General features: G+C 46.5%; 1 protein-coding gene across 2 annotated transcripts; it reads right to left on the bottom strand.

Annotated features, from left to right (window-relative positions):
* Positions 1-26,323: 26,323 nt before the first annotated feature.
* On the bottom strand, positions 26,324-55,985 carry ARHGAP35 (Rho GTPase activating protein 35). Of its 2 annotated transcripts, XM_075186199.1 has the most exons (8): positions 55,742-55,985; positions 40,086-44,000; positions 32,084-32,122; positions 31,334-31,484; positions 30,422-30,499; positions 30,171-30,302; positions 29,645-29,750; positions 26,324-28,355 (listed from the first exon to the last, which is right to left on the bottom strand). In XM_075186199.1, the coding sequence occupies exons 2-8, from the start codon at positions 43,758-43,760 to the stop codon at positions 28,046-28,048; spliced, it is 4,491 nt and encodes a 1,496-aa protein (XP_075042300.1). In that variant the 5' UTR covers positions 43,761-44,000; positions 55,742-55,985; the 3' UTR covers positions 26,324-28,045. The 2 variants fall into 2 exon arrangements, with proteins under 2 accessions (XP_075042300.1, XP_075042301.1); XM_075186200.1 differs by lacking the exon at positions 32,084-32,122.
* Between the last annotated feature and the right edge of the window lie 3,690 nt (positions 55,986-59,675).

Below are 59,675 nucleotides of genomic sequence, written 5' to 3'. Positions count from 1 at the left end.
ATAGCAGCTCATGTACGGCACAGACTGTGTAAGTAAAAGGTTTTCATTTTCTGTAAATGTTCAGTAAAATAAAGAGGATAAGTTGTGGAATTTGTGGAAACGCCACATTTTAATGCTGCAAATTATGTTGGGGAACAAAGAAAAAGTGATACTTACTGCATGATATGGTAATATTATATATATAATAATTATATTCCTATACTATAAACTGATAGAGATCTATGTGGTAAATGTGCTGAGAGTTTTACTACAGTTACTTGTTGTTTTTCTGGAGTTATATAATCAGCTTTTCCGTGTGATGGTTTTTGTTTAGTATTATTTGTGTTTTATTTATTTGATGTTTAAAGGTTTTGGTTACTTATTGTGGAATGTATCTACGTTCTTGTCCAACTATAATATCTCCTATACGATATATATATAATCCTGTATTGCTATCTATATGGTCGTCTTTGTCTCACTATTCTACAATGCTGAGGAATATAGTGGTGCTTCCGAATTATAGGATAAAAATGATCACACATAGACACCCGCAGCGCCAACTACCCGCTCGGTAAACAGAGGTGCCCACGGTGTACGAGAAGGCAGCAGTATGAGAAGCGCTCTGTACCGAAATGTCACATCAAAGCCCAACCTACGAGGAGCCATAGTCCATGTATGACTTATTTACCTAGTAGAGTGAGTGGACATCAGGTCGTTATTACATGTGGATGCAACTTGGAGGCTCAAAACCGTCCTATAAAAAGTATACGATAACACCCAAAGACCGCCAACACCCCTCAGAATGACGGGATATGGAGACAACTCACAGGGTCAGAAAAATACCTAAATAAATAATATTCCTCTTGTACCAATCACATCTACCTACATTTTTAATACGAAACTTGAGAGTGTCTCAAACCTCTATCTGGCCAGTTCCACCCAAACAACGCCCAATTCCTGTAGGACCACCTAATGCCCCTACTAACTGACCAATAGCAGAACTGTCTCAAGAAAATCAAGACTCCTGCAGGTACATCCCACTCTCTTACCACACGATCGTGAGATCTCTCAGCAATCTCTAGAAAACAATCAGAGGGTCTAACTGTGGAGATATATGTACTTCACCGTTCTCTTCTATAGATGAGAAAAGAGAGATGTATTTCCCATTCCCAGCATTAGTAAGAGATGACCCAGCCCAAATGAGGATGAGACTAAGAACAAGGCAGATCAGAAGAGGGACCTACTTAGAAAATACAGTCAATTTTGACTTTTACCTCTGACTTGTCCGAAGCCACAAGTAATACTTGGGTGACTAATCAATGAGAATAAGAACCCAGTTATCCTTAAATTAAAGTAAATAATTTAATGTACATAGTACTGAAGAAGGTAAATTAAGTTACCCTATTTATACCACGGTCCCCAGTTGTGCAGGTTATTACAAATTAAATATCTCCAGACCTCAGTTTATCACCCCTCTGAGACAGATGGTCCAATGAAGCAATTTAATAAGAAAATGAAGTCTATGCTCCTCATGGTAATTGACAAAGAAAGGAAGAAAATTGGATTTTCACCTTATTTGATTTTATTTCCATTAAAAAAGTACCTCAGGCTTCCACTGGTTGTAAACCTTTGAATTACTGTAGGGGTGACAAACCTCAGTATTATTTGAGTTGGCTAAAATAAACTTGGGGGAAAGAAAGTGCTCCCCACCTAAGTGTAATCATACACGTAGCACAGATGTAGGAATGTATATAATACAATATTATTATTATTATTATCGTTTATTTGTTAGGCGCCACAAGATTTCCGCAGCATTGTACACAGAGTAAACAGTAGACTATACAGGGTGAGACAGTACAGAACAATAAACAAAAATACCAATACTTCAGAAACTCCAGGCAGGCTAATGCAGTAGAGGCGGAGCAAAAGAACAGGTATGGAGACAAGAGGGAAGAAGGCCCTGCTCATACAACCTTACATCCTAAGGGAGGGTAAACAAAACAGGCACAAGGGGGAGCCAGTTGAAGTATGGGGAGAAAAAAGGGTCCGGGAGGAGAGAGGGTAGAACGAGCAGAGAAGATGATGGGGTTAGGTGGATGGTTGGAAGGCTTTGATGAACAGGTGAGTTTTGAGTGCCCGTTTGAAGGAGCACAGATTAGGAGAGAGACGGATGGAGCGAGGGAGGCCTTTCCAATGAAGGGGGGCCGCCTGGGAGAAGTCTTGGATACAATACACTCAGAATACCAGAATCAGGATGTTTCTACCTGGATAAAGGCCACTTATGTTTGTTAATACCATAGAAAACAAATTTGTTGACGCATGGAATGGGCCCTATGAGGTTATTGAAAATCTTGGAGAAGATAATTATAAGACTGCCGTGTGGGAGAAATCTAGAACAGATATATCATGTCAATTTGCTGAAATAATTGAACCTATAGCAACCAATCATATTCTAGCTGTCATTTTGTAGAATGCACTAAATAAATGATAACTAGAATCTGATTGGTTACTATAGGCAACATCTCCACTTTTTCAAACCTGCAGTTTAGTAAATATACCCCATAATCTCCCCAGTTCCAGTAGGACAAGAATGCTTAAACATGACATTATCGCAGCACACAGACAAAACAGTTAATTTTAAGGCTTACGTAATCCAGAAGCCTGGGCACAAACTATTAGTTTAAAAGTCAACAAAATACATGACATGGACATGAGTGAGGGGTTTCATAGCAAGTGGAGTGGCCATATTATACCTGTGCCAAAACTGGATGGCACAATGCGATTTTGTAATGATTTCCAGAAATTAAATACCATTTATACATGTTACACCTTGGCCTTGGTGGTGGAGCTTCCAAACTTACCTAATTAGTTAGATATGCAAACAGCAACATCCAGTATAAATAGCTCCTTAGTCGTTTCTCCACATGCTCCTATTGCAGCTTCATTAGAGAATTACAACACCTGCCATATTGCTCTGCTTTTATTGATACCGTAGGTATAAAGGGGAGAGGGGAGTAGATAAGATGAAGGTGAAAAGTAGAATGGGGCAGTGGGTGATATTCAAAAGGTAGCAGCTTAGAAACCTCTGAATAAGATTATAGCAAACCTGGTATAGGGGCGTCATTGCATTGATACCAAGGTTCCCAAGTTTTGTGTTATGTCGTGATAGTATTGTTCTGCAAATTATACATATATTCAATATAAGAAACATATTGGATGGGGTTAAAGTGTTTCCTTCAGGGAGATTTGTTTTTTAAATTCTCACTATTAGGAACTTTGCTGCACTACATACATTGTCTTATAACTTAAACTCTCCAGTGTTGGTTTAAGGATTAGGGAAAGGTGCTGTGGACTTTCGTTGGATCCATAAACCATCTAGAATAAATCTGCATTTTCCTGAAAGGCAACATTTACAGATACCTTAGTGGTTCTTTGCCTTATAGCTGACCAATCGTCCGTACCCAAACCTCTCTCCTAAGTCTCTTTATGGGACTCATGGGTGAATGTGGCTAAAGTAGTGTGATGTACACTATAATCTGCTCTAGGTGCACAACATCTCACGTCGCATTAATGTGTGCCTCAGTCTGCAGGTTTCAGACCTTTCAACTTTACGAGTGGCCTGGAACAAGCCGAATATTTAAGCTGTTAAATTAGAGGGGTGGAACATTAGGAATCAGTCAGTCACTAAAGAAGCAGCAAATAAGTAGGAATCCGGTCCAGGATTTCCCTGAGCCCGACTTATCAGGGACTTTTTCGGGTTAATCTGACCTCTACAAATACAAAAGTAAAAAAACTCAGATTTAACCGTGAGAAGCGGATTCAGTGCCTAACACTACCTACGGGAGAAGTGAGTCCCTGATGAAAGTATTGGTGAAACCCTTGATGTATCTATGAGCAGACTAGTTGCCCGTTAGTTGCGTTTACAGCGTATTAGTTTGTGCTCCGAAGAAGTTGTGTTTTGTTGTTCTGTTATCCTGGATGCAATAAAGCGGACTCAATCATTGTACTTACAGCAGGCGCAGCTAATTCATCATTAACATTACAGAGCAGCTTCAATATGTAACAGGTAACTTTGTGTTCTTTCTTTCATTAATAAAATGTCTCCAATGACAATGCAGTGCGGCCTTCTCACCCCTTAACTCCTGCTGCAGAATATCCATCATGGTAAGGGATTTGTACAGTTCCCACTCAAACGTAAGTCCTGAAAAGCCTGCGGCACACAACATACACTGCTGTATGCCAGTAAGACCAGCTCATTGTACCGTATGAATGACATGGATAATATTCTGGAAAAGAATATACTCGCTGCATTATAAAAACAAGAGTATTATAGCCTCACAATGCCCCATATAGTGTCACATCTTGTGTTGAAACTCTGTGTAATTGTGTGACACAAACCCAAACTTAATGTCATGGGGTGACCATATGCCTTGGGATGTTTCCTTCTGTGTGAAATATAGCACTTATTAGTGCTGCTTTGTGTAGCCATCCCGGTCCTGTCTAACAATGGCCTATTGTAATAAATAAGCCTGACAGCTTCCTTTCTGAATCCACTAGGTTCAGGTTCCTGTTGCAGAAAGCGGCTATACTTAAACAGCATTCACAAGTGCTGCATCCCACACACAAGACTACAGAAAAATTATCAGTTATGTTCCAATCGGGCTATTAGTAACTAAAGGATAACAAATAAGGTGATCAGCTTATATTCTTACTATATAATAATGGAATCACTTACCGTTCACTGCCCCCCTATGCGGAGAGCCCATCCAGTGTATATACATACACAACAAGGAGTAGTCTCTGCTCCTCTCAGATAGAAGCAGATGATCAGGAAGTAAATACAGCTCAGGAGGTTATTGATCCAAAGCTAAAAACAGCAGAACACAAACACTGGGGGAGCAAGGTGCAGGAATTCAGGACTGTGCAAAGCGGATATCATGCTCTTAAAATAAACTAAGATACATCACGTAAAATGACAATGACATTTACCTGGCACAGCGGGTCGATATGAAGTCTCAGGTGCTAGATTTGGGAGAGGTATTTCTGTCAGGTTACTAACATAGGTCAGTCAGACTTCCAGTGTTTAATGACTGGGAGAGCTTGAACTACACCACCGGCCAGGGGGGGTTAGCCAGGGAATGGGGGGCGCACGATGATGGCGGTCTGTCCTCCAAAGTTCCCCGCTCGGCTTCTCTGCCTTATTCGGACTTCAGTGCACATGTTCTGTGCTGATAGAAGAGGACAGTGGGCGCTGTCAGTGACGGACCTACTGTCATTGTGGGGGGTTCGGAGGCTATAGGGTCCCCCTCACCTGTGGGCACACATCCAACACACCCCCTGCAATGGTTGTAATTCCTCCACTGAGAATGAAATATTCTAGAATTCAAGACTGGTTTCCCTGACTATGGCGCAGTGCCTTTCTTACTATTACATTTACATTCTACAGAAGCCGCAGCTGAGAACCCCTCGGTGATCTGGCCGCAACGTTCTCTTTGGACGAGCCGTGTTTGGGAAAAAATAACCCAGTTATTTTAGCTAAAAAGTTGCAGCAGTAAAAGTGCAGCCAATAAGAACGCACTAAGATATGCTCACATTTACTGACTCCTGGTGGGGCAGATCGGGGGTGAGGGAATATAAGTGTACGCACTGATGATGACTGCAAAAAAATAAATAAATAAATATACGCCAGGCTATAACACTTACACTGGTTACATTTAATTTTTTAACATTTTTGCATTTATTTTCTACACACAGTATAGATAGAGCTGTCATCATCAGAAAAAATATGCACAATGTTTCGGAGAGATTTATCTACCTCTCCGAGCGCTTAGACTCAGTTCTACCATATGACGGCAACTCCTGTGAGAGAAGGGGAGACCTGCAACTGTTTTATGGCTGTTGGTGTAAATATTAGGGTTAATTATTTTTACTCAATAGGCTCCCAGAGATAACAAAGAAAAGGACATTTGCCTACAGAAATATGGCTATAGTGTGTGTGTGTGTGTATATATATACATATATATATATATATGTACCCCCACCTTATATCTCAATATACTATATAGATCAATGGTTCCCAAACTTTCTCAGATCGAGGCACCCTTAGGGTCACAATAATTTTTCCAAGGCACCCCTAAGCAAAAATAATTACCGGGTAGTCCCGTTTTTTAAGTAGTTGGGTCAAAATGACGTAAGATGTATTTAGACCCCTTCACCATCACATTGTGCCCCTTTATAATATCACTCTGTATCCCCCTCTTCGCCATCTCACACCCTTTGTCCCTCTTCATCAGCTCACACTCTGACCCCCCTTCAGTGTCTCTCTATCCCCCCCTTTAGTGTCTCTCTCTGCCCTCCTCCTTCAGTGTCTCTCTATCCCCCCCTTTAGTGTCTCTCTCTGCCCTCCTCCTTCAGTGTCTCTCTACCCTACCCTTTAGTGTCTCTCTCTGCCCTCCTCCTTCAGCATCTCTCTGTCCCCCTCCTTCAGTGTCTCTCTGTCCCCCTCCTTCAGTGTCTCTTTCTTTCCTCCTCCTTCAGTGTCTCTCTCTGTCCCCCCCTTCAGCGCATCTCTGTGTCCCCCTTCTTCAGTGTCTCTGACCCCCCTTCAGCATGTCTCTCTGCCCCCCTCCTTCAGCGTGTCTCTCTGCCCCCCTCCTTCAGCGTGTCTCTCTGTCCCCCTCCTTCAGCGTGTCTCTCTGTCCCCCTCCTTCAGTGTCTCTCCCTGTCCCCCTCCTTCAGCGTGTCTCTCTGTCCCCCTCCTTCAGCGTGTCTCTCTGTCCCCCTCCTTCAGTGTCTCTCTCTGCCCCCCTCCTTCAGCCTGTCGCTCTCTGTCCCTTTCAGCCTCTCTGTGTCCCCCTTCAGCATCTCTCTGTCCCCTTCAGCCTCTCTGTGTCCCCCCTTCAGTGTCTCTCTGTCCCCTTCAGCCTCTCTGTGTCCCCCTTCAGTGTCTCTCTGTCCCCTTCAGCCTCTCTGTGTCCCCCTTCTTCAGTGTCTCTGCCCCCCCTTCAGCATGTCTCTCTGCCCCCCTCCTTCAGCGTGTCTCTCTGTCCCCCTCCTTCAGCGTGTCTCTCTGCCCCCCTCCTTTAGTGTCATTCTGTCCCCCTCCTTCAGTGTCTCTCTCTGTCCCCCTCCTTCAGTGTCTCTCTATCCCCCTCCTTCAGTGTCTCTCTGCCCTGCTTCTTCAGTGTCTCTCTCTGTCCCCCTCCTTCAGTGTCTCTCTCTTCCCTCCTTCAGTGTCTCTCTCTGTCCCCCCCTTCAGCGCTTCTCTGTCCTTACTTCAGCGTGTCTCTCTGTCCCCCTCCTTCAGCGTGTCTCTCTGTACCCCTCCTTCAGCGTGTCTCTCTGTACCCCTCCTTCAGCGTGTCTCTCTGTCCCCCTTCAGCCTCTCTGTGTCCCCCTTCAGTGTCTCTCTGTCCCCTTCAGCCTCTCTGTGTCCCCCTTCAGCGTCTCTCTCTGTCCCCCTTCAGCCTCTCTGTGTCCCCCATCAGTGTCTCTCTGTCCCCTTCAGCGTGTCTGTGTCCCCCTTCAGCATCTCTCTCTGTCCCCCTTCAGTGTCTCTCTGTCCCCTTCAACCTCTCTGTGTCCCCCTTCAGCGTCTCTCTCTGTCCCCCTTCAGCCTCTCTCTCCCCCTTCAGCCTCTCTCTGTCTCCCTTCAGCCTCTCTCTGTCCCCCTTCAGTGTCTCTGTCCCCTTCAGCCTCTCTGTGTCCCCCTTCAGTGTCTCTCTCTGTTCCCCTTCAGCCTCTCTCTCTGTTCCCCTTCAGCCTCTCTGTGTCCCCCTTCAGTGTCTCTCTGTCCCCCTTCAGCCTCTCTCTGTCCCCCTTCAGCCTCTCTCTGTTCCCCTTCAGTGTCTCTGTCCCCTTCAGCGTGTCTGTGTCCCCCTTCAGCCTCTCTATGTCCCCCTTCAGTGTCTCTCTGTCCCCCTTCAGCCTCTCTGTGTCCCCCTTCAGCGTCTCTCTCTGTCCTTCTTCAGCCTCTCTGTGTCCCCCATCAGTGTCTCTCTGTCCCCTTCAGCGTGTCTGTGTACCCCTTCAGCGTATCTCTCTGTCCACCTTCAGCGTGTCTGTGTCCCCTTCAGCGTGTCTGTGTCCCCCTTCAGCGTCTCTCTCTGTCCTCTTCAGTGTCTCTGTCCACTTCAGCCTCTCTGTGTCCCCTTCAACCTCTCTCTGTCCCCCTTCAGCCTCTCTGTGTCCCCCTTCAGCCTCTCTCTGTGTCTCTCTTCAGTGTCTCTCAGTGCCCCCCTTCACTCTCCTTTACTTACCTTCTTCTCTGACGTCCTCTCTGCTGCTGCTCCTCACTGAGGCTGCCGGACATGATGACGTCACGCCCGGCAGTCAGTGAGGAGGAGGATCCGGCGCTGGATGATGGGTAAGTTTTTTTTTTTCGTTTTTTTTCTAGGGCGATCGCGGCACCCCTGTGACAGCACCGCGGCACCCCAGGGAGCCGCGGCGCACAGTTTGGGAAACGCCGATATAGATCATATACTTCTACCACCTTATATCTCACTATACTATATAGAACTTATACCTCCCATCCTTATATCTCACTATATTATATAGAACATATACCCCCCACCTCATATCTCACTATACTATATAGAACTTATACCTCCCACCTCATATCTCACTATATTATATAGAACATATACCTCCCATCCTTTAACATACTATGTTTTCTGGGTTCTGCTGCCATCTACTGGTGTATTATTAGAAATGACACCTGGCTTTAGACTGATAGGAAATCAGAGTGTGACAGGAAATGATCGTTAATGCAGACGCCGCAGGTTACAGAACCTTTCATGTGCTATACTGAGTCCAGAGCACTGAGACACTGGCACATGTTACACTGGCACAGTCTTCTTTGGATTTTTTCACATTAGTATAATTATGGAATTGTGGGAACAGCACTTCCGAGAAACGCCTCGGGGAGTCCCCTGAAAAGAGAGGAAAGGTTCTCACCTGATCCCGAGGGTCGCTATGGGCGGGGCCCGTCAAATGGTGGAGACTTTCGTGATCGTCACGGTCCCCCCTGCAGGCGAGAGGAACAGAGGCACGAATACAATGGGGGAAGGAAGGGCCTGTCCGGAGGGCCGTCCAGGAACAGAGGGTTACGTTTGGCGATTCCCCGTTTTACTCTGGCCAAGCCACACGGGCTACAAGAGTTCGGGGTAGAGAACGTTCTCGCCCGAACTCCCTACTCACCACTGGGGAGGGCCACCCGAACGTAGGGACAAGACTTACTCTGTCGGCAGTGCGCCGCGGGGTATCACAGTCCCCACCCGGAACCGTTAGTATACTGCCGGCATCCAGGGGGACTCTGTCTTACCCCCCGAGACACCGTCTGCCCTGGGACCGCCAGGCAACCTTGCCGGAACCCAGACCAGACACCCTAATGGAACCGTGGACGACCGTGACAAACCCCGGCACTCACAGGGGCAGGGCTGCACTGCCCCAGTGAAACCGCGGAACGCCCTCACCGCTCCCGGAGCTCAGAAGGGCTGTGCTACACCACTCCCAAGGCACTGGGGGAAACCCTGGTCTCCCCCAGCCCGCGAAGAAATCGTGCCACACCGCCGCCCGAGGGCCTGTCCTACCTCGAGTCTACACGGAGGGGGAAGGGAAAGGGGGTAGACAGTACTTACCGGCTTGGGAGACCCTACGCAGTCCGTCTCCCTGGGGTGGTACGTGACTCACCCCAATTGCCCCTTCCAGGCCGTACGCACGGCCAGGGGACGAGTCAAGCGCCACCCAGCGATTTATCCCGACACACCGCCTTCAGACCCCTACGGATAGAACACAACACACTCCTACAACCCACGGGCCGGGACACGGATGAAGTGCACCCCCTGCTACACCGTGCAATCCCGAACACAACAGTATAATACCCCAGTACAATAATACAATACTCAATGCACAGTACAATCCCCCAATACAACAATACAATATCAATGCAGCCGTATAGGCGTCCCTGCCCTACTCTGCCCTCTACGGGAGGATGCTGAGAGAAGGGGGGGTGTAATTGAAGGCCAGCTTCTACCGGCTGAGGCCTAAAGCCTGGGGACCTAAGGGCCTGGTGCCCTATGGGGTTTACTCAGGGCCTGGTGCCCTAGGGGGTCTACTCAAGGCCTGGTGCCCTGCAGAAGCAGCTATGGGCCTAACACCTTAGGGAGGGCCGGTACCCACCTAGCCGGCCTACTTACGGCCTGGTGCCTGGATGGGGGTACTAGGCCGGGCTATAGTGACCTACGGAGAGCAACTTAACTGGAGGGCGGACCTAATGCCCAAAGGAAGAAGGCCTTGTGCCCGGGTGAATAGCGACCGATAGAATGCGGGCGTGGGCCCGGGTGAGGTGGTCCCCACTGGGGTCTTACCTGGTCTAGGTCCCCCGCTCGCGACGTCAGCGTAGCTCCTCTTCTGTCCTGCTGGTGCTGGCCGCCCGGACTCACTGTTGTTCCCTTGGTCCGCTGTGATCTGCTCTGCTCTGCTCTGCTCTGCCTTCACCAGACAGGTTAGCTCGTAGCCCTGACAAGGGCTCTCTGTCTGGACTTACCCTGCTGTCTTCAGTGCTCCAAGTCGCTGCTGGTCTTTCTCTCTCCAGCCCACCGAACACCTCGGCCTCGACGTGGACGCCGACTATATGTCCCGGCGGGTCGCTCCCCTATGACGTCACCTCGGCCAGGAGCCGTGATTGGCTCGCGGCCGGGAGCCGTGATTGGCTCGCGGCCGTGTTGTGGGGTCAGTGTGTCCACAGAATAATAATGGATTTATTACTACTGATCAATACAAAATGTAAAACAAAACTGTAAAGCTTTTTCTTAATTACAAACAAAAACAGACAATAATCAGTCACATAAGTACTCAGCTCTTATGTTAAAAAACACCAGAACTGACTGGAGTTTACCTGGGTACAATTAAAACTAAACACATCTGTCTGTAAGACGACCCATAGTGCATTTCCAAACAAGAGCTACATCATTATTATTATTTATTTATAAGGCGCCACAGATTCCGTAACGCTGGATACAGAAGCAAGTAACACATAGATGAGGTTATACAAGTAACACAGATGGGTGTGAGTAATGCTACGGGGACTCACACACTGCAGCAAAAGACGTGACAGGACATATGAGGGAGTCAGACAGTGGATAAACGTGGGACAGGACCCTGCCCCCAAGAGCTTACATTCTAGAGGGAGGGGTGGTGAGAGACAGTAGGACCAACTGGGAGAAGATGCAGATGGCAGGGGAGGAAGAGGAGGTGATGGATAAGATGGTCAGGAGGTGGTAGGATAGGCAAGCTTGAAAAGGTGAGTTTTGAGTGAGCGTTTGAAGGACTGAAGGTTGAGGGAGAGTGGAGTCAGACACGGTAGGGAGTTCTAAAGATTGGGGGCAGCACGGCAGAAGTCTTGGAGGCGAGCATGGGAGGAGGTAATAAGAGGTGAATTGGGGCGGAGATCAGAGACGGAGCGGAGTGGCCAGGTAGGTATGTACCTGGAGACAAGGTCAGAGATGTAAGGGGGAGAAGTGTTGGTAAGGGCTTTGTAAGTGAGTGTAAAGAGCTTGAACTGAATTCTGAAATAGAAGGGGAGCCAATGAATGGATTTAAGGTCAGAAGTGCGAGAGCGAGGAAGGCCAGTGAGATGGAGCAGCACAGTGGCCTAGTGGTTAGCACTTCTGCCTCACAGCACTGTGGTCATGAGTTCAATTCCCAACCATGGCCTTATCTGTGTGGAGTTTGTATGTTCTCCCCGTATTTGCATGGGTTTCCTCCAGGTGCTCCGGTTTCCTCCCACACTCCAAAAACATACTGGTAGGTTAATTGGCTGCTATCTAAAATTGACCCTAGTCTCTCTCTGTCTGTCTGTCTGTGTGTGTGTTGGGGAATTAAAACTGTAAGCTCCAATGAGGCAGGGACTTATGTGAATGAGTTCTCTGTACAGCGCTGCGGAATTAGTGGCGCTATATAAATAACTGATGATGATGATGGAGGTTGTAATAGTCGAGACGAGAACTGATGAGTGAATGGACCAGGATTTTGGTTGCTTCTTGAGAGAGGAAGGGACGGATTTTCGTGATGTTACAGAGGAGGAAGTGACAGGATTTGGTGAGAGACTGGATATGAGGGGTAAAGCTGAGGGCTGAATCAACAGGGAAGCGGGCTTGGGTGACAGGAGAAAGAGTGATGTTGTCAACCAAGAGGGAGATATTGGGAGAGACAGCAACATTGGCTGGAGGAAAGATGATGATGATCATGAAGATCATTTAACAATTAAGCTTATTGAAAAGCACTAATCAGGGGAATGATATAAGAAAATTTTAAAGACTTTTAACATCTCCTGTAGTGCTGTCAAACCCATCATAAATAAATGTAGAGAATATGGGACAATTGAAATTGTCTAGCTCATGCTGTCCTACAATCCTGGACATCTGTGGCTTGTGACTGACAGAGCTACAGTCATCCATAGCAGAGATAGGGCAACAAAAGCCATTCACAAACCACAAACTTATGGGGGACGTATAAAACCATTGTAGAATAAACTAGAGTAGAGATTGCCAGAAATCATGTGGGAGACCCACATGCCAGACAGAGAGATTCTATAACCTCATGAGTGAACCTAGAGGGTCAAAGTTAGGTGCTACATTTGACATAAGCCTACAACTGCACTGACCTGAGAACACAATCCTTGCTGTGCAGCCTGGTGGTGGGGGCGTAATGCTACGAGGGCTTCTCTGCTTGAGAGACTGGAAACCTTATCAAAGTACAGGAGAAGGTGGATGGAGAAGACAATTCCTAGTGGAGAAGCTACTGCAGTCTGCAAGAGACCTAGGACTTGGGAGAAGATCTACATTCAAGACAAGACAATGGTCCAAAACATCCAGCAAACACCACATTGGAGGGACTTAAATACAAAACAATATCAGTGTCCTGGAGTGGCCCAATCACAGCCCAGACCTCAATTTTACAGATAATCTGTGGAATAATTTATGTATTTCTGTTTCTCAAAAGGTCCCAGTTCCAACCTTATGGAAGTGTAGTAATAATGGCAGATTGGCAAGATGAAGTCTATCATTCATTGTTATGTGTCTCTTTATGAAGAGATACTAAGTTTATGATGTTTCTTCACATTATTTAATTGTCTTTTATAGAAAGTTTTCTAAGTAGATAACAAACGCTAGAGGGGAAAAGGGAATTTTGTGTAATATAATATTGCAACACAGCTGGAAAAAATGAAGTGTACTACTTTAAAGTGAAATAAGATATCATTGTTAGTTCTGTTTGCTCCCTATTGTCCACTAGTGAGCTCTACAGCCAGCCAGGAGCCGGACCCAGCAGGGGTCACCTGAGGGAAGACACCTGGGGAGGTAGAGGAGGGGGCTGGATAGTGTAAGAAGCCCACCAATCAAGACCTTTTGCAACTTCACTGGGCAGACAGATCCCAAAGGGGGATTAGGAGGTGATAAAAGAGGCTAACCGGGGAGCTGCACATGTGTGTGATTAACTTGTGGCCAAGAGGCGATGCTCTGCCAGAGAGTTGCTGTAGAACATATCTCACTGGATTTATCTGAACCGATTTCCTGACTTGTTGGACCTGCTACTGTTAAGGGGACTGTGCTGTACCTATCCCACTGGATTTATTTGAACTGATTTCCTCACTTGTTGGACCTGCTATTGTTACGGGTCCGTGCTGTATTTAATCCTGTTCTGCAGAATAAATCATCCTTCAATTTTTCCTCCAATACCGTGTCTGAGTGATTTGGGAACCACGTATCCTCACAGCAAGTTACCCCAGATGAGGAAGCACTGATGGTGCTGGGATGCTGGGAACACGACAGTACTATGTCAGGAAAATTCTGCAGTGTGTATGTACTCAATACCAGCAGCGCACAGATCTGACGGTAAATTGTGTAAAACGTGTATAGTGAGTACACAGGAATCGGCTGCTGATCGGGGATTTCAGTCATTGGTAAAATCGTTAACGATATGGCATCAGGAAAAAGTTTCTGTAGTGTGTACCCAGCATAAGACTAGGTACACACTGAAGAATTTTTCGACCGATGTGTTATCTCAAACGATTGTACCTGCGACTGAAGGTCCAATCAGTCTGACGATTCATCCATACACACTGACACGATTTACCTTCAGATCTGTGCTCTTCAGTGGTCCTTCATCTGGTCCTCTAGTCTTCAGAGAATGACAGCACAATATTCATTCCTTCATTATTGTCACATTGTCACACTGATTAAAGTCACCTTGTTATAACTATCCACATGTCCTAACCAATTTTGTTAGCTTCTGTTACTCTGAAACGAAACATTCTGTCTTAGAATGAACAAATGAATTATTCCTTCTACAGCACTCTCTACATTTATTCACCGGGACATTCATCGCTAGCATCGGCTGAAAAGAGCCCGACTCTGTAAACTCTATGGAGATCGTGAGCATGATGAGTGCATACACACTACATGATCGGTCGGTGATTGGTCGAAAAATATTAAACAGTACAACCAACCAAATGAGCCGATGATCAGCACTTTGGGACGACTTTAGATCATCGTGTCACTATACACACTCACACAATATCTGATCAAATGGTCGAATGTTGTCTGATTGGAGGTTTTTCGTGCAATCATCGGGTCAGTGTGTACCCAGCCTAACTCAGAAGTGATGCTGTCTCAATTAGTTAAATGTAAGTAAAGAGACGACCCTGAAACAACTAATATTTGTTTTACATAATGAGATGCCCATAAAAGTTCAGATAATGGCGCTCATTTCAAAGGACAGAAAGTGCAACAAGTACATGAACATGGAGGACCCTGGGTCTTACCAGCCACGAACTGACAGTTTGATTGCGTGAATGAATGTTTGTTAATCTTACACCAACACAAACTCAAGGGGTGGGATAAATGGTTACAACTGACCCTTTTCTCAGACGTACTCCAACAATTACACCAGAAGTGCATTATAACAGGTATAGGTGATATATACCTACTATAGAGATGCAGAATTATTTTGATTGGGAGTAACAGGTTGATAAAGATGATATAGTAAAATATTGTGTTTAATTAACCCCCATTGTGATGCCATCATTGTACAAGTATGGTTCAGTTCTCATAAAATTCATATTGTGTGGGAAATATTAATAGCACAGGCCGGCCAGAACATCTGAATAATGTCGATATTGTTTTACTTGTAGATCATGATGGTGACATCAGAGTTTCCTTTCTTACAGATTAATATTTCTGCCATGAGGTTTTTCCTGTGGACATTGGGGACGTCAGCGCTGGTGGTGACTCAGGTGTAAATCGCTTACAGATACAGCACTTCATTCTGTGCCGACCTGACATGTCTGTGGGATCTGCTTACACAACATGTTTCATTGCAATCCTTGTTTCTGCTAAACGTCTGAGTGAGGAAAACTGACTGTAGTAATCAACATCTTTACTGACTAAGGCTGGGTGCACACTGCAGTACATTTCTCCCGATGCTATATCGTTAATGATTTTACCAACTGAAAAAAAAAATCCAATCAGCATGACGATTCCTGTGTACACACTATACATGTTTTACATGATTTACCGTCAGATCTGTGCTCTTCATCTGTCATAACCAATGGCTGAAAAGATGGTGACTCTGCTCACTCCATAGAGATCTAATGACACTGCCGGTCCTGAGTGCAGACACTGCAGAGAGATCTATGGACACTGCCGGTCCTGAGTGCAGACACTGCAGAGAGATCTATGGACACTGCCGGTCCTGGGTGCAGACACTGCAGAGAGATCTATGGACACTGCCGGTCCTGGGTGCAGACACTGCAGAGAGATCTATGGACACTGCCGGTCCTGGGTGCAGACACTGCAGAGAGATCTATGGACACTGCCGGTCCTGAGTGCAGACACTGCAGAGAGATCTATGGAAACTGCCGGTCCGGAGTGCAGACACTGCAGAGAGATCTATGGACACTGCCGGTCCGGAGTGCAGACACTGCAGAGAGATCTATGGACACTGCCGGTCCTGGGTGCAGACACTGCAGAGAGATCTATGGACACTGCCGGTCCTGAGTGCAGACACTGCAGAGAGATCTATGGAAACTGCCGGTCCGGAGTGCAGACACTGCAGAGAGATCTATGGACACTGCCGGTCCGGAGTGCAGACACTGCAGAGAGATCTATGGACACTGCCGGTCCTGAGTGCAGACACTGCAGAGAGATCTATGGACACTGCCGGTCCTGAGTGCAGACACTGCAGAGAGATCTATGGACACTGCCGGTCCGGAGTGCAGACACTGCAGAGAGATCTATGGACACTGCCGGTCCGGAGTGCAGACACTGCAGAGAGATCTATGGACACTGCCGGTCCTGAGTGCAGACACTGCAGAGAGATCTATGGACACTGCCGGTCCTGAGTGCAGACACTGCAGAGAGATCTATGGACACTGCCGGTCCTGAGTGCAGACACTGCAGAGAGATCTATGGACACTGCCGGTCCTGAGTGCAGACACACTGCAGAGAGATCTATGGACACTGCCGGTCCTGGGTGTACACACTGCAGAATCAGAACGACATCGTTCCATCGCTGAACAACAGTTTTAGTCTGTTTATAAAATCAAACTAAACGATACGATGAGCTTTGGAACAATAGTCGTTCATCATTTGAGCGTACACACTAATGTGATATCAGTCGTTTATCCTGTGAGTGGTCTGGTAATCAGCTGTACCCAGCCTATCTATCATTATACAATCTGGGATAAACATTGAATTCTGAGGGACAATTACCAGGAGTCAACAGTAAATATCAAGTAACTAAATATACACAATTCAATTGCCAAATTAAATTAATTTGTTTACATAACTAATCAATGTAGATTCATTGTTTCTTCAAAAAATATGTTATGTGTGTGTGGAAATATAGCCTATTATTATTTTCATGTTAATTAAGCAAACTCATTGTTGGTCATGGTCTATCTGGTTGGGAATTTGGGGATAACAAACAGCTAATACTTAATGGTTTTAATACTTTAATAATTATATATGTATTTGTTTATGTTATTTTATGTACATGTTAATACTGTAATATTCCCTTTATTAAGAAACAAGATGGAGTCTATCATTGATTTTTTTTATGTGTCTCTTTATAAACAGATACTAAGTTTATAATGTTTCTTCACATTATTTATCTTTTATAGACATTTTCCTAAACCTAGTGCAGTGGAATGTCCTTGAAATTCAGCTCTTGAAGTATTTTAGAACTCAGACAGACAATGATTATTTACCAACTGAAGGTAATGTTGATTTTACAACAGAGATAGATATATGTATTTGTGTATACTGAAGTATACTTTGTAATGTTGTTTATAAGCAATATATGAATGTAATTGCTCATCTGTTTTACTCAGAATAATACTGGCATCAATTGCATCTATTGCATCAGTACTCACTTTATTTTAAGGGAAAGGATTATATAAGGATGGTATTGTTCAGACCTTCTTCCTTGATACATGATTCAACTTGATGGCTGTTTATTGAATGTGGGGTCTCCATGCAGTAAATCTGAGGAATTACATGATTGTCTAACAACTTATCGAAGCAAAATATTTTAATTGTTATATTATTACATACTTTCCTTATACATAGTGTGTGAGTGTATCACTCTTTGTGTTAGTATTTCATAGTATAGTAATCTTGATACCTGATACATTAAGCACAACGCAGAAAGGGCAAAAACAGAAGTGTCCAAATGTGTCGAGCTGGTAGAGACCCAAATAGTCTCCCCACTTCCTCTAAGCATATGTCGGCCTAGTGGATTAGTACCCTGGTATTATACTAACAGTCGTTGTGGAGCCTCGTCTTTAAATCTCCATGAGGTTCCTTGTAGAACTTCCCTGTTGTACCCGACTGATTTATGACAATGAGAGAATTGTCTTCTGCACCTTAAAGCATGAGGTGGCTCAGAAGTCTCTGTAGGCAGCGACTGCGGAAAGTGTGGTTCAAATTCCCCATCAGGCTCCTTGGGAGCAGCACCTCAGTTGTTGCTGATATTGAGGAAAGTCTCCTGTTTTGTTAGACGCGTGAGCTGGCTTATTGCACTAGGAGTCCTGGCTTAAATCCCTAGACTGACTTTATTTTAGTACCTATCATATATTAATTGATACGGACAGGCATAATAATAATTGCATTTAATATATTTCTTTATGGAGGAAGTCACCGACAGCAGGCATAGCTCATGGGTACACAAAGTGTTTCGTTCGATATACAGGTACTCCTCACTTAACGACCGAGTTCCGTTCCTACGACTAGGTCGTTAAGCGAATTGGTCGCTAAGTGAGTACAGTACTGTAATATGCACCTACATGTATTGTAATCATTTTTATTGATTCTGAATGAAGAAATAGACTAAAGAAAACTGTATTTTGTTAGTTTGCTTTACATTACATAACACTGCATAACAGAAAATAAACATGTGTAAAGTAAAGCTCTACAAACAGCAGCAATTATAACAATGAGGACCCGGGGAGAACCTGGTCGTAACTCCGAGTGGTCATTAAATGGGTAGGTTGTTAAGTGAGGAGTACCTGTAGTTTGATACACCAACACTAGTTTGTTACAGTCCTTGCAGTATTTCTGGCCTTTAAGATCAATTGGGACATATACTGTATGTAATCCTGATAATTAGGAGACAGAACTGTCAGTATATAAAATAAATATATCCAATGATATGGTATTATGTGACACAGTATATATATATATATATATATATATATATATATATATATATATATATATATATATTTATATATATATATATATATATATATATATATATATATATAGATATATAGATATATATATATATAGATATATATACGGTAATAAATGTATTTCTGTCATTTATAGAACCCTAATACATTCCTGAGGTCATTTTAATAATAAACACCAGATGGCAGTGTGGCAATTATTACGTCTTAGCACTTTATCACATTCAGCCTTCAATTCCTGCTCTTACAGGTTGTTCTCAGATTGGAAGTAGGCGGGGATAGAACAACCTGTAGCCAATCAGCTGACCTGCCAGTTCAGGACTGCGGTTTTCAATATTTTAGGCACACCCCCTATGGAAGGGAATCATTGATATAAGTGATTGGACAGGAATAATTGATAATAGAGGAGTCACACTATAAAGAAACTTCATTACAATTGAGACCTATACACCTATTCAGCGACACAGATTAGCAATTATCTGCTAATTTTAACCATTTTTCATTTTTGGGGGGATTATTGTTTTCACGTGGTTTTTAATATTTCGCTAATAATATTTATTTCTAATAAAGAATTAAGTATTCATAAAAAATATATACCAATGTTTTTACAATGTCAACAATAAAGTTTAATTTTATAAATTGGAGAAGTCCCATGAGCGCCCCATAGCACATACTCTTTTCCCATCATTCTGTCAATTACATTGTTTGTGTGGGTGCACCTTTCCTCGTGATATTAAAGATATTGTAAAATAATAAATGTACACTTACTGTACGTCTATTATTATAAGACACGCACTTAGGGGGGTTCCCGTTGCCCAGAACTCATCACGTGATCCACTGGTAAGGGCATTGTACATCACAGTGAAGACGAGAGAGCAATGACCTGGTTGAGCAATCACTTAATGTAGCTGCCAGAGTGATGAGAAGCGCGGGGGCAGGAAGAGAGGTGAAGTGCACGCCCATAGCGCTGAGCAGAGCGGACAGTGCGGGCTACAGCGTGGAGGGAATATATACCAGTCCAGCAGAGCTCAGGGTTCCAGCTCCGGTCCAGGCGTTCAGCGGCGCCCCCCCTTCTCCATACTACCGAGCATCTTGTCCGGGCAAGAAGAGCACCTCAGAGTCCTTCCTTGAGTGCTCACCGGGACTTCAGAACTAACATTTGTCAGAAAACTGAGTGAGTGACCCCACCAGCTTATATATAATGTCCCAGCCTGAGGCCGGAGTTTGTGTTATTATAACATTTAGAGACCACTCCTCCCATCATCCTTCTTATTAGAGTATCCTGGGACTGTATCCAGCAGTGTTGGTTTAAGGCATCCAGAATTATTACAGCGCTATGGAATCTGCTGGCGCTATATAAATAAATATTGATGATGATGATGATAGGTGAAGCGTTATACAAGGCTGGACAGAAATTGTTCAGTTTACTCTCAATTCTTATTTCCGCCTGTAGTGTCTGGGTCACCGTGGAACATGAACTCTATAATATTTATACGTGGTTATACTCTGTTTAGGGTGTGCGCCTCTAGGTATCCGGGTATATACTGCATGTTAGGTAGGACGTTCTATACTAATACGGCTGATTGTCAGCTAAGAGTTGAAGCTTTATCACCACCTCAATATTGTGCATCCGTGAATTCTCAGAGACCTTGTTTATTCATGCTACGCTGTAATTACTCTTATGTATCGTTACCATCCTCAATCTGTGCAAAATCAGCAGCCATATTAATCCTTATGTTACAAAGCTGGTGCTATATTCTATGGTCTGCTAATAAATGTCTCTCAGATCACGTGCATGCTGCATTTACTAACCAGAAATTATTGCCTTAAGTGGAAGATTCTTAGGTGCAGCCCTTATAGGAATCGTGAATATTGGAGGATGAAGAGTTAGATTTGGGTGGAGACGACGCGTCAGAGAAAACTTACCTACATCCCCACACCTGCAATCACCTTCATTCCCCCAGGACGTGCAGGCACCAGACTACTTCCATGCGTGTGGACAGTATGTGTCCTCTCCCACGTGACCTTCTGTGGCTGGATCACTTATAAATAACTTATTGTATAAATATATTTAAATTATTAGCGCAGTGCGCTAATTTATATCATAGCAAATGTACTGATTTTGATACTGTGTTATATATGTGTATTAGAAATGTGCTGATTTCTGATGCAGTAGCCACGATGGAGGAAGTGTGTTAAAGGGAAATCTTAAATTAAGTGATTAAAACTTTTAATCTCAGAAGTGACAAACACTTGCTTTGGCCTAAAGACCCAGCCAGAGGTCGTTACCTGTTGTCATGTCTTGTTAAAGAACCAGGACACCTCCTAGTAATGTAGACAGCAAATCTGAGGAAGTCACAGGTTGATGTGAAAGTTAAATTGTGTTAAATGGAAGATAGATGCACACAGAGAAAATACAACCAGCAATTCATTTAGGAAATTGATGTAAATTTTGTTAAAATTGCATTAACTCCTGGTCTAGAGAAATATCACATCCAGATGTTAAATTATCTGATGTGATATCAGACGTTTCTGTGCCTTGTCGGATCGGGGGGCCGGGCTACCCCCTGACAACATCTGTATAAAAGGAGCTCTGTTTGTCCATGTAATGTATCATTTTCCATCTAACTTCTGTATGATCACTAGTACCACAAACTAGCGTGTAAAAGTCCTTGTCAGGGCCCTTGAACAATAAACCATCACTGCTTGAAGATTCTGCCTGCGACTATTACCTGCTGTATCCTGACCACCAGATAAGAGCTTACACTCTAATACGTTCCCCGGCTGTCCTGTGTTGAACCCAGCGTCTCTGTGTCAACGCTCTGCCCGCTACCAGCAGTCCTGATCCATGGTAAGAGGTCAGGAGGTACCAGCCAGCCCACAGCAAAGAGGTGCTGCAGCAGCTATACCAGCTACCCCAGAAGTACGCGCTACTGATTGCTGCAAAGGAGCCTGGTGGTGGCAGCGAGATGCTCCTACAACTATTGCACAGTTGGCATTCACCAGGAGGAGTCATCAGTAACAGTCTGTTATTGAAAGTGAGAATTAAACCAAGATAAACTGTGCAGGAAGAACATCCGTCCGTTCCTCATTCCCTCCTACAGACCGGGTGGTGAATGTTTGAGGTGTCTGCAGCTGCTGTTGGGGAACCATTTCCATCAATGGCCCAGCACAAGGACTCGATGGAGGGCTTAGTATACTGACCCTGTTGTTCCCATCCCAAATGCCCGTTGTTGGCTTATTGTGGCAATTTATTTTGCTTTGTATTCCAATATCAAACACTTGGAAGCTTTCCTCTAGAAATCCTGCACATGCCTCTGTTTATGACAATGGGGGGGGGTCACTGTGTTGCAGCAGAGGCAGGATCTGGGCCTGAGAGCCCTCTTTCAGCAATAGAGGAGGAGTCGTGGATATAGGAAGAGGAGCGCACACTGGAACGTGACCATGGAATGTGCAGGAACCAAGTCTTGTAGTGCAAAACAATTTGGCATTGGTTAAACATTTGTGAAATGTGTCTGAGTTCAAGGTAACAACCTGAATGGCAGGAAATTTACTGCCAGGGGATTAATTCAGAAGTGGAAAAAAAATTCTAAATTGGATAGTACAATGTAATTTTAGAACATAAAAGCAAAGTAATGGCTGAAAAAACTTAGATTAAAATGTATGTTTTACCCTCAAAATTACTTATTATTTATATAGCGTCATCAGATTGTGCAGCGCTGTAGAGAACCGCAGGGAACACGCACAAACACGTGGAGAACATACTTACAGCACAGACAGGGCTGTGAACAGAACTGAACCCATCACCCCTGCACTATGGTGAGTACTTTGATAAATTGAATAGCGCTAGAGTCACATATCTCTAGTTAGCGCTGTCCATAGTCTAGGAATAGGCATCACTGATCGACGCCGAGGAGAACGTTGTTTGTGTTGTACACAAACCTTAAGGGAGAAGCAAAACATGACTGGACGACCTTCACGTAGAGCGCGGTGTGTTGGTAATTTAAGGGCACAATGTTTTATTCAAGTGGTAATTTCTGTTTTCTAACAAAATATCCATTTCATAAGATGTATACAGGCACTGCGCCGGATACTAGCTACGACCGGCATACAGGCTCCATCCATGCAGCCAAGTTCTCTCCAATGATTAGTACATACGATCACTCACAGAACCTAGATAGATTTAGAGTTAGATTTTGGTGTCTGGTTCTAGATCCTATAACATGTTGTACCAGGATTATTACAGGAACATATACTGTGACTGGGAAAAGAATCGAAAGTTGGTTGTGGTGACGTTGGTCACCCTACCGATATTACATTTATTTAGGGTTTGGGTCCCAGTATTGAAGAAAAAGCACTAGATGTATTTGGAACAAGCATAAAAATGTCACAGTCTAAGATGATGTCACATAGAACTCCCAGAGGAAAAACAATCAGCAAATGACAGACAGAAAGAATAGTGTACAGAAGTATGTCCTCCGGGACTGTGATATAAGTGTCAGTAAAACCACAAATAAATTAGCAGCCAGGTTCATCAGTCGGATATCACACTAAGATGCAGCGTATAAGTCTGTACATACAGCACAACCAATGGACTAACGAGCGGCAGAGGACAGTGATACGCTTCGATGAACCATCCATCACCCTGATCTTGACCAATGGAGACATTTGCTGTTTTACCTCTTCTTAGTGTTATTATTACATCTCTATCTTTCCCTGTTGTATCTGTAGACGGGTGATTATTTTGTATGGTTTTTCCTCCAATTAACATTTAATGTCCCTTCTCTTCCCTTCAGTAAGCCCTATGTACCCATTTCCTATCCCCTTCTCTTCCTCACCAAATGCTAATACTGATTATTCGTGGTCAATGGTCTCTTGTGTTACTCGTCTTCCACCTTTATGGGTTTGCTGCTGGATTTCACAGGTTTTTTTTTGTGTATGTTTGAAAAGACCTTATGCCAGGATCACTTAGAAATAACTTATTATATAAATTTAGTTCACTTAGTGGCGCAGTGCACCAATGTATGTCGTGCAAATGTACTGATGCCAGGTTAGAGGAAATTTGTTTCGGCAGCTCTCTGAAGGAATGACGTCCCATGCTAAGTAAGCCATTTTCATCTGTGAACAACCAACACTTTTTTGGCCTGAATACACAGCAAAGGATTGTTACCTATTATTCTGTCTTGTTAAAAAGATAGACAGACTACATAATGTAACCAGCAAGTTATTGAGGAAATCACAGATTGTTGTAAATTTTACTACTTCCAAGATTAGAGAATATATTATATCCTGGTGCTAAATATCTGATGTAATATCTTAGACTTCGTGGTGCCAACGGGAAAGGGAGCAGGCTTACCCCCTGCCAACATGTGTCAGAAACGGCATTTTCAATTTTAACTGTATTATACCATCCGTACTTCTGGATGATCACTAGTACCTCTAACTAATGTGTAATGGTCCTTGTAAGGGCCCCTTGAGCAAATAAACATCACTGCTTGAAGATTCTGGTTGCGACTATTACCTGCTGTATCCTGTGACCAACACATCAGAGCTTACACTCTAATCCATTCCCCAGCTGTCCTGTGTTGAACCCAGTGTCTGTGTGTCAATGCTCTGCCCGCTGCCCAGCAGTCCTGATCCATAGTAAGAGGTCAGGAGGTACCAGCCAGCCCACAGCAAAGAGGCGGTGCAGCAGCAATACCAGCTACCCAGAAGGTAGCCATTCTAGGTGCTGCAAAGGAGCCCAGTGGTAGCTGCTGAATTCTCCTACAACTAATGCGCATTTGCCCTTCGCAATCAGTGAGTGTTCTGTGTCAGGCGACACCAGTAGTAGTCTGCAATGGTCAGTTACTGACGGTGAGAAAGAAACCCAGATACACTGTGGCACGTCCTTCTCCCCCCCACAGACTGGGAGCTGTACTAAGCCCATTCAGACACAGAACTTATTTAAAAAGGTTAATTGTAAAGATTCTGTGAGAGCTCACAGAGGTCAGCACCGTCCCTGGGTGATAATATGACATCTCGTCTAGACCACCCCTCCTATCTCAGAAGTGTGTTCCATACAGCTGGTTCTTCTCCGACGGACAGTAAATATTCACTGAATATTTCTAGAACGGTCGAGTTGTGGGGAATATGAGTATTATAAACACTGTATATATTATGACGTATCTGCCGTGCCAGACACGTTACATTATAGTCACATATACAACATGAAAACCAAGGTAAAGTGAAGCAAATGACGGGTTACACCACTTGAGACAGTTCCCCCGCATAAAGGTTGGGGAACCACTTGGGATAACTCCCCTTACTATGAGTCACACAGGAGATAATGAGGATTTGCTGCAGGAGTAGTAGATTACTGGAAGAAACACCCGGCAGACATCAGCACATGGGTAAATAGGTCTGTCCCAATAACCATTAATAACGTCTCTCACATCCTGTTTTTTTTCTCCGCATTCCTGCCCATAATCAGCAGTATTTACATTACACGTTACAGATGCAGAATGTGTTTGTGTCACGCGGATTGTGGAACGGAATAATTTTTCTTACATTTATTTATTTACAAGGAAAGTCAAAGTTCTTGACGAGTCTTTGTATAGATATTATAGAGGAGGATACCAGCAAATAAACCTGCCATGTAGTAATAACCGAGTCACCAGAGTCACTAGCTGCCGAGGTGACCGACCCATAGCTGCGGAACCAATCTGATTATCAGCCTCTTCCGCTACTGGTCCAGAAGGATACAGTGCATAATATGGTGACATCTCTGGATAACAATGCTAATGTATGGAACATGCATACATCTACATACGTGTGTTACTGTATCATCCGCTTTGTAGTTCCCTTAACACCTGTATTAATCATTGATGTGTCGAGCGTTGAGGTTAGAGCCCCCCATTTACTGAATGTTGCAGTCAGTGACCGGCGTTAAACCTAATTTACAATCAAAGCAACAATTTCTTCACATGGGTCCGGCCACAACGTCACACAGACAGTGGGAACATTTCACTTTCCACAAGTAGCAGTAGAGGAATAAGAGACTTAATATGGTCACTATTTGAGAGAAACCACCAAAAAGAAGTAATAATTTAAAATATATCGGTCTTGTATCTGGCCCTAGGACAATAACACCTTGGTCACAGGTAATATGGAGAGCGGGGTAATTACTGCGAGCCATGAAAGGGGTTATACCCGTCCTCTCTGGAAATATTAGCAGCGGATATTAAACAAAAGGGCGCCCAGCGCTGTATGATCTGTGGTGCCCCCAACCCTTGTAAAAGCTTTAACGCCAATCAAGAGAGGGGATCGGTATTTACAGAAGGGTGTAGAACAGTGTTTGCTAACCTGTGACACTCCAGGTGTTGCGAAACTACAAGTCCCAGTATACCCTTCCAGCAATAAGCTGCTATATATTGGCAAAGCATGCTGGGGCTTGTAGTTTCACAACACCTGGAGTGTCACAGTTTAGCCAACACTGGTGTAGAACCTACTCCACATTGTGCCTATGGGAGATGCACAGTCAGACCCTGTTTCTCTGGTACTTACCAAACGTTCTGATCTGTTCTGCATATCTAGATACAGGAAGAGAGAGCATACTGGGAGTTTATAACAAGATTTATTAGCTATAATACAAGTCACATTAAGGCCCTCGAAGTTTGTTCCAATTACAATGAGCAGACTCGCAGCAAATACATGATTCAGGGCATCAGCGGAAGGATCACGTTCTCATGCACGAAATGACCCAACCCCTCAATCACAACCAATGGACAGCAACAAACAGAACAGGAAATAATCAGGGCCCGTGGATGCTTGCGTGTAACTGGGCCCCGCTGCACACGTGTTCAACAAGTGGTGTAGTGGGTTCAGTTGTCAGTGGTTCCCTCGTGCAGGATGTCACTTCCCCTCTGACATCGTCACATAACATAACCCTACAGAGCGAGACTGCGCCTAAATCATCAATCTGCTCCTCACACTATTTACATTCTAAACAGCCACTTACAATACACCTCTCAGCTCTAACATACAAATCGTTCGTCCAAAGACGTAGAAAGCGTCCACCGTCCCCCAGCCTGTCCGTGTACCGGCTTCTGCGCAGGGTCAGCCTCACTGGGGGGGGGGAGGGGACTCGTTATCTTACTGACTTGGGGTTACTTATGTTAGTAAGAAGAGAACGGTTACGTAGTGTAATCTGTCATACAGGTACTGGCGGGAGGGAGGTGTTTTAAACACTTAAGGATAATTAGTGTCTTCACAAGGAGGTAGTGAGGGAAAAATCATTCTGAAGTCAGTAAAGGGGGACAGGGGACTATTACAGGGGGGCAAGTTTCAGTAGAACAATTGGGTTAAAATGGGGAGGGGGCAGTGCAGTCTTACCCTTTATGTATGTGAGGATCGGGCCTTGCCTTGAACATAAAATAATATCAGTACATGAGAAAGGCTCCAAGTGGAGCCTGGGTAATACCGCACCTCAGAAGATTAGTTACTGTACAGAAACCATACATCAAAGTGATTGGACAGTTCACTCCAATCCCAAGGTGCCACTATTAAAAAAAAAAACGAACAGAAGAAGCCGAAGCAACGGCGGTTACTCTCAGACACATGAAACATGCGTGTAATCTCCAGCCAGTGTCACACATTAGTGTTGTCCGTGTAGTAATGTACAAAGCATACAACTCATGCAGCCCCCATTAACCCCGAGAGTCCCGCACGGGCCGCGTCTGTAAGTGCTACGATATGTAGTGTGGTCTCAGCGTCCTCTTACATTAGTGTCCTAGGATCTGGAGAAGCGGGGAGGGGCACAGACAACACGGAGAGACCCCTTTCTGTGTAGTCCACCCAGATGTAACCAACTCTGGATACAATTCACAGTGTTGCTCCTCGTAGGGTTCAGACTCGGCACCTCTTCTCCTGCGATGTTCTTGTGATCCAGTGAGAGCAGCTTCCTGCACAAACCACAGAAGATTGTGGACTTGCAAATCCATTTATGGGACACATAACTAGGGGCCCTCACGTGGCCCCCTGCGTTGTAGAGGCAGCAGATCGCTTTCTAGCAGTTAGTGTACCAGGCACTGTCGCTTAATGTACCAGGTAACCACTCGGTGTTCTTGTAGTGTACCAGGGAAGCCCCTTCTCAGTAATGTACCAAGATAAATCCCTCAAACAAGTGCACTCTCGGTCCCCGGCTCAAACTCAAAGTCTCTCATATCTGTAGTGGTCCCGTATGTAACGCCACCAGGCCTCACGGAGAGGTCAGCGAGTGGCAGGGAAGGGGGTGGATTTTGCCTCCGGGCGACTAGAAGCTGCACAGGGAGGGAACGGTCACAGGATGTTCTGATCTGTAGGGAGCAGGGTCTGGGAGGGGGACACAGGGGTTAAAGGGGGAGACTGAGGGGGAGAGGGTTGATTGAGAAGAGGAGCAGAAGGGGAACTAGGTGTCGGAAGGTCTAAGGGAGGGCGCTGGTAGAAGAAGTAGGGACACTGGTGGATGAAGAGCTCAATGATTGTCTGGTAGGTGCGAGTCGCTGTCAGAGCGTCCATGGTGGTAAAATCTGGGCGCATCAACGTTGGCCAGAAACAGATGGACAAATTCTCACTGGTCATTAGGTTTACATGATGCTGCTGGCTCACCCTGGGGAGAAAAACAAACAACAACTCTGGAATAACTGAGAAGGGAGAAAACAGGATATAATGGAGAGAGATTGGGACACAAATCTATGGCCCCACCGCCAAGACAGACAGACAAATCTATGGCCCCACCGCCAAGACAGACAGACAAATCTATGGCCCCACCGCCAAGACAGACAGACAAATCTATGGCCCCACCGCAGAGACAGACAGACAAATCTATGGCCCCACCGCAGAGACAGACAGACAAATCTATGGCCCCACCGCCAAGACAGACAGACAAATCTATGGCCCCACCGCAGAGACAGACAGACAGACAAATCTATGGCCCCACCACCGAGAGAGACAGACAAATCTATGGCCCCACCGCAGAGACAGACAGACAAATCTATGGCCCCACCGCCAAGACAGACAGACAAATCTATGGCCCCACCGCAGAGACAGACAGACAAATCTATGGCCCCACCGCAGAGACAGACAGACAAATCTATGGCCCCACCGCCAAGACAGACAGACAAATCTATGGCCCCACCGCCAAGACAGACAGACAAATCTATGGCCCCACCGCCAAGACAGACAGACAAATCTATGGCCCCACCGCAGAGACAGACAGACAAATCTATGGCCCCACCACCGAGAGAGACAGACAAATCTATGGCCCCACCGCCAAGACAGACAGACAAATCTATGGCCCCACCGCCAAGACGGACAGACAAATCTATGGCCCCACCGCAGAGACAGACAGACAAATCTATGGCCCCACCGCAGAGACAGACAGACAGACAAATCTATGGCCCCACCACCGAGAGAGACAAAACTATGGCCCTACTAAAGAGAGATTATATTTTGCCCCCACCCTGCAGATTACTGCATCTCCAGCACTGTGGATTTATATATGTGATTCTGGGGATTATAAATCTTTCATCTCATTTTGTGTAACATGGAAAAGTGGACACACTTTTATCTGAAAATGGGTGTGGTACAGGTGATATTTTGGTTAAATTGGGGGCATAGATTTCACAGATTTCAGGTGCCTGGATAAAAGCAGCGAAGTACGCCAGTGGAATATGAAGCCTTCAGTCTACTCCACCTGGACTGCAGTCTTCTAGTGCACTACAGATTGATATGACGTCTAGACCTGGTCTATGGACTGCAAGTTACCCACAACAAAGTAACTGTGTATTCCTACAAACATTACTGCTGAGTGCTAACCAAACTCCTTTATGGGGTTAGAGACAGTTTTGAGACCCATAACAAGATGACCACGATAAGAGACAAAACGAAGTCACTCACCGGTTCAAGTGAGAGATGACATATTTAAAGATCTCTTGGTTCTCCTTGGGGAGTTTTTTCAGAAGATCCTTCATGGCCTGGAGTTTCTGTTCCTGGTCATTGATTTCTACAGAGAACAAACATCAAAGTTAGAGAAAATCATCTGTGTATAAGAACGGTTCGTAAAGCGCACTATCCATTGTATGAAGACTCTAGACTGTCACCTGAGCAGTCACTTACCCTAAAGGACATTTATACCTTGGAGTGGCCAATGTCTTGAAAACAACACAATCAGGCAATCAAGAGCCAACGTACATAGCACTGGCTCCCTCCTCTCCCAAAGCGGGATCCAAAATAGTAATTCCATACAGATGGCCTCAAGATTCAAACATTTAGCCACAGTCATACAACAAACAGGCCAGAGAATCGCTGACCATTCCCATCAAAGAACGCAGTGCGGAGCTACGGACTAAGGCAGCGCTACTGCCGACTCGCTGTGCTCCCAGGCGTACAGTTATCAGGCAAAGAGCCCCAGTTTCTGGCTTACTGTATGCGTCCACCAGCTCGGACTGCACCGCGTACGGCACCAGAGGGTCTGGCAGCTCTGCGAAGAAACTCTTCAGGGCTCCGGCGACCGTGTTCACTGTGAAATCCTTCTCTGCCAAGTCCAGGTTGTGGTCTGAAAGATAAAGGTCACACGTGTAATGCAGAGGTAAAAGGTGGAATATACAGTTCTGTACGCTGCGTATTATCCCTGTCTAACCTTCTACAGGAAGAGAAATATTGTCTTTTGCTCACCTTGGTCAAACTGTCTCTGCAAGGAATCCATTTCCGACTTGTTGCCGCTAACGCGATAGATGCCCTCAGTGATCATCCCTGTGGGAGAAGATAGCGAGGCTTAGAGGGCAGAAATCACAGCTGTAACCCAACACAAGGCCTAGGAAGTAACCTTCAATGACAGGAGTACTGCCATCAGCCCTTACAAATGTCTAGTCGCTCAGCGCGGTTATTTCAGGGGGTTCTCAGGGAGATGAAGCGGGACGGAGTAAAAGGCTGAGCGCAAACCAATGATTCGGCCTTTCAATAACAATGAGGGCCCCACGTGACCACCACTGGACAGTCCGCTTCATTCGGCTTCTACCCACCTCCAATGGACCACACCGTGGGTTGGGAGCAAGGCGCATTACCTTATTTTAAGTGTCCAACATGGATCACTCGGAGAACTAGTCAATTACATTGCTGGTGCTGCACTAATTGCACCCAATCATCTGGGAAAACTACTAATTTACCCAATATAACATATTCAAAATATATTTATTCAAATATAATCCCATCAGGAAGCCCCGTCTGCCCTCAGGAAATATATAAATATGTAAAATTTTATGCTGAATTAAAGAGTAAAGCTTTTCTGTTGCAGAATTGTATATAATGGTCTGGTCACGGAATTTACATGGTGCTTCATATGTGTCCGAATAAGATATAAATACCACTGATTCCTGTGGACACGTTCATAGTGAAAGTAGGACGGATCATGTCGGCAATAAGACACTATGAGCTCAGCTTTCATATATGTACATTATGCGTATGCAGGAAACGGCTGAACACACTACAGATATAAACGCACGGTTACGTGGCCTTGCGCAATGACCCCAGCTGTGCTACATACTATAACTGACGCTTGCTGCAAGAAGTATTTAAGCGCTCACATACCCTCACCCGTGGCCTCAATGTACTCCACGCACTTCTCGATAAACACAGGGATCGGCTTGTCGACGCTCACAACGGAAGCGAGCGGCATCCCAAAATAATTGCTCTCCCACGTCTGCTTGGTCAGGGAGGGGCGAGGTTTGGGTGCCCTTTTCTAGTAGGAAGAAATGAAGGAAAAGGTTTCGGTGAGTGAGAAACCATAAACAATCTAAATATACAGACCTCACATTGGATTCACACATTCCTGCTGTTAATATGCTTTTCACGCTTTAGGCAACACCTCAGAGTCCAGAACAAAGGTATTTTATACTACAGCGCATCATTTATTATACTAGAACACTGCATTGTGATCCTTTTGTCTTAAATAAATATACTCAACGCATCAAAAACATGTAGAAAAAAAAACGCAAATGAAACTTTACCAGTCACAGTTGCACCTAAGCTGGTACTTCCCGATTTGTTAATTTATGCAACAGAAACATAATCTCTGTCTCCAACCCTCAGCCGATCCATACAAACAACCCAAAAATCCTTCCTGTGGTTTCTCTATTCCGTATTGTTACAGTTCTTCCATAAAGACAGGGACAAGTACAGAATATAGAGCTGCTACCTCTTCTATGATCGATAGATACCAGATACCAGATGGATAAAGTACACTTTGTAAGATAAGGATCCGAACAAGTGTATTCAAAAAGGCGGCTCAGGAAAATCCTGTAAATCTGACATTATCCTATTAAACGCATCTTTACTCACCTCTCTTGTAGATTTCCATCCACTGGACCCTGAGGACGGCTACAAAAGGAAGAAAACAGAATCAGCCCGATCCGCGGACATTAACCCCATCACTAACCAAACTACCAGAGAATATATCCAGGACACGACATTGGACAGTCACTGCACTCGCTACTCGCTGGACACTTCATTACAAGGGATAACAGCAGATCCCAGAGCCAGGCGACCTAGACCAGGTCACACTTCAGGACGCATTTATCGGAAACATGGGCAGATCTTTATACAGCACTTCCTACTGAAATATTTTACCAAACCGTCTCCTTTAAATAAACCTGAGGACTTTTAGACAGAGACAGTTCAGTGAGACTGGATGCACCATTCAAATCAATGAACTTGTCCTGAAGCTTAGAGAAAACATATCATGAATCCATCAGTCTATTCTGCAGGATGCAGCTCATATCTTACAGTCTCCCATGCTCTCTGCTAGCTCCCTCTTCCCTGCTCTTATGTCCATCCTCACCCGCCAGTAACCCTGCCAATCTAATCCCCATTTCTCCACTCCTCCTCTCTCCGCTGCTCTCTGGAATGTCAGCTTCATCTGTAACCAACAACCCTCCAGCTATGAACTCTTCATTCACAACTCTCTTAACCTCCTTGCCGTGTCCTCTCCCCCCTCAAACAGTCGCCTGGATCCCATCCCATACCCTTCGCTCCCTCTCCCCCAACTCCTACTCCAATCTTGCCCACCTTTTCAACTTATCCCTCTCTGCTGGCATCTTGTCTCACCCATTCTAAACTTGACCCCACCTTCTTGCCTAACTACTGCTCCATCTCCTTCCTCCCTCTTCCCTCAAAAATACTTGAGCGGCTCATCTACAACACCTCATCAGCCACCTCTGACAACTTCCGCCTCAATCCCTCTAATGTGGCTTCCACATAAACCACCCTCACCAATGATTTCTATCCTGCCAAGCCCAAGGGTCACGTTTCCAAGCTTATCCTCCTGGACCTCTCTGCGGCCTTTGAGACCATGGACCACACTCTCCTACTGCATACAATTGCCTTTATGACACAGTCATCTCTAGGTTGACCTCCTAAACTCCATCCTTTTTGTAGCAGTTTCTCAGGGCTCTTTCCTCGGCCAACCGCTCTTCTGTCTGTACACTTCGTTTGGCCTCCAGTATCAGATATAGACAACAACCAAATCTACCCTTCATCTTCTGACCTCTCTCCTTCCATCCTCTTTCAGGTGTCCTGCTGCCTTTCTGCCATCTCCTACCCAATGTCCCAATATTTTCTTAAACTCAACTTGCCCAAAACTGAACTTATTGTCTTCACTCCATCAAGAATCTCCTCCCCACCTCTCCATCACTGCCGACAACACCATTATAGATGCTGGCCCCCAAGTACAATGCCTGGAGGCCATCATTGACTCCTCTCTCTCCTGCACCACCCCCATTCAATCTCTCACCCAATCCTGTTGCTTCCATCTCAGCAACATTGCCGGAATAAGACCCTTTCTCTCCCATGATGCCACCAAAACTCATCCATTACCTGATGAATTCCTGACACAATTGCTGCAACTTTCTGCTAGTTGGTCTCCCCCGCACCAGTCTCGCTCCTCTACAATCTATACAGCTGCAGCAAGACTGATTATCTCCACTTCTGCCAAGCCTTACACTGGCTCCCTTTACCCTACAGAATACTCTTCAAACTCCTCACCCTCATCTATAAGGACCTATCCATCCTCATCTCCATACATACTGCCTCCAACCCTCTCAGGTCGGCCAACGATCATCACCCCACCTCCTCCTCTGATAATCACGTTTCACTCCTGTATCCAGGATTTCTCCCATGCTGCCCCCCGACACTGGAACGATCTCCCTCATTCTATCAAACTATCCCCCCTAGTCTGCAAAGCTCCATAAACTCTCTAAAACGCCCATCTGTTCAGTAAAGCCTACTTATTCCACCATTTAACCCCCCTGCCCTCCTTATCTCCCCTCTTCATGTGTCTTTTTACAAACACAAAGTATACCTCACCCTCATTCATCTTCATGTCACCCACTCGTTTCTATCCCTCCCACCTACATTCTAGATCCTTTTACACAGACTCATCCCTGTGTGTCACCCCATTAGTCTGCCCTTTTCTCTGTAGATTATAAGCTCCACAAGCAGGGTCCTCTTCCCTCCTGTCCTCCTCCTCCCGTTGTCTTGGCCCTCGGCTCGTCTCCCTGAAGTCTCTGCCCTTGGTCTCCCATCTCCCTTGTAAAGCACCTCAATCACTAGCTCAAATCCAGTTAGTTGAGCCTATGCTCCTGGGCACAAGATCAGCTTGCTCTGATTTAATGCCCCACCTCTCCTCCTTCCTTCTAGTTATATCCCCCCTTGTAGTTCATTGCCCTGTATTGTGAATAGTATTCTTTGTACAGCGCTGCGGACCCTTTGCGACGCCCTATAAGTAAAGGATAGTAATAATATTCCCCCACCAGCCATCAGTTATTTACCTTATGTGTTTATTTCTCAAGCTTACTGCCTAGGTGTCATCCTCGACTCAGAACTATCCTTTATTCCCGACATCCAATCTGCATCCAAATCCTGTTACATACATCTAAGAAGCATACACTATATGGACAAAAGAATTTGGAAGCTTGATCATTACACCAACAGGGACTGTAATGACATTGTACACAAATACATATACTTTAATATGGAGTTGGTCCCCCCTTTTGCAGTGATAACAGCTTCCACTCTTCTTGGGAGGCTCCACAAGATGTTGGGATGTTTCTGTGGGAATTTGTGCCCATTCATTCTGTAGAGCATTTATGAGGTCAGGCACTGATGTTGGACGAGAAGGCCTGGCTCGTAATCTCCGTTCCAGGTCATCCCAAAGGTGTTCAATGGGGTTGAGGTCAGGGCTCTGTGGGGGCCAGTCAAGTTCTTCCACACCGAACTCATCAAACCCTGTCTTTGTAGTCCTTGTTTTGTGCACTGGGGCACAGTCATGCTGAAATAGAAAAGGGCCTTCCCCAAACTGTTGCCACAAAGTTGGATGCATTGTCCAAAATGACTTGGTATGATGAAGCATTAAGATTGTCCTTCACTGGAGATAAGTGGCCTAGCCCAAACCCTGAAAAACAGCCCCATACCATTATCCCGGCATCCGCCAAACCCAGACTCGATCCTCTGACTGCCAAGCAGAGAAGCTTGATACGTCACTCTACAGAACACGTATCCACTGCCCCACAGTCCGACGCTTGGCATTGGTCCCGGTGATGTGAGGCTGCATGCAGCTGCTCGGCCATGGAAACCCATCCATTAAGATCCCACTGCAGTTTTTGCTCTTACATTAATGGCAGTAGCAGTTCGGAACTCTTCAGCTATGGAATCAGCAGAGTGTTGACGACTTTTACACGCCATGCGCCTTAGCAGTGATTGACCCCGCTCTGTGATTTTACGTCATCTTCCGCTTTGTGGCCGAGTTGCTGTTGTTCCAAACGTTTCCACTTTCTAACAATATCACTGGCAGTTGATCGTGGAATATCTCCCAGGGATAGAATTTCACGAACAGTCTTATCGCAAAGGTGGCGGCATCCTATCACAGTACCACGAGTTCTTCAGCAAATTTTATATCTCAAATGTCTGTAAATGGAGGATGCATGGCTGGTGCTGGATGTTATACACCTCTGGCAACGGGTCTGATTGAAACACCTCAATTCAATAATTCACAGGTGTGGCCAAATACTTTGTCCATATAGTGTATATAGAATATGCACATATCTCACAAAACACTGCGAAAACTTTATTTCTAGCATCATTTCCTGCATTGACTTTTGAAATTTTCTTCCTAATGGTCTTTCCCTAACCAGGGACCTAACTCCCCTGAAAAACATTTGCAAGGAAAATCTGCCTAGTTGGTGCTTTCCAAAACCGTTTCTGCTGCTGCTCCGCTCTACCAATGACTACATTGGTTGTCTGTATTTTACCAAATATAAAATACTTATAACAACATACCGACGTTATTAACAACACTGCACCAATATACATCTCTTCTCTTATATTATCTCCCAACGCGACCCCTCCGCTCTACACAAGATCTGCATCTCTCATCCACTCATCACCTGCTCCCCGTTCCCGGTTACAGGAGTGTTCTCAGACTGCACCCGCTCTGTGGGATTCCCTCCCTCGTACACAAGATCTGCGTCTCTCATCCACTCATCACCTGCTCCCCGTTCCCGGTTACAGGAGCGTTCTCAGACTGCACCCGCTCTGTGGGATTCCCTCCCTCGTACACAAGATCTGCGTCTCTCATCCACTCATCACCTGCTCCCCGTTCCCGGTTACAGGAGCGTTCTCAGACTGCACCCGCTCTGTGGGATTCCCTCCCTCGTACACAAGATCTGCGTCTCTCATCCACTCATCACCTGCTCCCGGTTACAGGACCGTTCTCAGACTGCACCCGCTCTGTGGGATTCCCTCCCTCGTGCAACAAGACGTACCCCAGCTACAAACCATCCAGTGTTTCCTGACATCTCATCTCTCCACCAAGCTAATCAAATTCCTGAACCAACCTCTTCCCAACTCTACATAGTTCACTTAAACAACATTTATTCTCCTCCTATACTCAAATGTCATAGTGACCCCCGAAACCAACAAAACTGTGTGACTGTATTATATAGTCCCCACTAAGCACTATTCCCATTACTGGATGGGCCAATATGCAATTTGTGGCACTTAGCCTCTTGTATCACGTTTCTATTCCCCTATAGATTCTAAGCTGCTGAGCAGCGCCCTCTTACTGCTTTGTCGGTCTGTAATACCCACTCATTTAATTACAGTGTTTTATTCCCAACTGTAAAACGCTACGGAATATATTTAATACATTTTAATAATAATAATAATATGAAATGCCATTAAGGTGTTAATCAAAGACACATTAATTTCTTTCTCAATGACAAAAATGATCAGTAAAGAAATTTGTCGATCAATGGTGGATTAGGGTGTTTATTAATCATTTGGTTGAATCATTCGAAGATTAAACTGTTAGGTCTGAAAAGAATAAGCTAGAGCAGACTTAGTAGTTGCAATCTGCTAGGATTTGTAAAATCACTGAGTGAAAGCCCTTGGAAACCACACAGCATTCTGGGGCTTCTTACTCCACACTTATACCCTGTTGTTGTGGAATCAGAAGACCAGAAAATGAACCAAAACATTATTGACAAATTTCGGTGTCAATGATACACATTCCAGTTCTCCATCTAGTTTGACCTACGGAGACGAGCCAATTCTTCATGCATCCACCCCACTTGTGGAGCAAAGTTTCTCTCACGGCTACTTCCAATCTTCCAAGGTGGAGGATGTAAAATGATTAACTCTCCTTATGGTCGAAGTCACAGGAAAGAGACCCCACAAATAAGGTACCAGGAGTAACGTGGGGCAGGGCGATGGTGGATATACTCATTAAGATTCCTCACTGCAATGCTGATCAGGAAGAAGTAATATGGCAAACGCACAGCGTAACATCCCTCCCTAGAAGCCCAGGAATAAAATTGACGAGTAACATGGTTTTCTTGACTTTTCGTAATACCCTTAATGTAATCTCCAAAACGTATACAAACATTGATGTTTAATTCTTTTGGAAGTGAAGTCACAACCTGTATAGATCAACAATGGTAACGTGTGATATTAGGGGCAGAGAGATCTCCGTTGTATCAAATAAAACCCCCAGTGTTTACAGATTAGATGTTACTCTGATTAATTGTGTTGTCTGAGCAAACACAAAAAACCTTCACACAGACATCAAAATCTCCCCATCGTTTCTCCAAGCTCACCAATGTCCCTCAAAACACTGACTCAAAAAAAGCAAAATATTCAGAGCAGAGATTATAGAGCGACCAGGAACCCCTGTATCTTCTTTATAGAAATGCAAGAAAGGGCGGTGCCAGACAAGGGGCGGGGTCAGACAAAAAGAGGCGGGGCCAGGCAAGGGCTGAACAGTCATTGTGATTTAAAAAAAACAAAAGGGATTTATTTTCCTACAGTAAATTTAGGATTTAATGGGGTAAACAAACCAGGAGAATTAATAACTATATATACACGTAGAGTTACTAATGTCAGATTGGATGCAAATTTCCAGATCTATATAAACAAAATTAGATACCCACCGATATATGCTGCTACATTATTAATAATAATAACACAGTCTATACATAAAGTAGATGCCAGGTCACAATTGTCTGGGTACCCAACATTTAGGAGGAGCCCAGACTATTACTAAGTACCGACTGACAGGAGGAGCCCAGACTATTACTAAGCACCGACTGACAGGAGGAACCCAGACTATTACTAAGCACAGACTGACAGGAGGATCCCAGACTATTACTAGGCACCGACTGACAGGAGGCCAGACTATTACTAAGCACCGACTGACAGAAGGAGCCCAGACTATTACTAAGCACCGACTGACAGGAGGAACCCAGACTATTACTAAGCACAGACTGACAGGAGGAGCCCAGACTATTACTAAGCACCGACTGACAGGAGGAGCCCAGACTATTACTAAGCACCGACTGACAGGAGGAGCCCAGACTATTACTAAGTACCGACTGACAGGAGGAGCCCAGACTATTACTAAGTACCGACTGACAGGAGGAGCCCAGACTATTACTAAGTACCGACTGACAGGAGGAGCCCAGACTATTACTAAGTACCGACTGACAGGAGGAGCCCAGACTATTACTAAGTACCGACTGACAGGAGGAGCCCAGACTATTACTAAGTACCGACTGACAGGAGGAGCCCAGACTATTACTAAGTACCGACTGACAGGAGGAGCCCAGACTATTACTAAGTACCGACTGACAGGAGGAGCCCAGACTATTACTAAGTACCGACTGACAGGAGGAGCCCAGACTATTACTAAGTACCGACTGACAGGAGGAGCCCAGACTATTACTAAGTACCGACTGACAGGAGGTTCCCAGACTATTACTAAGCAACGACTGACAGGAGGATCCCAGACTATTACTAAACAATGACTGACAGGAGGATCCCAGACTATTACTAAGCAACGACTGACAGGAGGATCCCAGACTATTACTAAGCAACGACTGACAGGAGGATCCCAGACTATTACTAAGTACTGACTGACAGGAGGATCCCAGACTATTACTAAGTACTGACTGACAGGAGGATCCCAGACTATTACTAAGTACTGACTGACAGGAGGAGCCCAGACTATTACTAAGTACCGACTGACAGGAGGAGCCCAGACTATTACTAAGTACCGACTGACAGGAGGTTCCCAGACTATTACTAAGTACCGACTGACAGGAGGTTCCCAGACTATTCCTAAGCAACGACTGACAGGAGGATCCCAGACTATTACTAAGCAACGACTGACAGGAGGATCCCAGACTATTACTAAGCAACGACTGACAGGAGGATCCCAGACTATTACTAAGCAACGACTGACAGGAGGAGCCCAGACTATTACTAAGCACCGACTGACAGGAGGAGCCCAGACTATTACTAAGCACCGACTGACAGGAGGAGCCCAGACTATTACTAAGTACCGACTGACAGGAGGAGCCCAGACTAGTACTGACTGACAGGGAGCACAAATTTGTACATGTCACTTTCATGTTATAATTTTTCAATCTTTACAAATTAAAAATATTAATTGAGCATTAAATGCTACTTTTCATTTAAATAAGCATAAAAACACTCATGATTGGTCTCTACCACCTATATCTGTAATTTGGAGCATCATGATTAATATCTACTAAAAGACATTTAAAAGTTTACTATCTTTCCCCACACACGCTCGGCCGTTACCCTCCTCATATTGTTTAGCAGAGCTCCTCACAGCAACTATAGGAAGGTATAATGTGTTATCACATCTGTGCATATTACAAAGGCATCAAAACGCAGAAATCATTAACTTTTCCCTTTCTTCCTCAGAACCCCATGATGTAATGGCTGAACTCTCCTTTCAATCTAATTAATGTATATACGATCATACCTTAGCGGTTCTTCTGAGACTGCGCAGGATGTTCCTCCTGCGTGGATCCTCTCCATCTCCCTCATAGGTATTTGTAGTGTTGTCGCCCTTTGGTCCCTGGGTTCCAGTCTCTTCCTCTTTTTTTCTTATTGGACCTAGTTCATCATCGCTGCCCACACTGAAGCTACTCCGATAGCTGGAAAACTTCCCAAGTTTGGCGCACTTGGTCCGATACAGGACTGGTTTGGTCACTATGGATGCTTTCCGTGCTCGCTCCAGAGAGTTTGTGTCCATGTCGCTGTCGGAACCGTTGCCACTACCATTGGACTGTGGCTTGTTAGTGTTTCGAATAGTGATTATCTTTCCTTGGGTGCTGTCGTGAGGCACAGAGTAAATGTTCTCTTCCTCATTCCTTGGTTTTACTACTGAGTCCATAGGTTCAGCATAGTCTGAAGGGTCATAGGCTTCCGATGGCGGCCAGGTGATGGACGTCAACGACCTCCTATGTCCATCACGAGACCCTGGTTCTAAGAATGACAGATCGGATTTGGAAATATCAAATGGAATAGGAGGCTTTGGTTTTAGTGGTGGAGGTACCTTGTTATTGAGTTTGCTGTCTAAGGTGACCGAGATGAAAGGATGACTATCATTGTCCTCCAGCTCTCTAGTCAATTTTGAATGGTCTCTAGATTGAGCGGCCTTTCCCATGTCATCCCTAGGTAGAATGTGTTGAGGCGATGGGTCTAGGTCCTCCTCAGAGTCAGGCATATGGGAATTGCAGAGGGGAGAACCTGCCCGAGGTGAGCTAAAAACCTCCTCTGTAGTGCTACATGCTTCTGCTGTGTTGTCATACATGTGTGAGGCTTCAATGATAACCTTCTTTTCCACCACGTCCTTAAAAAAAGAATAGAACATGTCCATCTTGGGTTGGGCTTGCCCACATTGTAACATTAGGAATTTGCCTTCAATGTCTTGGGCTATCTCTTCTCCTTCTGTTAGCTGGTCTCTGCTCACATTGTCCAAGAGTGTTACTGGGCCCTCTGTCAAGGCAACAAGCTGCACGGGGACAATATCTTGCACTTCGCAGAGAAAGGCACGCAGCATGGCCAAAGAGGCACGACGTTTGGCTGCATAGAAAACCATGTAGCCGTGTACCAGTCGTGTCTTGCGAATGTTGAAGGAGGCATGATAGGACAAGATAAGCAACTCCAGGCGGCGTTTCTGACTACCTATGGGCAAATCAAGTACCACTGAGCCACCAACCCCGAACTGTGACGGACGATAAGTGTGAGGTTTCAGAGCGTTAAGCACTTCCTCCATATTAAAGTGATCTCCACACATCAGACACATGACTATACGCAGCTCACAATCAATCAGATCCTTGATGCTGGGCGAGCAGGTTACAAGGTTCAGATTCCTTTTGGACTCGAGAAGCACACGCAGCAGTATCTGGCTGATCTGTTTCTCGTTTATGTTGCGGCCATAGCCCAAGCCTGTGGAGGCTGCGTCTAAGAAGACACACTGCAGCTTGCTAGCTATTTGCTTGCCCTGCTGAATGAGGCTATACGCGGTTTCTCCACTTGTGTCACCCCTCCGGTTAACCAGTATTAATGTGAGGGGTAAGTTGAGCAAGTGGCTTTCCTTCCGCCCTAGACTGGACTCTCTGCTCTTCTCGATACTCTCTACTACATAGGACAAAGACTCTTTGGAGTTGTAAAGGCAGAGGCATCCGTGAGGCATGAAAGTCGTAGTCTGAAATGAATTCACTGGGAGCCGCACATTGCCCTCGATGGGGCGCAAAGACAACTCGTACATCTTCCCATCAATCACATACTTATCGTCATTGGTGCAAAGAGCTCGAATCTCATTAGCGAGTTCCCGAGCCAGTCCATCCTTGCCAAGGATCACCAAGTTGATTCTGTCTACATTTGGGTCTTTATGGAGGTAATCATTAGGAAAAGGGCACCTGGAACTGAGAAGTTGTTCGATTTTGGTCTCTACACAAAAAGGGTTGCTAGGACAAGTGTCTTTAGTGGGATGATAGACAAAGTGAATGTGTTTAAGGATTAGGGCATCCCGCTCAGCCTGCAGCTTCTGCAGAGCTTTAAACCGTTGTTCCTCACCCAGAACTTCCTGAATTACCCCCATTTTTTCTTTGCTGGGCTTGGCATCTAATTCCAGCTCATAGAACAACTCAGAATATTCCAGCAATAACTCTTGGAAGTCTTCTTTTGCTTTGTCAATGATCTCTTTCTGGTGCTTACTATATATATCCATATAGACGGGCTCCTCCAACCACTGATAAAACTCCTCACTCATGATAAAGCTACGAGCCTCTTCCCAGGGCTTCCCTGGTGTGATAAACGGGGATGTACCTAGATTTTCTTTGAAGGCTCTTTTCATTTCAGCCTTCTTCCTAGCGTTCTTCAGTTTTTCAAGGTGATTAAAATAGACCTCAGCGGCTTGCTGTGTTTCCATCATGTCGTAAGGTATGCGCTCATCTTCCATGTTGTCTATGTGACTGGTTAGATCCCAAGGGGTATCCTCGAGTACCACAAACCACTGAAAGAAGTCAGGCTTTGAGTCTAGCAACTTGGCTACTTTGGGCCAGCTCAAGTGGTCTATTTCATCGAGGTCAGGCACAAGGACATCTAAAGCACGTGGGAGAACGGACAAGTAAATCCTGCGACGACGCTCTGTGTGGTCCTGTTTCAGGCGTTGGACATGCTGCTGGAACAACTTCTTGGCTTTATCGGTGCCTTCCAAGTACAAATAATCCTGATATTCACTGCAGCTCTGCATGCGTCTGCTAGCGTTCAGCCATGTCTCATTGTGAGACTTCACAACACGTCCCACCAGCCACTCATACTTGTCCTTTGCTGCTGCGATTTGCTGGCTCTGCTGCTTCAACGCCTCAAAGTAAGGGATGATCTTGGACTTGCCTCGACTTTTGTCAATCAGTTGTATAAGGGCAGTAAAGGCAAGGTCCACATTGACGTTAGACCGGGCTGAAGTTTCGACAACCTGCAAGTTCTTCTTGTTAAGAGCAAACCCGTGAGCGTCACGGATATACCGTTCAACTCCTTCATCACACTTGGTCAGAACGAGTACAATGGGCTTCTTAGTCTTGGACAACTGAGTGTATAGGTTGGAGACAAACTTCAGTTGGTCATCAAAGTTCCTATTCATGCCGCGACTGACGTCTACACACAGCAGAAAACCATCTACCAGTAGTTTGCCTTCAGGCATCTGTTTCTGTTCAAAGTCCTGCTCCAGTCCCAACTGATCTGTGCAAAAGTACATGAGTTTTTCAGCGGAGGCCAGCTTACTTGAGGCAGCCCGCTTGATGTATGGCTGCAGGGCTGTGCTGCGGTGAGGCTGGAACGTCTGATCATCTATGAACTCTGTCTGTTCCACCACATGCAGCTTGCACTCTACACAATCCTCCAGCATCCGGGTCACCTCGCCCCAGTACAGGAAATGGTCATTGTTCACTACCCGGCCTCCAAAGTCACTAGTGCTCAGGACGGATGTGTGGTCCAGGTGAAAGTCATCCGCGCTTGGTCGTGCAAAGCGGTTGCACAGGCATGACTTGCCGATGCCACACTGGCCTTTTTCCTTCTCAGTGCCAGATAGGCCCACCACGCTGATTCCATAGGTGGGCACGCGCACATCTTGTTTCCGTGCCATCATCATGGCGCAGCACTCATCCTGCCCACATCAACAGCTGCTGAGGCGAGGCTTGGCAATGCCACCCCATGCACAAACTCTTTGTGAAGATAGGACGAGGGAGGGTGCTACGATCAGGAACAACTTCTTCCCCATGCACAGATGTTCCTCGTGAGATGAGTGCAGCAGTCTATCGGGAAGAGTCTCTGTTCTTCGTTTCACCGCACAAGTCATAAACCGCTCTCATCTCCAGGTTTCCAGGGCAATCTGTAGAATAAAAGATAGATTCAGTATTATAGTAAAAATTAGATAATTGTTATAAAGAAAAACCATTAAAACAAATACACAAGTGTGAACAAAATCTCACATTTTAAATGCACCCTGAGTGACATACAACACATTCTTCCTGGGGCCACAGTGACCCCCACGTGAAACACACAAAAATACACAAAACATGCAAAGATAAAGATAATATTATAAAATATCCACAATCATGAGAGAGAAAAAAGTAAATATGCAAAATATAAAATAATCAATACATTTAAATCATGTAAAGACTTCAATATATACACAAAGAACCGATCGTTAAATATACCAGCATCCGAGTGTGATCAGACACAATGTATCTCTTTAGTACAAACAGATCCTAAATTCAGTAACAAATGTGACTGATTATTCAACTAAATTATCAAACAGATCTAACCCTGTGTGGGTCACAGACAAAACCCCCCATCAATCAATCAATAAACTTTAAAATTGTTCAATCCCAACTATTCCTAATGAGTTAAAAAGAAAGGCTCTTAAAATACTGACGTTTCAGACACATGAATAATCCACTGTACATGCTAAATTTATATATGTTATAGAACTAATGTAAGATCTCAGATATAAACTGATCTTTATCTCCGCAAATATTGGATTACTTTGAAGATATAAAGTTGAGCACCATAGGAAGGGATGTGTCTAATACCTGTGAATTCCACAGGAATCAATGTTCCTTAGAACACAAGAAAACATCAGACCAAGCACAACCAAGAGAATCGGACTCATAAAGAAGACTTTATGATTAACCTTCTCCAGCAGGAACAGCAGTGGGCGCTTACATACAATCCAGATATTAACCTTAGTGATGTATCCTGCAGACTAGGTGGATCTGAAACATTGAAATGGGAGAAAATGACAACTACAAAGTAATTGTGGGCCATGAGTCCAGATCAGACCCCAGTCCAGTATCCTCAATCTCAGAACCCTAACCACGCCGTGCCCAGGCCAGACCCCCGGCCCAACCCCGTCGTGTCCAGGACAGACCCCCGGCCCAACCCAGTCGTGTCCAGGACAGACCCCCGGCCCAACCCCGTCGTGTCCAGGACAGACCCCCGGCCCAACCCAGTCGTGTCCAGGACAGACCACCGGCCCAACCCAGTCGTGTCCAGGACAGACCACCGGCCCAACCCCGTCGTGTCCAGGACAGACCACCGGCCCAACCCAGTCGTGTCCAGGACAGACCACCGGCCCAACCCAGTCGTGTCCAGGACAGACCCCCGGCCCAACCCCGTCGTGTCCAGGACAGACCACCGGCCCAACCCAGTCGTGTCCAGGACAGACCCCCGGCCCAACCCAGTCGTGTCCAGGACAGACCCCCGGCCCAACCCCGTCGTGTCCAGGACAGACCCCCGGCCCAACCCAGTCGTGTCCAGGACAGACCCCCGGCCCAACCCCGTCGTGTCCAGGACAGACCCCCGGCCCAACCCTGCCTTCTGCAGGCCAGAGCCCCGGACCAACCCCGCCTTCTCCAGGCCAGAGCACCGCCGTGTCCAGGTCAGATGCCCAGCCTAACCCCGCCATGTCCAGGGCAGTCCCCGGCCCAGCCACACATTGGTACAGACCAGAGAAGGGCGCTTAGTGTAAGGACAATTGACATTTACGATATGTGCAAACAGTCTGCAGCGCCACAAGAGTTGTTTGATGCTGGAGTCGGATCCAAAGAGTCATTTCATCTCTCTGGGCTCCAGCTTCTCCAAACAGCGGAAGAGGACAGATCTTAATATACAACAAACAAAAATCCATACTGCCATTTCCATCATTACGTCATACTGCAGTCTCACGATGACAACATGAGCCCATTATAGACACAGTGACAGCACAATCCAAGAGCTGAGATCATAGGAACCGCTTCAAACTAAAGCATTTTACGTATATTTACTTTTACACCACATGCAGCACTCCAGCTGTTGCGGTACTAAAAGTCCCAGCATGTCCTCACAGACTGATACTCTCAAGAGTCTGCTCAGAGGTATAATCTAACAACACAGCAGGTTATACTGCTTTACCTTGTTCCCAAATATTCTGCACAAGACAAGACACTGCACTGTGCTGGATACTGTGCGATAGTCCTGAGACCCCCCCCCCCCAGCACTGTACCCCCACATACTGAGATCACCCCCCACCAGCACTGTACCCCCACATACTGAGATCACCCCCCACCAGCAGTGTACCCCGACACACTGAGACCCCCCCACCAGCACTGTACCCCGACACACTGAGATCCCACCACCACCAGCACTGTACCCCCACACACACAGATCACCCCACCACCACCAGCACTGTACCCCCACACCCTGAGATCACCCCACCACCACCAGCACTGTACCCCCACACAGAGACCCCCCCCCACTTACTGAGATCACCCCCCCACCAGCACTGTACCCCCAAATACTGAGATAACCCCCCCACCAGCACTGTACCCCCACATACTGAGATAACCCCCCCACCAGCACTGTACCCCCACATACTGAGATAACCCCCGCCCCCAGCACTGTACCCCCACATACTGAGATCACCCCCCACCAGCACTGTACCCTCCCCACACTGAGATCACCCACCACCAGCACGGTACCCCCACACACTGAGATCACCCCACCACCCCCACACCCTGAGATCAGCCCCCCTTCCACCAGCACTGTACCCCCAAATACTGAGATAACCCCCCACCAGCACTGTACCCCCACATACTGAGATAACCCCCCCCACCAGCACTGTACTCCGAAATACTGAGATAACCCCCCCACCAGCACTGTACCCTCCCCACACTAAGACCCCCTAGCAACACTGTATCCCCACATACTGAGACCCCCCCCCCCAGCACTGTACCCCCACATACTGAGATCACCCCCCACCAGCACTGTACCCCCACATACTGAGATCACCCCCCACCAGCAGTGTACCCCGACACACTGAGACCCCCCCACCAGCACTGTACCCCGACACACTGAGATCCCACCACCACCAGCACTGTACCCCCACACACACAGATCACCCCACCACCACCAGCACTGTACCCCCACACCCTGAGATCACCCCACCACCACCAGCACTGTACCCCCACACAGAGACCCCCCCCCACTTACTGAGATCACCCCCCCACCAGCACTGTACCCCCAAATACTGAGATAACCCCCCCACCAGCACTGTACCCCCACATACTGAGATAACCCCCCCACCAGCACTGTACCCCCACATACTGAGATAACCCCCGCCCCCAGCACTGTACCCCCACATACTGAGATCACCCCCCACCAGCACTGTACCCTCCCCACACTGAGATCACCCACCACCAGCACGGTACCCCCACACACTGAGATCACCCCACCACCCCCACACCCTGAGATCAGCCCCCCTTCCACCAGCACTGTACCCCCAAATACTGAGATAACCCCCCACCAGCACTGTACCCCCACATACTGAGATAACCCCCCCCACCAGCACTGTACTCCGAAATACTGAGATAACCCCCCCACCAGCACTGTACCCTCCCCACACTAAGACCCCCTAGCAACACTGTATCCCCACATACTGAGACCCCCGCCCCCAGCACTGTACCCCCACATACTGAGATCACCCCCCACCAGCACTGTACCCCCAAATACTGAGAACCCCCACCAGCACTGTACCCCCAAATACTGAGAACCCCCCACCAGCTCTGTACCCCCACACAGAGACACCCCCCCACCAGCACTGTACCCCCACACACTGAGATCACCCCACCACCCCCCGAGATCAGCCCCCCTTCCACCAGCACTGTACCCCCACACCCTGAGATCACCCCCCTCCACCAGCACTGTACCCCAACCCTGAGATCACCCCCCTCCACCAGCACTGTACCCCAACCCTCTGAGATCCCCCTGCCTCCACCAGCACTGTACCCCAACCCACCACCAGCACTGTACCCACACACACTGAGATCACCCCCCCCCCACCAGCACTGTACCCCAAATACTGAGATAACCCCCACCAGCACTGTACCCCCAAATACTGAGATAACCCCCCCCACCAGCACTGTACCCCCACATACTGAGATAACCCCCCACCAGCACTGTACCCCCCACATACTGAGATCACCCCCCACCAGCACTGTACCCCCAAATACTGAGATCACCCCCCACCAGCACTGTACCCCCAAATACTGAGATAACCCCCCCACCAGCACTGTACCCCCACATACTGAGATAACCCCCCACCAGCACTGTACCCCCACATACTGAGATCACCCCCCACCACAACTGTACCCTCGCCACACTGAGATCCCCCAGCACCACTGTACCCCAACCCTGAGATCACCCCCCCCCCCTCCACCAGCACTGTACCTCAACCCTCTGAGATCACCCCCCCTCCACCAGCACTGTACCCCAACCCACCACCAGCACTGTACCCCCACACACTGAGATCACCCCCTTCCACCAGCACTGTACCCCAACCCTCTGAGATCATCTCCCCTCCACCAGCACAGTACCCCAACCCTCTGAGATAACCTCCCCTCCACCAGCACTATACCCCAACCCACCACCAGCACTGTACCCCCACACACTGAGATCACCCCCTTCCACCAGCACTGTACCCCAACCCTCTGAGATCACCTCCCCTCCACCAGCACTATACCCCAACCCTCTGAGATCACCCCCCCCCCACCAGCACTGTACCCCGACACACTGAGATCAACCCCCCTCCACCAGCACTGTACCCCCACATACTGAGATCACCCCCCCACCAGCACTGTACCCCCAAATACTGAGATAACCCCCCCACCAGCACTGTACCCACACATACTGAGATCACCCCCCACCACAACTGTACCCTCGCCACACTGAGATCCCCCAGCACCACTGTACCCCAACCCTGAGATCACCCCCCCTCCACCAACACTGTACCTCAACCCTCTGAGATCACCCCCCCTCCACCAGCACTGTACCCCAACCCACCACCAGCACTGTACCCCCACACACTGAGATCACCCCCTTCCACCAGCACTGTACCCCAACCCTCTGAGATCATCTCCCCTCCACCAGCACAGTACCCCAACCCTCTGAGATCACCTCCCCTCCACCAGCACTATACCCCAACCCACCACCAGCACTGTACCCCAACCCTCTGAGATCATCTCCCCTCCACCAGCACTGTACCCCAACCCTCTGAGATCACCTCCCCTCCACCAGCACAGTACCCCAACCCTCTGAGATCACCTCCCCTCCACCAGCACTATACCCCAACCCTCTGAGATCACCTCCCCTCCACCAGCACTATACCCCAACCCTCTGAGATCACCCCCCCCCCCCCACCAGCACTGTACCCCCACACACTGAGATCAACCCCCCTCCACCAGCACTGTACCTCAACCCTCTGAGATGACCTCCCCTCCCCCCCACCAGCACTGTACCCCCACACACTGAGATCACCCCCTTCCACCAGCACTGTACCCCAACCCTCTGAGATCACCTCCCCTCCACCAGCAATATACCACAACCCTCTGAGATCACCCCCCCCCCCCCACCAGCACTGTACCCCCACACACTGAGATCAACCCCCCTCCACCAGCACTGTACCTCAACCCTCTGAGATCACCTCCCCTCCACCAGCACTATACCTCAACCCTCTGAGATCACCTCCCCTCCACCAGCACTGTACCCCAACCCACCACCAGCACTGTACCCACACACACTGAGATCACCCCCCCCCCCACCAGCACTGTACCCCAAATACTGAGATAACCCCCACCAGCACTGTACCCCCAAATACTGAGATAACCCCCCCACCAGCACTGTACCCCCACATACTGAGATAACCCCCCACCAGCACTGTACCCCCCACATACTGAGATCACCCCCCACCAGCACTGTACCCCCAAATACTGAGATAACCCCCCCACCAGCACTGTACCCCCACATACTGAGATAACCCCCCACCAGCACTGTACCCCCACATACTGAGATCACCCCCCACCACAACTGTACCCTCGCCACACTGAGATCCCCCAGCACCACTGTACCCCAACCCTGAGATCACCCCCCCCTCCACCAGCACTGTACCTCAACCCTCTGAGATCACCCCCCCTCCACCAGCACTGTACCCCAACCCACCACCAGCACTGTACCCCCACACACTGACATCACCCCCTTCCACCAGCACTGTACCCCAACCCTCTGAGATCACCTCCCCTCCCCCCCACCAGCACTGTACCCCCACACACTGAGATCACCCCCTTCCACCAGCACTGTACCCCAACCCTCTGAGATCACCTCCCCTCCACCAGCACTATACCCCAACCCTCTGAGATCACCCCCCCCCACCAGCACTGTACCCCCACACACTGAGATCAACCCCCCTCCACCAGCACTGTACCTCAACCCTCTGAGATCACCTCCCCTCCACCAGCACTATACCTCAACCCTCTGAGATCACCTCCCCTCCACCAGCACTGTACCCCAACCCACCACCAGCACTGTACCCACACACACTGAGATCACCCCCCCCCCCCCACCAGCACTGTACCCCAAATACTGAGATAACCCCCACCAGCACTGTACCCCCAAATACTGAGATAACCCCCCCACCAGCACTGTACCCCCACATACTGAGATAACCCCCCACCAGCACTGTACCCCCCACATACTGAGATCAACCCCCCTCCACCAGCACTGTACCTCAACCCTCTGAGATCACCTCCCCTCCCCCCCACCAGCACTGTACCCCCACACACTGAGATCACCCCCTTCCACCAGCACTGTACCCCAACCCTCTGAGATCACCTCCCCTCCACCAGCACTATACCCCAACCCTCTGAGATCACCCCCCCCCCACCAGCACTGTACCCCCACACACTGAGATCAACCCCCCTCCACCAGCACTGTACCTCAACCCTCTGAGATCACCTCCCCTCCACCAGCACTATACCGCAACCCTCTGAGATCACCGCCCCCCCCCCCCTCCCCCCCCCTCCCCTCCACCAGCACTGTATCACTGTAGGGTGGATGTTGGTTTCCCCATCACACACTTTATTTTTTATTAGTGGATACATGAATAATCACCATGTAGCCGAACAAGGGTACACTGGCCCCCTCAGAACAGAGGTCAGTTTGGCCGGAGACCAGTGCCGATATCTGAGCCACAGGCTGACCTATAGCACTGCCGTTCATGGAATCAGCAGCTGAGTGTGAAGACGTCACTGTCAGAGAAAGGAGAGATTTATCAGGTCATAAATACCGAGATGCCGGAAGTCACCAGATATACCAGAAAGACATGCTCTGTAATTAGACACATGCCTCAGGGTGCAGAAACTGACGCTGAGGAGAAACAGGGAACGTTTCTATCATTGTTTCATATCTGTCCCCAGAACTCCGGCACAGACATACTGCAGGGACGTCTGCTCAGTCTGCCTCCTCCTTGACACTAAAACTACAAGCCACTTCAGGAACACCTGGGGGTGGTATTTCTTGATGCTCCTTAAACTTCCTGTCAGGATGCCTCATATGACACACCACCATGTCTGAGGTATGTGACCTTATTAGCTTCCACGGTGACATAATTACAGATTTATAAAGATAGAAGTGGCCTTTTCATAGCAGATCAACTTATATATTATTGAGATTGCTACAATGTAAAGAAGAAAACACCAAAGGCAATCTGTCAGTCTGTCCTTGTGTACTCAACAAACAGGACCTGCAGCACATTCCATGGGGAGGGGGGGGGGGGAGGGGGGGAGCATACACCCCGGCCATCAGGTGTAATGTTAAACTAAGTTCATGAGCCCAGGGTGTTTGTGTAAAACTGTATAGAGAGGGCAAAGTCTGATATGAGTGTATAACATCTACTATAGTGTGTAACAGCTCTGACACCAGCAATACACATCACTACTACTAATGGTCCTGTTCCTATGAGACACAGAGGAGGGGACTGAAAATAAGAGCTGACACTCTAATCCCTCCCCCGGCTGTCCTGTATTCAGCACTGGCCACTAATCCCAGTCCTGACCCAGAGTAAGAGGTCACCACCAGTTACCAGGAGAGAGGCGCTGCAGCAGCCAGAAGTAAGCAGGTGAAGGAGCCTGTGGCCCTCACAACTGATGAGAGTCTGGTGGCTGAAGTTGTGGTGAATGATAGCAGGTTACTGACAGAAAGTGAGAGCCCAAACAATCCCCACCCCACTGCCACTGACAGGGTGACAAAATAAGCGCACACCGTCACACGATCAATAAACATCAACTCGGAAACAAGAACTTTTAAACCATCCGACCAAATGTCCCGTCAGTATGGGTGTGCTGCATGAGAAGAATGTGGAATTATTAACACCAAGACAGACTGTAATAAGGACATTCTGAAAACATGACCTGTTCTACAACTTAAATATAATTGTAAAGAAACAAAAACATGGCCGACCTTTGGCCCCCATGTCGCATCCCATCATGCCCTGCTAGCCATGGTAGCAGTATGAAAGGTGCCCAACCCACCATAAACTCATCTCACCTTCTGGACAGTTATATTTACACACACAAAAATCAATAGATTGGAGAATACAGAAGAAGCAGTAACTGTAACGCCGTGCGGGCGTGGAAGAGGCAGCCAGGACCGCCATGACAGCGACACATCCAGCAGACTACGTAGAGATAGGTCTACACCAGCCGTGACCAACAATATGTAGTCTGTTCCTTAGTCCTCGGACGATACACATACATAAACACACACACACGTGCAATGACAAATCATGGCGTCGGGGTAGTTGTATCTGTGCAGCGGACATCCTGAATACGTCAGTCCAACTATCAGTATCTATCGGACGTCCTGTAGCCCCATATATCAGGGTCTCCATACTGGGAGGGGATTGGTTGGTAACTAAGTTATTTGCCATCGTCTGATAATAAATCTGCTGGGACCTGTCTGTATAGCCCACATTACACCTCAAACTACAGCTCCAATAGTGTGTACAGCGCAGAATTTATATGTGTGTATATACAGGATGTATGATGTACATATAGCGTGCATGTGTGTATATATAATACGTAGACCTATAGTGGGTACATAATGTGTGTATAGGGGATATATAATGAGCAGTGTGTATAAGAGGATGTATTGTATATAATGTGTTTGTAAATAGGGAGTATATAGTGCTTACATAGTGGGGTGTATATAATGTGTATATCATGTATATAGTAGGTATACAGAATATATCATATACATAATACAATAGGGTGTGCACAATGTATATCTACTGGGTATATAATGTGGGTGTATAAAACACAATATGGCGTGTATAATATATGTATGGTGGATAGAACATGATGTATATAATATAATAAGGTGTGTATAATGGGCAGCACGGTGGCTCAATGCAGGGCCGTAACTAGGGCTATGCGACAGGGGCCGACCGCCCAAGGCGCAACGTAGGGGGGCGCAATTTAGGAATATTTTAGGTTAATTTGGTTAAAATTGAGGGCTAGGGGTGCGGCATTTGTCTTTCTCGCCCAGGGCGCTAGAATTCTAAATTACGGCTCTGGCTCAGTGGTTAGCACTTCTGCCTCACAGCGCTGGGGTCATGAGTTCAATTCCCGACCATGGCCTTATCTGTGTGGAGTTTGTATGTTCTCCCCCTGTTTGCGTGGGTTTCCTCCAGGTGCTCCGGTTTCCTCCCACACTCCAAAAACATGCTAGTAGGTTAATTGGCTGCTATCAAAAATTGACGTGTGTGTGTGTTAGGGAATTTAGACTGTAAGCTCCAATGGGGCAGGGACTGATGTGAGCAAGTTCTCTGTACAGCGCTGCGGAATCAATGGCACTATATAAATAAATGGTGATGATGATGTATACATTCTGGGTGTATAATGTGGGTATATAGAATATGATGTATATAATATGATAATAGGGTATATATAATGATACATCGGGTGTAATTATATGATAATAGGGGTATATATTATATGGATACATGGGGTGTATATAATATGATACATGAGGTGTATATCATACATGGGGTGTATATAATATGATACATGGGATGTATATAATATGATCATAGGGGGGTATATATAATATGATACACGGGGTGTATATCATACATGGAGTGTATATAATATGAAGATAAGGTGTATATAATATGATTATAGAGGGTGTATATATTTTGATACATGGGGTGTATATATTGTAGAGGGTGTCTATAACATGATTGTAGAGGGTGTATATAATATGATGATATAGGGTGTATATAACATGATACATGAGGTATATAATATGATGATAGAGGGTGTATATAACATGATACATGAGGTATATAATATGATGATAGAGGGTGTATATAATATAATGATAGAGGGTGTATATAATATAATGATAGAGGGTGTATATAATATAATGATAGAGGGTGTATATAATGATAGAGGGTGTATATAACATGATTGTAGAGGGTGTATATAACATGATGATAGAGGGTGTATATAACATGATGATAGAGGGTGTATATAACATGATGGTAGAGGGCTGTATATAATATGATGGTAGAGGGTGTATATAATAACATGATACATGAGGTATATAATATGATTATAGGGTTTATATAATATGATTATAGGGTGTATATAATAAGATGATAGTGGGTGTATATAACATATTACATGAGGTATATAATATGGGTGTACATAGGATTATAGGGTGTATATAATATGATGGTAGAGGGTGTATATAACATGATACATGAGGTATATAATATGATGGTAGAGGGTGTATATAATATGATTATAGAGGGTGTATATAATATCATACATGAGGTATATAATATGATGGTAGAGGGTGTATATAATATGATGGTAGAGGGTGTATATAATATGATTATAGAGGGTGTATATAATATGATGGTAGAGGGTGTATATAATATTATGGTAGAGGGTGTATATAATATGATTATAGAGGGTGTATATAATATGATGGTAGAGGGTGTATATAATATTATGGTAGAGGGTGTATATAATATGATTATAGAGGGTGTATATAATATGATTATAGAGGGTGTATATAATATGATTATAGAGGGTGTATATAATATGATTATAGAGGGTGTATATAATATCATACATGAGGTATATAATATGATGATAGAGGGTGTATATAATATGATGGTAGAGGGTGTATATAATATGATTATAGAGGGTGTATATAATATGATTATAGAGGGTGTATATAACATAATACATGAGGTATATAATATGATTATAGAGGGTGTATATAATATGATTATAGAGGGTGTATATAATATGATTATAGAGGGTGTATATAATATGATTATAGAGGGTGTATATAATATGATTATAGAGGGTGTATATAACATAATACATGAGGTATATAATATGGGTGTACATAGGATTATAGGGTGTATATAATATGATGGTAGAGGGTGTATATAATATGATTATAGAGGGTGTATATAATATTATGGTAGAGGGTGTATATAATATTATGGTAGAGGGTGTATATAATATGATTATAGAGGGTGTATATAATATGATTATAGAGGGTGTATATAACATGATTATAGAGGGTGTATATAATATTATGGTAGAGGGTGTATATAACATGATACATGAGGTATATAATATGATGATTATTGGGATACACAATCTGGGTGTATTCGGGGGGTGCTGGGTGACCCGCACATTACACCCGGATCCCCGCACACAGATGTCACAGCTCTCTCACCCGGCTTTCTCTGCTCTCCTTGTGAACTCGGTTTCCGGGTGTATGAGGCCTAGAGGCGGGTTCCGGGGTGTTCAGGGGGACGGGCTGCAGATGTGACACCCGCTGCGGGCACTTCCAGTATCCGTGTGACTAGGGTGTCAGCGAGCCCCCGGCCGCGGTTTCCGGGTGTATCCGGGTGACTCGGGAGTCTCCTCCTGTAATGGCGGCTCCTTCCTTCCGGCGGGCGCGCGGGCGCGGGCACGAGCAGAGGAGAAAGGGCGCCGGGGACGCGCCGGGAGCGCCTCCGGAAGTTAGCCATCTTTCTACTCTCAATACCATTCAGGGTGCTAGCGCTGAAGTCACCGGAAGTAGATCGAACGCCATCTTGGTGCTCTGAAGCTTTTTGTATTCTTCTTGAAACTTTATTCATAGTGATTCTTGTGTGAACAGAGAGTTAAAGGTGACAGTGGTAGTGATTGTGTGCTCAGTACTAAGTGTAACAGAAATTATAATGTACCCCAAATATACACTGACCCCCCTCCCCAAAGTCTGTGAGTGTCACAGATATGGAGAAGACAGGGCAGAATATGGCTTACCTGCTGTCTTCCCAGACTGCCCCCATCACCTCACAGACTGCCCCCCTCTCCTCCCAGACTGCCCCCATCACCTCACAGACTGCCCCCCTCTCCTCCCAGACTACCCCCATCACCTCACAGACTGCCCCCCTCTCCTCCCAGACTGTCTCGTCCCCTCCCAGACTGTCCCCCTCTCCCCCCAGACTGCCCCCATCACCTCACAGACTGTCCCCCTCTCCTCCCAGACTGTCTCGTCCCCTCCCAGACTGTCTCGTCCCCTCCCAGACTGCCCCCCTCTCCTCCCAGACTGCCCCCATCACCTCACAGACTGTCCCCCTCTCCTCCCAAACTGTCTCGTCCCCTCCCAGACTGCCCCCCTCTCCTCCCAGACTGCCCCCATCACCTCACAGACTGCCCCCCTCTCCTCCCAGACTGCCCCCATCACCTCACAGACTGTCCCCCTCTCCTCCCAGACTGCCCCCATCACCTCACAGACTGCCCCCCTCTCCTCCCAGACTGTCTCGTCCCCTCCCAGACTGTCCCCCTCTCCTCCCAGACTGCCCCCATCACCTCACAGACTGTCCCCCTCTCCTCCCAGACTGTCTCGTCCCCTCCCAGACTGTCTCGTCCCCTCCCAGACTGTCTCCCTCTCCTCCCAGACTGCCCCCCTCTCCTCCCAGACTGCCCCATCACCTCACAGACTGTCCCCCTCTCCTCCCAAACTGTCTCGTCCCCTCCCAGACTGCCCCCCTCTCCTCCCAGACTGCCCCCATCACCTCACAGACTGCCCCCCTCTCCTTCCAGACTGTCTCATCCCCTCCCAGACTGTCCCCCTATCCTCCCAGACTGCCCCCATCACCTCACAGACTGCCCCCCTCTCCTCCCAGACTGCCCCCATCACCTCACAGACTGTCACAGACAGTTTTGGACACTAAGAAATGGCCTCCTGCAGCTCTATCTGCCTTCAGCACCCTCAATAAGGCATTTTCTACTGCTCCAGGTCTGAAACAACCTGATCCTTCTCTATCATTTTTTGTAGAGGAAGACGCCTCAGCGATAGGAGTGAACACAGTTCTTTCACAGAACTCCTCTTCCGAAAAATGGTTACATCCTTGTGCATTCTTTTCAAGGATGTTTCTGCGGCGCAGAAGAACTATACCATCGGTGACAGAGAACTCCTAGCCATGAAATTGGCGTTATCTGAATGGAGATATCTTCTGGAAGGGGCTATTTTTCCAGTAAATATTTTAACATACCATAAGTTGTTGTACCTAAAATCTGCACAATGTCTCAGTCCCCGACAAGCCCGGTGGTCCCTGTTCTGTTCTTGGTTTAATTAACATGTCAGATCGCCTGGTGTCAAGAAATAAAAAAGCTGACACCTTGTCAAGGGCATTTTTGTGTGAACCCGAACCTTTGGAGTCTACGAATTGTCCGATTTTAGAACCCAACTCTTCTACAGGCTACTACTGTATCTCCCGATCCACTACCACCACCAGGAAAAAGCTTTGTGTCTCAGACTCTGCATAAGAAACCTGTATGTTGGTACCATGGTTCTCGATTTGCCGGCCATGAGGGCTCCACTAAAATCATTGAACTTATCTCCTGAAATTACTGGTGGCCCACTATCAGAACGGATGTTAGATAGTTTGTAGCGGCCTGTCATAATTGTGCTCAACACAAAACTCCTCGTAAATCCCCAGCTGGTCCTCTCATGCCTCTTCTGATACCATCCAGGTCATGGACACATATATCTATGGATTTTGTTACCGATGTCCCACGCTGTAACATCTGGGTGGTGGAAGACCGTTTCTCAAAGATGGCTCATTTCATTCCGCTCATCGGACTACCATCTGCTTCCTCTCTAGCTACACTGTTTATCAAGGAAATATTTCGCTTACACGGATGTCCCCTTGAGATTGTCTCCGACAGGGGAGTCCAATTCATGTCCAAATTTTGGAAATCACTTTGCAAGCTCTTGGATATTCGGTCGAATTTCTCTTTATCGTACCACCCTCAATCCAACGGTCAAAAAGAAAGGGTGAATGAAGATTTGGAGAAGTTTATTAGTTTATATTCTGCTGCTTCTCAAGATACTTGGCTGGATCTCTTACATTGGGCGGAGTTTACCCACAACAATCTTTACCATGCATCCATCGCTTCTACCCAGTTTTTGATTGTTTATGGTCTTCATCCTAATCTTCCCAAATTTTCTGCCCTCCCTCCCACCCAAGTACCTCCATACAGACTTTGTGTCTATATGGAACAAGACGGTAAAATGTCTCAAGAAAGCATCTTCTCGGTATAAATGCTTTGCTGATAAGAAACGGGCGGTTCCTCCTCTCAAGGTGGGGGATAAAGTTTGTCAATCCACCAAGAACATTTGTTTAAGGGTTCCTTCCATGAAGTTTGCTCCCCGATATATTGGACCTTTGTAAAATACTCCAGGTCATTAACCCAGTTTCTGTCAACCTCAAGCTCCACATCCCTCTATATTTCCAATTCCTTTTATGTTTCGCTCCTCAGACCTTTTATTATTAATCGGTTTTCTCCAATCAGAACTCATCTCCTCCTCCGGCTGCCCAACAATCTGAAGAATTCGAGATCGCTCACATCTTGGACTCCAAAAGCCTACGGGGCAGATTAAGTACTTCATGGACTGGAAAGGATATGTGTCATATGCCGGGTCTTCGGTATTGCTAAACCGAGACCCAGCTCACTTACCCGACCGCCAGCATCCTCTCTTCGCCTCGGCCTGGCGCCATGTTAGTTGCGGCTAATGAGCAGATCCAATTTCTCTTTAAAACTTTGCCTTACTTCCTATTGGCCTCAATTAGGCCTCCTCTTATTTAAGACACCTCCCCTCTTCACTCGGTGCCTGTTCTTTAGGTCTACTAACTGCTCTGAGTAGGTTGTGTATCTTCATCTTCACCATTACAGTGGTAATACTGTGCAGCCTGCAGATCATCGCTCTCATCTCCACATTCCATTGGTAATACTCTGCAGCCCGCAGATCATCGCTCTCATCGCCAGCAGACTGTCTAAGTGCTTACCCTCCAGCTGTTCACTAATTGCCCACAACAATGCCTACCATTAATCCCCCTCCACTACCCCATTCTCAATTGTTTATGGGCTCCATCCTTCTCTCCCAGAATTTTCCTCCCTCTCTCACACCTAGGTTCCGGCAGTTAATTCCTTGTGACACAGATTTTCATCCATCTAGACTTAAGTTCAGACCTTCCTCAAGACATCATCAGTTAGATACAAGTTTTTCGCTGACAGGAAAAGGTGGTTCGTTCCCGATTTCAAGATTGGGGATCGAGTTTGGTTATCCACCAATAATATATGTCTTAAAGTGCCTTGCATTAAATATGCACCTC

The sequence above is a fragment of the Mixophyes fleayi genome, chromosome 9 (genome assembly GCF_038048845.1).
Source record: "Mixophyes fleayi isolate aMixFle1 chromosome 9, aMixFle1.hap1, whole genome shotgun sequence".
NCBI classification, from domain to species: Eukaryota; Metazoa; Chordata; class Amphibia; order Anura; family Limnodynastidae; genus Mixophyes; species Mixophyes fleayi.
The sequence above is the reverse complement of the archived record's forward strand: the minus strand, read 5'-3'. Positions and strand labels throughout refer to the sequence as shown.

What these genes read in the sequence shown, in the direction of transcription:
- ARHGAP35 (XM_075186199.1), bottom strand. Translation starts at nt 43,760, where the DNA reads ATGATGATGGCACGGAAACAAGATGTGCGCGTGCCCACCTATGGAATC. An exon ending in GATGGAAATCTACAAGAGAG is followed by an intron (nt 31,485 to 32,083) that starts GTGAGTAAAGAT and finishes TCTTCCTACTAG; the next exon opens with AAAAGGGCACCCAAACCTCG. An exon ending in CATTGAGGCCACGGGTGAGG is followed by an intron (nt 30,500 to 31,333) that starts GTATGTGAGCGC and finishes CTTCTCCCACAG; the next exon opens with GGATGATCACTGAGGGCATC.